This window comes from Pomacea canaliculata, linkage group LG5, assembly GCF_003073045.1.
Source record: "Pomacea canaliculata isolate SZHN2017 linkage group LG5, ASM307304v1, whole genome shotgun sequence".
NCBI classification, from domain to species: domain Eukaryota; kingdom Metazoa; phylum Mollusca; class Gastropoda; order Architaenioglossa; family Ampullariidae; genus Pomacea; species Pomacea canaliculata.
Window position 1 is genome coordinate 31519600 of NC_037594.1, and position 68341 is coordinate 31587940.

The 68341-nt window shown below is 42.6% G+C and overlaps 9 protein-coding genes across 16 annotated transcripts; 5 read left to right on the top strand and 4 right to left on the bottom strand.

Moving 5' to 3' along the window:
* Positions 1-6298: 6298 nt before the first annotated feature.
* Positions 6299-12312, top strand: LOC112565224. 4 transcript variants are annotated; one of them, XM_025240569.1, is made up of 9 exons: positions 6336-6402; positions 6602-6671; positions 6926-7056; positions 8437-8531; positions 8778-8948; positions 9258-9405; positions 9598-9642; positions 10871-11155; positions 11548-12312. In XM_025240569.1, the coding sequence occupies exons 3-8, from the start codon at positions 6948-6950 to the stop codon at positions 11074-11076; spliced, it is 774 nt and encodes a 257-aa protein (XP_025096354.1). In that variant the 5' UTR covers positions 6336-6402; positions 6602-6671; positions 6926-6947; the 3' UTR covers positions 11077-11155; positions 11548-12312. The 4 variants fall into 4 exon arrangements, with proteins under 4 accessions (XP_025096352.1, XP_025096355.1, XP_025096353.1 ...); XM_025240567.1 differs by lacking the exon at positions 6602-6671 and having other exon boundaries at positions 6299-6402; XM_025240570.1 differs by lacking the exon at positions 6602-6671 and having other exon boundaries at positions 6299-6402; positions 8778-8829; positions 9256-9405.
* A 151-nt stretch (positions 12313-12463) lies between these two features.
* On the bottom strand, positions 12464-14937 carry LOC112565225. Its single transcript, XM_025240571.1, has 4 exons — positions 14684-14937; positions 14012-14446; positions 13260-13326; positions 12464-12827 (listed from the first exon to the last, which is right to left on the bottom strand). The coding sequence occupies exons 1-4, from the start codon at positions 14775-14777 to the stop codon at positions 12638-12640; spliced, it is 786 nt and encodes a 261-aa protein (XP_025096356.1). The 5' UTR covers positions 14778-14937; the 3' UTR covers positions 12464-12637.
* A 486-nt stretch (positions 14938-15423) lies between these two features.
* On the top strand, positions 15424-18972 carry LOC112565151. Of its 2 annotated transcripts, none has more exons than XM_025240467.1 (4): positions 15424-15826; positions 16662-16839; positions 17400-17718; positions 18170-18972. In XM_025240467.1, the coding sequence occupies exons 1-3, from the start codon at positions 15608-15610 to the stop codon at positions 17675-17677; spliced, it is 675 nt and encodes a 224-aa protein (XP_025096252.1). In that variant the 5' UTR covers positions 15424-15607; the 3' UTR covers positions 17678-17718; positions 18170-18972. The 2 variants fall into 2 exon arrangements, with proteins under 2 accessions (XP_025096252.1, XP_025096253.1); XM_025240468.1 differs by having other exon boundaries at positions 16662-16792.
* LOC112564826 (proline-rich protein 36-like) lies at positions 18274-21410 on the top strand. Its single transcript, XM_025239897.1, has 3 exons — positions 18274-19004; positions 19042-19652; positions 21142-21410. The coding sequence occupies exons 1-3, from the start codon at positions 18274-18276 to the stop codon at positions 21408-21410; spliced, it is 1611 nt and encodes a 536-aa protein (XP_025095682.1).
* Positions 20376-23934, top strand: LOC112565152. The gene is made up of 3 exons (XM_025240470.1): positions 20376-20506; positions 20964-23522; positions 23739-23934. The coding sequence occupies exon 2, from the start codon at positions 21464-21466 to the stop codon at positions 22463-22465; it is 1002 nt and encodes a 333-aa protein (XP_025096255.1). The 5' UTR covers positions 20376-20506; positions 20964-21463; the 3' UTR covers positions 22466-23522; positions 23739-23934.
* Positions 23935-24526: 592 nt separating this feature from the next.
* Positions 24527-36404, bottom strand: LOC112565228 (macrophage mannose receptor 1-like). Of its 3 annotated transcripts, none has more exons than XM_025240575.1 (25): positions 36381-36404; positions 36154-36263; positions 35549-35667; positions 35141-35263; positions 34629-34761; positions 34317-34435; positions 33995-34132; positions 33578-33757; positions 32939-33113; positions 32660-32760; positions 32287-32400; positions 31778-31940; positions 31519-31616; positions 31251-31301; positions 29934-30047; positions 29200-29371; positions 28923-29026; positions 28583-28696; positions 28112-28274; positions 27775-27875; positions 27452-27568; positions 26848-26979; positions 26377-26539; positions 25584-25690; positions 24527-24813 (listed from the first exon to the last, which is right to left on the bottom strand). In XM_025240575.1, the coding sequence occupies exons 9-25, from the start codon at positions 33094-33096 to the stop codon at positions 24680-24682; spliced, it is 2106 nt and encodes a 701-aa protein (XP_025096360.1). In that variant the 5' UTR covers positions 33097-33113; positions 33578-33757; positions 33995-34132; positions 34317-34435; positions 34629-34761; positions 35141-35263; positions 35549-35667; positions 36154-36263; positions 36381-36404; the 3' UTR covers positions 24527-24679. The 3 variants fall into 3 exon arrangements, with proteins under 3 accessions (XP_025096360.1, XP_025096359.1, XP_025096361.1); XM_025240574.1 differs by having other exon boundaries at positions 25584-25693; XM_025240576.1 differs by lacking the exon at positions 31251-31301 and having other exon boundaries at positions 25584-25693.
* Positions 36405-37224: 820 nt separating this feature from the next.
* On the bottom strand, positions 37225-43559 carry LOC112565229 (zinc metalloproteinase nas-6-like). 2 transcript variants are annotated; one of them, XM_025240579.1, is made up of 11 exons: positions 43356-43559; positions 41936-42098; positions 41493-41603; positions 41028-41207; positions 40553-40694; positions 40244-40304; positions 39875-39980; positions 39157-39242; positions 38770-38865; positions 37703-37843; positions 37225-37397 (listed from the first exon to the last, which is right to left on the bottom strand). In XM_025240579.1, the coding sequence occupies exons 5-11, from the start codon at positions 40660-40662 to the stop codon at positions 37371-37373; spliced, it is 627 nt and encodes a 208-aa protein (XP_025096364.1). In that variant the 5' UTR covers positions 40663-40694; positions 41028-41207; positions 41493-41603; positions 41936-42098; positions 43356-43559; the 3' UTR covers positions 37225-37370. The 2 variants fall into 2 exon arrangements, with proteins under 2 accessions (XP_025096364.1, XP_025096363.1); XM_025240578.1 differs by lacking the exon at positions 43356-43559 and adding an exon at positions 42422-42548.
* Positions 43560-48165: 4606 nt separating this feature from the next.
* On the top strand, positions 48166-50817 carry LOC112564827. The gene is given in 3 exon segments (XM_025239898.1): positions 48166-48429; positions 48685-49334; positions 49337-50817. Coding segments are annotated over 3 exon segments (1359 nt in total). The 3' UTR covers positions 49782-50817.
* A 149-nt stretch (positions 50818-50966) lies between these two features.
* On the bottom strand, positions 50967-65322 carry LOC112564828 (phosphatidylcholine translocator ABCB4-like). Its single transcript, XM_025239900.1, is given in 31 exon segments — positions 50967-52674; positions 53032-53178; positions 53437-53624; positions 53627-53642; positions 54055-54252; positions 54543-54699; positions 55328-55480; positions 55775-55875; positions 56142-56345; positions 57042-57125; positions 57519-57596; positions 57870-57974; positions 58138-58284; positions 58428-58630; positions 58713-58735; positions 58820-59007; positions 59453-59613; positions 60014-60188; positions 60560-60763; positions 61041-61093; positions 61096-61165; positions 61363-61587; positions 61794-61821; positions 61823-61966; positions 62345-62469; positions 62918-62944; positions 62947-63088; positions 63360-63599; positions 63853-63995; positions 64241-64589; positions 65051-65322. Coding segments are annotated over 29 exon segments (3945 nt in total). The 5' UTR covers positions 63939-63995; positions 64241-64589; positions 65051-65322; the 3' UTR covers positions 50967-52401.
* Between the last annotated feature and the right edge of the window lie 3019 nt (positions 65323-68341).

The following is a 68341-nucleotide window of genomic DNA, read 5'->3' on the forward strand; positions in this document are numbered from 1 at the left end:
ATTGATGTTGGCCTTTTGTTTTCAATAATTTAAAAAAGCCAACGGTACATGTTAATCTTGTTCGCTTAAACCTTAGCGAGATCCAACTAATTAGTAACAAATAATGCCAAATGAGCTGATCACATTCTTTTTGTGAAAACCATGCTACATCCATGTTCTTAAAAAACTGAGTTTTGTAAGAAAAGGAATATTTGCCAAATATAGCGTTTGTTAATTTGTTATAAAAATTTTCTTAATTTCAAAGTTTTCTGCTTTATATTCACTCTCAAACTCAAACGGGCAAAACACTTACACAAACACACATATGCATACGAACATAGACAATGACATGTATCCCATAATATTGTAATGTCTTGCACATTGCAACATCCATCTATTTATGGCGGAATATTAAATGTAATATTGAACACAGACTCCTCTTGCTTGAAAATAATGTGTGATCTGTGACAGGAGGCAGGAGTGGCAGAGAAAAATGATATTGTAATTGGCATTCAGCGGTTAAATATTATTTAAAAGACATAGAGACGTAAATACGGCTGCGGTAGTCTGCCAACACGTCCCTCATTTACACACTATCCTTCCTTCATAACCCACAGACATGTGTGTGTGCAGACGTGCAAAATGAAAGGGAAAAAAAGACTTAAAAAAAAGAAAAAAAAAAAGAGAAAGAACGCACTAAGCAAAGAGACAGTAAGAAAACAGAAACAAAGACAAAGGAAGACAGAAGGAATGAATAAAAGAATGAAAGTAATAAAAGGAGCAGCAGACAATATTTATATAATGCCTATCTCAATAGCTCGTTAGAGTTGACGACGACTAGTAAAACGATGAAAAGGAGAGGGAAGTTGAGGATAAAAGTATAAAACATGAAAACTCATGGTTCATTGACACCATGCTCATTGTTTGGTATCGACACCTAATCAGAACCTTTGATGATATCGATCTTCTTTTTTTCTCTTATGTTCCTTGAAACACCTTTCATAGATTAAGACGTTTTTCTGTAAAAATTGTAACCAGACAGGTCTTCATTCAGTCACACACACACAAGAGAGAGAAAGAGAAAATAAAGGTATTAGCTGCGGATTTAAGTTCTACGAGAAAAGTGTTTTTACCAAATACAAGTCTTTAATTTAGATGGGAAGCAATATTATAATTTTGATATTAAAGACCAACCTAAATGGTTTGCGTTGTCTGCAGATATCAGCAGACATAGGAGAAATAAAACTAACCTGAAAATTTCAGCGTCCAAAACCCATCCGTTAATTAATTATCAGGTACGATTCGCACCTGCGACCAACGAGCGGTGATAACAGTGTACTACGTCACGTTGGTGCACCATTCACAACATTGCCAGCAGTTAACACCAGTCAAGAGAGAGAGAAGGAGAGAGAATGTGCCACAGTTCGAATTATTCAGAAGTTGAAAGTCTGCATTTCTCGTGATAAACAGTTTTTTTTAGAACCACGAGAAATGCAGACTGTCAGTGTCCGAATAAACTGAACTGTGGCTCATTCTCTTTCTTTCTCTGATTGGTGTTGACTGCTGGCAACTTTGTGAATGGTGTACCAACGTGACGTAGTACACTGTTAGCGTGACGTAGTACACTGTTAGTACCGCTCGTTGATCTCATGTTCGTATCGGTACTTTGCTAGCGGATGATTAATTAACGGATTAGTTTTGGAAGCTGAAATTTATAGGTTAGGTTTATATTGTCTATATCTACCGATATCAGCAAAAAATGAAAACCATTCAGGTTGGTCTCTAAAGCACTTTGCTGTAGGTAAACAACTGCAGGGTGGATAATCGAAAGAGTCTAAAGGACCAGTGTCATTCACTGGAGTGCAGGAAATTTTCTCAGTGGAAGACTTGCGATTCAATACTCATGAACCTGTTTTGTGCCTCCAGCAGTAGATCGAGTTTTTGTGTAGTTGAGAAGGGATTTCCATCATTTACATTCAGCAGGCCAGGAGATCATGTAATAAACCTGTGTAACCCACCCGCTGTAAGCAGCGCTTGAAAACCAAGTCGATACCCGACCTAAAGCTGTTCTTTGTTGCCATGGAGAGTTTCAAACTACGTACATTAGATACCCCCAGCTGGTATTTTTACACTCTGTTTAAGAGGGGATCAGTGTTCATTTCTGTGTAGAGGAAATAGCATCGGACCCACTTATGTTTTAATATCAAACATCAAAGTTCACGATGATATTATTTTGATTTCCTTCTTTACTTACACTCTCTGCAGCGAAAGAAAATAAATTAATAAGCTTATTCGCTATTGGTGAAGAGGTGTCAATGTACATCAATCGTTTTCATCGAAGGTATAAAAAAAACACAACATAACTGGCGTCGTGAATTCGGATTCTGGTCGATTCTAGTCTTCTGGACCATTCCTTATACACATGGATGTAGAGGGACACATGTCTCTAGTTGAGAGCGGGATATTTTAGAAGTAAGTCAAAAGGATTTTTTTCTTCTTGACGGACAACTACTGGATCCCAAAGAGTTTCAAAGCAGTTCAGCGGCGAAAGATTAAACTTTCGAGATGCCTTCTCACGGGAAAATACAGACTTATGGCGAGATCTTCATCGCAATAGTTGTTTTCAGTGTTTCCCACATTGCAGAAGGTAAGTTTCTTTTTGAAGTACTTGATGAAGTGTGTGTCCAGCTCCAGTGTATGTTGTTAAAGATATTTAGTGCGACTTCTGTAAAAAGCTGACACACGGGACTGTACAGGACTGTACACCGTGGTGCAAAGTGGTCCTCCGGCCCAAACCTCTGCCCGCAATGGTCCCAGGCGTAGATGAATCGCTTAAATGCACAAATCTCAGGACATACACGCTTTCTTGCATCAGCCACTCCAGTCAACCCTAAACATTACAGATCGTCATTGACGATTGTCATCACAAATCATCCACTGACATTAAACTAGTTCCTCGCATTATTTAGAGAATTAAAAATCAACATCACAACCGCCGCCAGACTCAAATCACAAATGTGGTCTGTTTGTGTGTGAAAGAGACTTTGACTTTATTCATTGTAGGCCATGGCCCATGACTGAACAGGGTGAACATAAAAGCAAAAAAAAAAAAAAATACCTAAACATATTTAAATAGACGTGTTCATTAGCACAGTTTGCAGTCCAGTTCCAAATACATATAATAAATTATTCATATTGTAATCTAGCTGATCCCCTGATTCATTTGAACGCTTGTAAATATATATCTTTTGGTGAAGCACAAATATGTACATGTCTCTGGATGTATCTAGTGTAACACACACCAGCATGCAAGCAAGTGTAATTATTGTCAGATGGATATCACTCTCTCTATATAAAATAATATTCCTACTTCATACTTAGCGTCTTAGACATGACAGTGAATTAGAACTAGTTAAGCATATTATTCTTGCTATAAAACGGAACTTCACACTTAGCTGTGTATATAGCTTGCTAGACAACCTGCATTACTAGGGTAATTATCTGACATGAGTATTGAAAAGGATGGGTAGAGTCAAAACTTGGGAGAGATTAATTTTTCTCATAATCTACTACATTGTGGGAGACATAATAAAAATTTAATTCAATATCTTCAATATTTTAAAGAAAGGGACAATTTTGACAAATCGTTGAGTCTGTTAGATATCTTAATTTATGGTCATTAAGGTAAGTAACATCTAATCTTATTTGGATTCTGCAAATAGGAAGAATGGGAAAGATTGGTTTTAAAACAATGATGAGGATAAAAATGGTCACTACTAGTTAGCCTCTCACTTCGTTCTTTCTTCTAACAATCTGTCAATCTGAAATGTTTAAATTTTTTAACAAAAAAATAGCATTTCCTACACTTTTGCTCCCATACAAAGCCAAAACCATATTTGTACAAATCCATCATGATGTTAACTCAGGTGATCTTTTTAATTACATGATTATCACATAATATTGTGCAAACCTTTCTAGGAAGCCTGATCTCAAGTAGGTGAGCTATTCTTGAACAGTACTTGAAAAATCTTATATAACAATTAATAAATAAAGAATACCTCCCACAGTCTCCATAAATCATTATATCTGGTGTTTTCAAAGAAACCCCTAGAAACGTTTTCAAGGCAATGGTATGAACCCTTTTATTTTGTTTTGTTTTGTTTTTGTTTTGCTTTTTTTGTTTTTTTGTTTTTTCGTTGTTTTTTTTTTTTTGTTTGTTTTTTTTTTTTTTTTTGTCCCCAGATTTCAGAACCATATAGAAGGACACGTTGAGTTTGGGTATTGAAAAGCTTGAAACAGAGGGAAGGAGAAGGATTGGCAAGTCAATGCCATACTTTCAATATCCCTATCATTACCTGGCGGGACTTTGTTGCTAAGTCCTCTAGTGCCTGTGTAAACACACATCGGGTTGACAGTATAATTCCCAGGTATTTGTAGGCAGTAACAATTTTCATCTCATTGCCAGCACAAAACCATTTATCTCAGTGGGTCAGATGACCACCATTCCTAAATACAACAATATTAGATTTTGATACGTTTATAAAAAGGTCGAGACATTTGTCCATGTCAGATATTATATTCAACTGATTTTACCTGATATATTGCTCTTACTTAACACATTCCAAAGTATGTCTCCTGCAGCAGAATTTCTATGCACTTATACAGCTTGCTGTACATCTGTGTCCTTGTACAACTTGATGTTCATCTGTGTACGTGTACATCGTGCGATTCATATCTGTGCTTGTACAACTTGCTGTTCATCAATGTTTGTGTACATATCGCTATTCATCTGCGTCCTTGTACATCTTGCTATTTATCTGCGTCCTTCCTTCTGTCCTTTCTCTTGGCAGCTTCCTGGGTGACCATGATGGCGATCAGCAGCAACGGAGGGGACTAACGGGTACAACTTGCTGATGTCACAAGGGTCTCTGAATGACTCGGCGGGTAGAGAACTCGAACGCGTTGACGTCATCGTCAGCTCGGGGGATTTCAAGAGCGCCATGTTGGATGACTGGGCATCATACCAACCTGCAAAGGTACAGCTTCGTCAAACACTTCTTTGACTGTATTCTTAACAAGAGGCACAGCACGCCTTCGTCATTTACACATAATAACCATTTTGACGGGCTTTGGTGCTAATTAGATTTTATGTTTGTTTTAGGACAGAAAAATTAAGAAGCTGCGACACTTTATTTTCTTTGTAAAAAGACTTTTTTCTAATTTCGGAAAATTCTGTTTTTATATAAATAGGGTTAGTCATTGATAAATCATCGTTAAAGCGTTTGTCCACTTTCTAGCCTATCAGCAGTTTGCTTACTTTGAGTTAATCTCAGCAACTGTTTCAATCAGTCATAATTGTTTATCTACCCAAATAATACAAAAAACAAGAAGGCACAGGCATCTCTCTTCTCACCATCACAAATTATATCCATCTCTTACCTAAGCCAAATATATTTTTGTTCATTGTAATAAATTCTCGATTTTTTTGTGTTTTTATCCCTTGCAACAAGCTTCAGGACTCGCTATATAGAAGTTGCATCACAATTATAAAGACACAGAGTACAAAATGTGTCAGCAATAGATGTGGAATACATGCATGGGTTCTCATCAGGTTTGTCGGTCTGGTTGCTAAGAGTAGCGACTATAAAGGTTTGATGGTCTAATATATTGCTAACAGTAAAGATTAAGTGAATATTCTTTGGTATGCATGCTTTGTGCACGTTTTGTTACCCTGTAGGTGCGCCTCGCGTTGTTCAACAGTCAAGGCGGTACCCTGTGGTACGCGGACTTCAACCTCACGGTGTCATCAGATAAAGATCCCCAACAATGGTTGACTCCAGCCTCTCTGTCCGCTGCCTCCGACCCGCAGCTGACGGCGATAGACCTGTCTATTGTGTAAGTTTACGTCTGTAGTCCATGAGTGAACGTGTGTGTGCGTTCGTGTGTGCGCATATCTGTGTGCAATGCATGTGTGCGTGTGTCTGTCTGTGTGTGTGTGTGTGTGTGTGCTGCCATGATTTCTTTGACGATGAATAAATCTCTTTTCATAGACTTATTCCTGATGCAGTGGAAGGCCCCTTTCTACAGTGATAGAGCGTTTTCTGCTGAACAAGCGGACTTGCATTTAAGCTTTTAAGAGCTCTCTAATGTTTCAGACAAGAAACTACTTCACTAAAAAGGGGAATAAACTCTCAGCATTACAATCATTAAATTTATTTCTTAAATAGAGTTTAGAATTTCTGTCCTCAAAGACTTAGTATTTCTCCTTTAAAAAGTAGACAAAAATATAAATAATATCGAGAAATAGAGAAAGTAATCTCATGAGGCGAGAAAGTTGAAAAGATAAACGAGACGAGCGAGGAGACCGTTAGAGGAAGTCGTCTGCAGGTGGGGCGACCTGGCCCTGGATCTAAACCTTCCCATGTAAGCAGATCTAAGTTTGTAACTGTGTACATAATATTTACAGCACTGGTTTCAAACTGATGAATGTTGACAGCTTTCGTCCTCTTCAAATGCTGTTCTGTCATCAGCTTATCATCAAGTTCTATCGTCATTTTCCTCAACCTCTTCCAGACTAGCGTTCTAGTCTTAGCTAAAGCTTCTGTTCCGCCATTTTTCCTAGGGAGAAAATATAGTTCAAGAGATGTACATCTATATACCGAGATCGCGTTTGAATGCAACGGTTCTCTGCAGTAAGTAAACGACCGTTTTTTTCCAAGGAAAAAAAATCAAACTTCGTGTAAGCCAGACTGCAGAAATCCAGCAAACCTTGTGACCTTTCTAAAATTTTAGTTTCAGAGTCATAATTATGATTTAAATCATTTATCGTCAGGGAAGTGTAACTCTAAACTCTGAAATTTCTCCTCAATGTCGAACAAAAAATAATTAGCTGTGATCGCTCAATGCTCCCTAAATTGTCTCCAAAGCAAGCAACAGTTTTTCTCAGGTTTGACTCAAGGAAGCTGCTGATGACGGTGGGCATCGGCTCCAGAGAACGTCTGCAACTCACGTGGAGGACTTCATCACTCTTTCTCTTTTCTACCAATTACTGGACGACCCTGCCCACAGTGCTAACAAGTGAGTGGCTTTCTCCTCTCTGCTACTATTACAGACAAGTCAGTGATTCTTTCTACCAGCTATTAGCTTATTCTGTCAAACTACACTGGAGTGCTAGTGACTTTCTTCTCTCTACACTAATAGATTCTGCCCATTCCACTGGCTAGCGAATCTTCTCTTCAATAAGGTTTTTAAACTACTTACACAAACAAACTAGTTACTCCTCAGCAATGAGTACATTAGCTGTATACCAACACGTACATAATGCTTATCAATAAAAGACATATTTGACATGCATCTATTAATTTATCCACAAACATTGAGATCCCCCCAACAAAATGAAACACGCCGTCCGTCCTTTCTTCAAGAGGTCTGCAATCATACACAGGTATCATAATAATACATTCATGAATACCATTTATAAGCAGGGTAAGCATTGTTTCAAATCTGTCATTATTCCATTAACTGACCAGCTATGTTTGTCCGCCGCGACTGGTTGTCGAGGAAACAGAAAAACGCGGAGGTTGACAAGGTCCTCATCTGGGGTCTGTGTTGACCGACTGTGAGTCTGCAGTCTACTTCCGTTTGTTCTTCCTCTAGTACCTCGGTGTCCACCTGCCTCCAAGGTATCCTAAAGGAAGTCTTAGATTGAACCAGATCAGCTTTTGTCTCTTCGTTGTTGCGAGTAGTGATATCTGGTGTTCTACGTGTAGCAACCGTGCTACATTGTCACACAGCCATTGTTTGATGTTTTTGTGTTTCCTTGTGAAGTCATCCTTTCATCAGGATTGATACTACTAGCAACTTGTACAGAGTGTACTTTTTAGTACACCGAATGTTACTGCTCCTCCAGATCCGGTCCAGCCTGTCCAATGCCGTTGTTGTTGTCAAGATCCTGATGTGGATAACTGCCGTAGAGATGCCATCTTCGGAGAGTGGCTTTCAAGTACTTACAGTGTCTTACCTCATTAAGTTGTGATGTGTTCATCTATATTTCTGCAAGTTGTCGTCGCATGTTCTAATCATGGCTGTGCTATCAGAATAATGTGCGGGTGTTTTACGTATCAATTTATGCACCTTTTCTCAGCATCATAGCTGGTTGGGCTCCAGAAGAGCATTTTTCTTCCCCCACCATGGAGACTGCCGCGGTTGCTATTTATTCGGGCCTCGACCGATTACTTTGTGGATTCTGGAACTATCATGATTTAAAAAAAATCTATTTGTGCAAATAAAAAAAAAAAATCATAAAATTCAGAAACAAAGCATCTAGAAAATATCCTTATTATGGAAGTCTGTGCATTGCTTACATGTATGTGTATGAGTGAGTGTATACATATATATATATATAACATATACATATATTATTTCGTACACTGTATGTTGAATTTTCTTGTTTCCCAGCAGCCCCCGACAACACAAGCAACAGAGATATGCTAATGGCCAAGCTAGACCAACCCTACCATACATTCACTAATATGTCGGGCTCGTCTATATGGGTAAGTGAAGACAGTCACCTGCCTTACATCACATCATTTTAAAACGTTCTCAGACAGCACTCAAAAAATAGAGAATCCTGATTTATCTTTCTGTCACAATGAGATACTAAATAAATCTTTCTGCTTTTTTAGAGAGACTTCGACTTCGTCAGAACAATTTATTGCTCTGTTCCCATTACTTCGTGATAGTTTCATTTCATATTCTCACTCGTGTTCTAATCGTCATGAAAATGTGTCTGTTTCAAGATGGGTTTCTCAAGACACTTGTTCTTCATCGGCATCAGCTTCAACAGGACAAAGAGTGGTGAAATTGTGAAGTTTCAGCTCTATTACAGTATACAGGCTGATTGTAGCAAACACTACAGAGACACCAGTATATTTCAACCTTATCTTGACGACACCGCGCAGTCTCCTAATGTAAGCACTGGTGTTATTCTTGTTGTTATTGTTTTTCTAAAATAAAACTATTAAATGTGTGCAGCAAATATTAATTTGCTCCTGAAATCGTTTTCATGCTTCCGGTTATCAGGGAATGGGTTTCATTGTTCTTTGAAAGCTAAGAGAGTATTCAAGGGATTTGTTTCGTCGGATGCTCAGCGAACGCCCTTGATACAGACTCATCTCCTCTGCTTGTGACCAAAGTTTTATTCACAAAGTCTGGGTAATCGTTTATGTCATTATGTCCACTCTATGAATTTCAATACTTTGACGTTTTTTTTTCTTTAGACGTTCTCGCTTACTTACCTAGACGAAGGAAATAACACAACGGCAGTCGTAGTCCTGGACACAACGACGGCGGCAACTTGTTTGTGGATTTCTGTCCTGGAGCAGGTCCAGCCTTCGTCCCACGACATCAGCGTCTATACGACCTCACGTACGAAAAAGATTCTGGCAGCAATTTTGTTGGTTTTAAAAAGCAGAATATTCAACTTTGACCTAACTTACCTCTGTAAATCTCTCTCTCACTCTTGTACATTTTATACCATCTTTTTCCATTTAAGCAAGAAGTATTTTAATTGAAGTGACAATTTCGAGAATTTGGACAGTTTTTTTTCTTCCATTCTAGATGACGTTCTTGACGCTCCTATCTTCGCTCTACAGTGGTGGCTTGGTGAGTTGTCCTTTTCCCTACAGTTAGCGATGGATATCTTTGGGGTTAGAATAAATAAAAATGTCAATTTTCTGAAAATTCAAACAGTTTTATTTAATAATAATAATAACTAAAAAATAATAATGTGTTTTTTAATATAGCGCTTTTTCCCAAAAGGCAGGCTCAAAGCGCTCTACTAAAAAGAAAATAAAAACAAACAAAAACACAGCATAATAAGAATGGATGTTGGTCTCAAGAACAGTTGTAGCATCACTGTATATTTATTACCTTCGCCTATCACAGTCTATAGCTGATAGTCACAGCAAACCTGTCGAACTGACGATGACCACTTCTGATGACGATGACTCATTGATGTTAAGAGTGACCGTCACCTTGTTTTCTGACGGTGGTTAGAAGGTGATGTAAGGTTGACTTGCTGCTGGAGAATCAGACAGTTGAGATTTGTAACAAGCACAAGTGTTTTGTGACTGATTTGTTTGACATTACTTTTGTCTGTCTTTAGCCTCTTGTCACTCTGCAATCTATGAACTTCACCAGCTACTAGTGTTAAGAAAGACATCAGTACAGTAGTCAGGTCAAATGCCTCAAAAACATGTTGGATTTTTCCAGCATCAGTATCAGTCAGACTAGTGTGAGCAACATATTTCACTGAGGTCCCTGGAGATACCTGATGTCAATAATTCCAAACGGCCTGTACTCAACTCAAAGCTTGCTGTGATGCCTCGACATTGTCAAGCAGGTGGAGGGAGGCCATCAGAGTTTGAGGTTGACACTGTTAACCTCACATCTAAATAATGATAAGATGCGCGGATGTGACAGTAGAAATAAAACGGCAAAGGAAAAGATAAAAGGTGGCGAAGACACAGAAATCCATTCAGATACATAGTAAATATCGTAACAAATGTACTGATAAACATTATATACAAAGCTTCACGCAGATCAAATCACAAATATGAAAAGTGAGGTGACAACAGAAAAAACCGAACAGAAAACATGGAACAGAAAGTAGCAACTGAGCAAAACACCAATAGAGCAGTGGACAGAATGAGAGAAGGTTGTTCCTTGACATTACTTGTCATCAAGGTGTGTAGTACTGAGGGAAGTACACTGTCACCAACGTTCACGTACCTGTCATGAGTCACATAGCTGTAGAACCAACTTCTAGTGTTTTCGCAGTTAGTTAACAACATAGACATACAATTATTTGCTTAAATTCGCTTGTTTGTAGATTCGACTAGCAGTCCCGAACCGAACATCGCTTCGACCACCGCTGTCACGTCATCGACTACTTATAACATCATGACGACATCTTCATGTACAACTACAACCGTCTGCGAGATGACATCACCAGATGTACTAACGACGAATACGATGCCCACGGAGACAATGCAACACACAGTTTCTAAGAGGATCATGAAGTCACGTCCTCTGTAGTACAAACTGAAGCTGCGCTGGAAGAGATGATGAGAGCTGTGCAAGAGAGTTTGATGGTCCCTAAGGGAGAAACTGCAAAGTAAGTGACCTTTGGGTCAGTCTCCTCTTTCACAAAAATTATTGAATGGACAGATTCTGTGTTTGTGGTGTGGACTTCTCGGCCTTCGTGTGTGGGCGAATGAGCGAGTAGAAGACGTAGACAGAAAATAAGTAAGAACAGGTTGTGTTTGTGCATAATTTTTTTTCCTTTGTAATTAATGTTTTTCTCACTTGCTTTTCCACACCCTTATCTCATTTTCCGTAGCGTTGTTTTTGCAGAAAATATATGAGTATTTAAGACTGCACCAGTATTCAAACAAACATATAAATATATATCCTTACTGCTTCTGTCTTTCCAATCAAAATTTCGTTCCCTACTTTCAGATCCACGAATGAGTTTCCCATGTGATTGTCTTCATTCTGCTGTTGCAGGTTCAAGCGGCAGTTTGTCTCAGCCCCGGACGACCGGCCATCAGCAGTTTTGCTGGGTGTGGTGGAGTGACTTGCATCGTCACCGTCATGTTTGGAGTCCTGGCTCTTGACTTCGCTCGTCTTTCCCGAGACTTCAAGCATCTGACCTCTAACCTCAGCCAATGTTGGGACCGAGTGGCTGACAAAGCCATAAGGCGACAACCTCATCCATCTCACCGTTACCCTCAACGCACAGGTTCGCAGATCTAGGGGTACGTCTACCTTGGGTGCCCCAGACCAAGGGCGGCAACTGTCAACGTCCACGTTCATTGGGCTCCAAGATTTATCTTTTCTTGTCCAGCTCCATGTATCAGGCAGAACTTCCCGGCCATGGCAAATTGTTTGATTCGGATGCGAATGATAGAAGTGTTCATTAGCTGTTTGATCATCAAAATGCACATATTTCCCACTGTCTCTGTCCTAATCCACGTCTACATCTTTGAGGGAACTTTCTTTGCTACTAAATGCTGTAATACTTCTCGCACCTGTCACCGTTTGCGTCACATCATACCTTGAAGAGGCCGAGTTTTAAAAACAGTCCACTGATGCCTAGTTCTGTTCACTCTTTTTATATCTCTAGCTGACTCATTTCTTTGAAGTGGGATGGCCTACCGAATAAAGCACTCGATCTGATTGGATTTGTTTGTCACTATTTCACTACTTCGCTCACATCTCTGTAGTCTCCTTCAAATCACTTTAAAGCAACATTAAATGCGAAATTTCTTTCAAAGGGCTCATGTTTGTTGATAATGAAAAAGGATATTTTTCAAAAGAATTTAAGTAAAACATTCTTTTTCTTCTGGTGTAAACGATAACATATATATATAATAACATTTTACTCAGTTTGGACACAGTTTTACAAGGACAAAGAAATTTGTTTGCATGTTTATATATCTGTATTCTTTCTTTGGACCTAATTTACACATATGAAAGGTTGAAAACACAAGGCGATGGAGTAAAGTAATCTATTCTAATTAAGTTGAAGTTAAACTATGTTCACTCGGCAGGTTAGCTGTTTCTTTCCCCTTCACCAGTTTCTCCCTCTAAACTGCTAATCAAAGCGATGTATGTTGAGAGCAGCAAATGCATCAGACAGGTGCCCCACAAGTTCGCTGCCAGACCTTGGTATGTCGGACTGGTAACAGTAGGACTCCGAAAGTGAGTGCTTCGGAAAAGCTGCTAGGGTTCCTTCCATCGTGAATGATGGAGGGTACTCTGCTTGCATAGGTTGCCATTCATACCTGCGAAAAAAGGACGGCAGTTATTCACGGTCTTAAAAAATAGGAACACCTTAATTCATCTGTAAGAAAATTCAGTAAATTAAAAAAAAACTGAAAACACCAGAAAAAGACTTCTTTTCAGAAACGATGGACAAGGAAATGGTGTAAATATGTTAAGAAATAAATCTTTATCAAACATATAAAGTAAGACACTTATAAACATAAAAAAATAAATAATTATCACTAAAAATAAAACATTGATGAGGACACTTGTGACAATGCTGAGCTCTTAAGTCAGGAAAATTCAGTTTCCACTTATGAAAGAGAGAGAGAGTGTGTGTGTGTGTGTTTTCAAAGGATGTTTCAAACATTGAACTGTTCAGAGTGTGTCGAGAAAGGTCATCTCTATCTGACTAGCGATCTCTCTATACCTGCTAAAGGAAGGACACTTACGGTAAAGTTTGCAGGTCCTTTTCTGAAGGATGAGTAAACATGGTGCAGGTAACCTCTTGACCTGGATCTGCAAATAGATGTGCAACAAGCTCCTGACTCCCTCTTCACCGATTAAGGAAGAAAAATACTTAAAATAATACGAAAGCCAGTAACAGCCTGCCCATAGTTTTTACTTGATTTTTTTTAATTTCTCATCAATGCTTAGTCAAGAAAGATAAGCTGATGTGGTAAGATCATATCTGAAGATTATCAAGACTTGAAAAGATAATTTTGCAGAGATCAGCTCATGATAAAACAGAGACAGACAAAAAGTAGAAATGGATAGACAAGATCCACGAGTGAACTGGTCTCTCATTAGACGCATTCTAGAAAATGGTAAAAACCGACAATGTTGGAGATATTTGGGTAAAGCTATTACATTCCCTTACAGCCAATATAGGCAAAGAAACTGATAATGACGATGAATAATTAATGGCATAATTATTAAAAGTCTTGAACTACTTTTTGGATTATAAGTCAAAAAAAACAAAAAAAACAAACCCAACCACCATTTTAAACATGTCTTTTTAAATGCAGCACATCAAAGTATACAAAATTAAAGCTTGTCTCCTACCCTTTAGGCTGTTAGTGACTGATGTGCTAGAGAAGACACTGTTTTAGAGACCATCAAGGAGCTAGCAAACACCTTTCTCAAGTGAATATTCTATCAAACATTCAGAGGACAAGCAGGTTTTTCTTTTCCTTTCTGTTACCTTTCTTAAACTCACGAAGACATTTCAAGATAGCTTGGTCTACCATCGTCTCTTGTTCCTGTGTGGCGCGTAGCATGGCGACATCTTTGATCCCGAATCGGATATAAGACTTGAGGTGCCTTGTTCTGCGTGTCTTTTGCTTGTTGGTGGACCGGAAGATGATGTCTGGAAGGCCATCCAGTCTATCCAGGTCTAGCGCCAAAATCTTCAACCTCTTACTCAAAGGAGTAGAGGTTCTGGATGCTGTGCTTTTATGGGTGTCGACTGTAAATTTTACTCGTTTCCTTCGTGGTTTTGCTATTCCAAGCTTGCGAGATGTGTCCGACTTGAGCGCAGATTTCAGGAGGAGTGGGACTTTGGAACCTGCGTCAGAGCTAATGTCATCTAGGAGACGCTTTGGGTGGGTGTCCTCGCGGTACTCGGCGCACGGAAATTCTGTTTGTAAACAATGCAACATGCAAAACAAAGCTAAAGAAACTTATTTACCGTCGCATACACAATGAGCACACACACGTACAAACGTCTCCAAAACAACCAGTTTCTTGTTACTCAGCAGTAATTGCTACATAAAGAGCACGAGATAAGTAAGACAAGTACGAAAACATTTCGACTTTGAGAACGTCTTCACAGGAAAACGAAATACGATTCCCCTACTAAACATATGAACCTCACCTGGAATTTTCTGGTAATCGTTTGACAAAGCTGGAGCTAAGGCAAAGTCATCGCGGTGAGATTTTTCCAGTTCAAAACGCAAGGGAAATTCCATTACTGAACTTAACTTGAAAGGAAAAAGATTTGAGAGCAGCACGACTAGCCTAATTCCCCACTTTCAGATCTTTTAGATAGAAAATGGCTGAATTATCCCAAGCGTCGGCTGCAAGGGTCTCTAGAAGGAGGAATCGGTAAAAACAAATGGATTATGACGTCATTATAACACGGATTTATGACAATCACTTTCGTCACATCAGATGTCATTCTGATGAGAAACAGGCGTCATTGTAATATGACGTAGTCGCAAATAATTTACTCCAGGCATAATCGGCTGTTGACAAGGGAGAGCAAAATAATTAACAAATAGTTGATATTTTGTTCAATAAGTCACGTGACTCTCAACTCACACCTTTTACTAAAACTTTCCTGTCCCTCGTATGCTGTCCATTTTTTCCAACCCAAACTCCTCAAAAATAAAAACAGACCAAACCGATACCAGCAAAGGGACAACTGGCTCGATGACTGACTACAAATAAAGTGTGATTGTTGAGATACACATTTAGCGAAGACAGTAAGTAATCTGACACACTTCAATGTAAATTATGTCAAGTAAATAATAGCGAGCCCCTGTGTCGTCAAAACGTCGAGCTGACGTCAGAGACGGTTTGACGTCATTAACAATATAGTCTACAATGCTCAGTCGTCCTTGGGTCCCAAACACAAACCAATCGTCAGCCACCAGCTCCGCGGGTCCCCCTTCCATATTATCTCACTGTGGGTCGTAGTGCAGCAGCCAGTGAAGCTGTGAAAGGAAAAATAACTGTGGACCGTCCTTCACTCAGCTTGCTGAGCTTGCTGAGGTGGCTCCACAGTTGCTTCTGGAAGATGCAGAGTGGAAACACATTGGTCTCGTCTCAGTTACACATCCCAGGCGTGTTCTCCGGGTCGTCTTCCAGTCGTGAGCTCTGTCCTGTCAAGGGAATTCTCTCCGACAGAAAAAAGCCACCGCGAAGTAATAAGAGAGTGTCCTTCGACGAAAATTCATTGAGGAAAAGAAAACGAACAATCTCGCTCACTAGCCTGAAGTGGCAAGCTTACATAGAGGTAAGAGGTCGAGAATAGTCAATCCTTCATGATGTTGACCGATACGTGACTGAGCTTTAAATATTGTTTTGTGCGTGATGATTAGCTATTTGTTTACAGATTACACTAAAGTATCTACATTATCCACCACCAGTTGGTGCAACTTACCTTGTAGTGGTGTGTGGCTTGTTGATCCCCAGAGCGATGTCGGGGGGAGCCATGTGCTCCTGGCAGGTCCAACCAAGCCAAACAGGTCTGTCAGGGGAGAGGCCAGACTAAAATGTTGCACCCTGACCCTCCAGGTTGGGGGTGTTTCTTTGGGCTAGCAACCCACTCATGTAAAACACAAAAGAAGTTACAGAAACCACAACAATACAAGGGCCTGATCAGGAAGATTCCTATCCCGAAGAGCTTATGAGACATGCCGATGACATCTTTAGGAAGCCAGCTCGCCGACTCATCTTTCGATGACCAATGCAAGAATCAGGATAGAGACCTGGAACATCACAACCCTTTATTAAAGCTCAAGTGGAAAGCAAAATGAGAAAATACAACATCAGGGTTCTCGGGTTATGCGAAACCTTATTTACTTATTTAATATATATATTTAATATATTATTCCATATAATTTATTTTATTTACACAAAGACCCGGACCACAATCATACCCAGGGAGGAGCACTGCTGATGTCAACAGAGGCAACAAAGGCACTGATGGCATGAGAACCAGTCTCGCCAGGGGTCATCCAGGGAAACTTTTTTTCACACCATAAAAAAGTATTAGGAGAAAGAAGCTGTCGAATGTACATAGTCTAGCTGTTACTTAAAAATGACCACGTCGAAATCTTTGTCCACAGGAACAGTTTAGGACACTGCGAGCCCACAGAAAACGAAAATCCAAACGCGAAAATGGCCGTAACGTCTTCCAGAAAAAGCCTCAACCTGTCCCAAGGAGTAAAAATAGGAGCAAGAAACAAGAATCAAACGGGTCAGCTCATCTTTCTGATGTGAACATGTTCGAATTACCTAAGACAGGTAAATCGAACGGTTACTGCTAGGCCGTGCATTCAAAATAGAAATCTGTGGAAACAGAAAATTGACTGTAAAAAGAATGTAGTTTATTTGATTTTTATACTAATTCAAGTCTCTGTGATTTTTACCGGTCATGTGGATCAGTCATAACGGCCACATACATGAACACGTGTATCTGAATGACTGATTTTTCTCAGAGACTCAGACATCCTCTTTGTCCATGATGAAAAAGATTCTTGTGTTTAATAATATGAGACTAGAATTTGAGTCTTGCCAGAGAATCCGCTACAATTCTATTTTGAATGCCCATGGGATGGAGAGACCTGTTGATTGATGTAGTTACTGTTATTTCGGCGATACAGGCATGTGAGGTTTGCACAGCTCTACAATTACAGTTTTACATCTTGTGTACTACATTACTGTGGTTTGAGTTTTGTGTCAGGGCAAGAACCATTTAAGCCATTTGTGAAAACATTCTTAGCATGGTGCAGTAGTGTTTTCAATATTAAAACGACTCTTGTTTACTTTCCCCATTTTGATGATGGCGCATGTTTCTCGTGTAGATGGCAGAAGACCAGAAGACCCAGAGAGATATTATATGCAGAACGAAAACAGCTATACTACCAACCAGAGGGAACAAGCCATGACTTACGAAGGTGGAGAGCACGTTGGCAGCGTGAAGGTGGTCAAACCCAAGCGACCGTTAAACGCATTCTTTGTATTCGCTCAGTACTGCAGAAAAAAGCATCTTCTCGATTCCATGAGATCTTCAAATCACGCGCCGCGCCATGGGGCGAGTGTGGCGCCACATGTCCATGGACGAGCGCTCTGTATTCTATGAGCACGCTGACAGGCTGAGAGCGGAGTATTTTCGACAAAAAGGTGTCGCTGTGCTCGTCTGTCTTTACGCTATACTCTTCGTCTGTCCCTTCATCCGGTCGTCTTCCTTGCTTTTTCACTTCTCTCACTTGCTCCTTGCTTCTGTCTCTCAAAGCTATGCTCCTCGTCTGTCCCTCCCTCTTGTCGTCTTCCTCGCTTTCTCCTTCCTTTTGTCTCTCAGATTTAATTTCTCTCTTTTTTGTACTCGTCGACTGCTTCTCAGGTCTGTGTTCTGTCAGCTGAATCTCTAATACTTTCTCTCGTTCTCTCTCTTTGTGGGTTGTAGGCTGGATGCGTGCGCACTCAAGAGTAAGTTTATTACTCATTTTTTTCTGTCGTATGCTAGCGAAAGTATCTTTTCAACCTGTTAACTACTTATAAACTATATCAACACACACACACACCACCTCTCTGCCCAAGTAAGTATTTAATATTATTTACTCGTCTTTATCAGGAGAATGGGAAAAGAGGACGGCGCAGTCCCCAGTAGCACGCAAGCGACCATTGAACGGGTACACACTGTTTTGTCGTGAGCACTTTTCACTGGTGAGGTACAAGATGTCTCACCCCCACCCGTGTCTAGTGATAGTGCGACTCGCCCGCATGTGGAGGAGGCTGCACAGAAGTGTGAAACTGGATTACAAGAGAAAGGCTAAGGCGACAACGCGGCATTTCGTCCCCGACCTCATCCCCATCCTCCCCATCTACCCCCGTGTTGTCGCCGACGTCCCCAGCGACAAACCACTTGACGTCCATTTTGAAGTTCGTTCTGAAGTCGCAATAGACGAGCCCGAGGACGTCGCCTCTAGAGATTCTTCAAGAGAACCTGCCGAGTATTCCGATTACCGCTACGTCGATCCCCCTATCGATATTTCCACAACCATCGAGCCTCCTGTCGACATTTCTAAAACCATCGAACCTCCTGTCGACATTTCCAAAATCATCCAGCCCCCTTTAGAAACGTTCAGCCCCATCGAGCCCCCTGTCGACAGTTCCATAGCCATCAAAACCCCTATCAACATTTCCAGCACCATCGAGTCCCCTATCGAAATTTCCAGCCCTATTAATCCCCATGATGACCTTGCGAAACATACCCTTGCGAATTTTCCAGCACCATTCCCCATGGCGGAATTTCCAGCACCATTGATCATCATGATGACCTTTCCAGTACCATCGAGCGCCCTGTCGACATTTCCAGCACCATGGATCCTCCTGTCGACAGTCCCAGCATCATCAATACCCATGGCAAAGTTTCCAGCACCACCTAATCCCAGCACCATGATACCCATGCAAAATTTACCATCGCTCCCTCTGTCGACATTCCAGCACCATCAATACCCATGGCGGAATTTCCAGCACCATCCCCCTGATCATCGACATTCCCAGCACCATCGACCCATGTCGCAAATTTCCAGCACCATCGCTCCTTGTCGACAGTCCCAGCACCATCAATACCCATGGCAAAATTTCCAGCACCATCGCTCCCCCTGTCGACATTCCCAGCACCATCGATACCCATGGCAAAATTTCCAGCACCATCGCTCCCTCTGTCGACATTCCCAGCACCATCAATACCCATGGCAAAGTTTCCAGCACCATCGCTCCCCCTGTCGACATTCCCAGCACCATCGATACCCATGGCAAAATTTCCAGCACCATCACTCCCCCTGTCGACATTCCCAGCACCATCGATACCCATGGCAAAGTTTCCAGCACCATCGCTCCCCCTGTCGACATTCCCAGCACCATCAATACCCATGGCAAAGTTTCCAGCACCATCGCTTACCATGTCGACATTCCCAGCTCTGTTGATCCCCCTGGCGAAACTTCCCTCTCTGTTGATCCCCGTGATTACCCTCTCAGCACCATCTGTCTCCCTGCCGACATTTCCGAGTCCATCGAGGGTATTGTCGACGTCTCCAAAACAGTCGAACCAGGTTGGCTCTGTTCGTCTGACCGTCCACATTTCGCTGTTTGCGAGACAGTGACTTGCATTTTTAAGGATGCTTCTGTGTGTAATGTTGTTGCTGTTTGTGAGGCTGCTCTTGATGACCACGTCAGCTGATTGTTGCACCACTCCGTGTTGGCAGTAATGTCAGGGTGATCTAGGCAACTAAACTTTTGCGTGCTTTATTCACTTCACCATTCAGTACAATCGCGAACATCTTTATATTGTGAAAGCAGGTAATTGTCCTAAAGCCAGATTAACACAGAACTAACCTTGGCATGCCATATGGGAGTATGAACATGAAGCCGACTTGGTCATGCAGAAATATAATACAAAAGTCATTTGCAAACTGTTCAGAAAATTGTTTCATGGGTTTAAAAAAATCTGAAAGAGAAACAACATGAAGTGTCAAGATGTTTGCCATTAACAAACTAAAAAATACTAGTAATAAATTGTTCTTCAAGGAACAAAAATCATGATTTTAAACCGATCATTTTCCTGACCATTCAATACTTTTTTTCAAAACCTCAAATTAATTATGTTTTAAGATAATTAGCAAATAAGTTGATTTAATTTGATGTACTAGCAATAACAGCCCCTGTCTTTCTTGCCTCAACGGCAAGCTCTTGTCCGTGTAACATCCGAAGTCCCTCCCGACAAATCTAGTGTCAGAATCATGTCTGAAGATAAAGATAAGTATATATATAATTATAGGTGTCGTGTACCATCTCTGAGTGGAGAAAACAAGAAGTTGGAGGAGGTAGATGAAACCTCCGGGATGGAGAAAGGCATCGAAAACGAAGAAAACGCAACATTGTCATCGACACCTATGTCTGATGAAGAGTAAGAGAATACTTTTCGAGATAAACTATAACTATAATAATACTTCTCTAGATAATGAAACTATAGTAATACTTTTCCAGATAATGCAACTTCAATAATACTTTTCTAGATAAGTATACTATAATAATACTTCTCTAGATAACGAAACTATAATAATACTTTTCTAGCGGTGCTACGTTATCCTGTCAAATCAAAGGAAGGATGACCTAAGGTGGAACTGACTGACAATAGGGTGCCGTAGGTATAAAGCAAAGCAAATCCGTACCAGCTCTTCGTCATTCTATTTTATCCCTCCTCAGCAGCTAGCAAGTGACCTAACCCTAACCCCAGCAAGCCACAGCTGGGAACTGTGAGCCATACGGGTACCAGGTCTGCGTGTACAAAACCCTTGAGGTAAGCTTCACTCTGCTTCGCAACTACTGCTCTGGATGACTTGTCATGCATTTTTTTGTTTTAGGAAACCCTCAGTTTCGGATGAGCAGGATGGAAACAACAGCGAGACGAGTGGGGATCAGTTCCTGGGTACAAACTGTAACAACACATGTTCAGATGCCTCGGATTGCGATGGACAGCCGTCACACAACTCCCACATCAAAATGGATATTACCATAGATGATGATGATGCCCTGTCACAGGGTTCAAGGACGTCTGCCATAACTCCGTCAACGTACGCCGCGTCGTCAGTGTTGACTCTGACGTCAGTGTCTCACGACAGTGTTGTCAGTGCCGGAACCTTACTGTCCTCGTGTACTATCCATTCCGACCAAGTACCTGTCCCCTGTGCTCACAGCAACAGAAAGACCGCCTCTCTGTTGCTGTGAGCAACCTCCTCAAAGTTCGTCACAACCGCTGCCTACGTGCAGCACCCACCAAGACCGCACAACCAGGAGAAATCGCATATTAAAGTCCAGAATCAAACGCCTTCAACGGAAACAAAGGCATGTCAAGAAGATCAACATGGAAATGTCTGACAGGACCGCAGGAAACATTGACTTTCACCTCAGCACAGTTTCTGAGAAGAGCAGCGCAGACGACTCCAGCCGAGCGAAGTCAAAGAAAAGCATGCACGACTATCTGTCGCTCATGTCCGATGATGAGTTACCCATCAAAATAATGAGCGACATCAAGCTGAAAAAATACTTGCTGGAGCTGAAGGCTTTGAAGAGCAAGTACAAGCCGTCTTACAAAACCTCATCCCTGCGGTCGAACTCAGTGATGGACGCGATGAGTGAGCTAGACCTCTACTTTGCTACGGTGGAAGCGAGCATAGACAGCGAGGATAGCCTCATTTCCGTTCTGTCGTCTGACAGCGATGATACCCTGTTCGCTATGCAATGCAAAGCCAAAAGTCCACCCTGCGACAAGGATTCGCCCTTCGAGGACGACCTTACTTCGAATTCTTCGGACTCGTTAAATTTCTGTTTCATTTCGTCTCACCTTCTTGCCTCACCTGCAGCTTCTACAACGGTGCAGCAGGTGTTCCAAGCCCGAGCTGAAGCGGCCCTAGAACTAGGGACGATGAACATGAGCGCAGCCATTGTCAACAATGAATCTAGTCCGTCATACCACTTGAATGCAAGCGTGAAGAATGACAAAACGACCGTTCAGATGTTTGGAGATAAATCTCTCAATCATGCACAGAAAGCAAGTCTTCTCCACAGTCCAGTGAAAGATAAAAAGGCTCCGTCTGCTCACTGCGCTTATCTCTGTTCTCCTTGTCAACCTACCGCCCCACCCAAGCACCCTTGCTCTCAGTTAGCAGTGTGTCAGACCGCGCCCTGGTCCGTCATTCAGGATGAACTACGCTTCTCCTCCTCCGAAGCAGAGGTACCTAGAAAACGATGTTTAACAGGTCGAGTTCAGGACCGAGAGGTCATGACCTGCAGGCAACCTAACCCCTATAAACAGAGACTGAGATCTTGCCAGACCGAGAGACCTCACTGTTCCAAGTGCAAATGAAAGAAGAAGACGCGATGAGAGGAGAAAATGTTTGTCGGAACGCCTGTCACCTACAAATGAGTTCTTCTGGGCTTCTTGTCCACTAAATGACAAAAAGAAACCGTTATTTAGTCCTCTCTCATGCCCTCAACAAGCCTCCATAGTTCCTGTGGCAGAGAAATTTGCCTGCGGGAGCACGCAAGCTGCGGAGAGAGTCAACGCCTTGCAGGAAGGTGTCCGTCTCCTCTGGAAGCCAGCATGGAGAAGGAGAAGCTGACCAACGCGAGTCATGGAAGAAGTCCTTTGACCAGGACATTCTGAGACTGTCCGCCAAGCTGCAGATGGTGTCCCTGTCGGAACAAGGAGACAGTAGCAGCGATCTGGACACGATGAAGAGCATTGGGTCTTCTCCTTCTCTCAAAACGGTCTGGCGCTGTCACTGAAGAAGAGTCGGCTTCTCTTGAGTCGACAAGTGGGTCTGCTACCGGAGTTACCTTCGCCTGTAGCCAACGTGACTCTCGTAGTCTGCGCAGGGCCATAAGATTCCGGACAGTGGCTGAGCGCAGTGAGATCAGATCCCGGTCTGCGCGCAGTCACGGCTGTTCCGCGACCGCAGGCCATTCGGGGACGACGACAGGGACATCTGTTCGATGGTGATGGATGATGAAGAAGTTCTCGAAACTCCAGCTTGTCCAGCTTCAGAAATCAGAAGAAACTGGGTTGGGACAAACATGACGTCTTGGATGGTGTGAAGTCTTTCCAGGATGGACGAACAAGTAAAAGCTATTAAAGATCGCCACCAGTCCAAGGGTCAGAAACCCGAACATTTGGGGTTTGGCGACTTCTTCCGATAAAAGCTCCGGAGTTCACAAATACCGAGAAGAAATGTAGCAAGAACACTAAAGCGTGTATCATGGATGTAAACAGTGGAGTGAGACCTGCTTGGTGTCGTCACAAGTCACCTGCTGCATGTAAACTGCCATTGTAAACATGGTGATTGCCTCCAGGGTGCAGAACTTTACATCACTTCCTGAAGAAAGCACCAAAGATGTTCTTCGCCTCTACCTCATCTTCCTTGGTAAGTCATGAGATATTTTAAATATCCTTGACATGGTTTTAATTTTGTTCTCACTGATATTCACAATCTGTCTTGAGATACAACAGAGCGAGGAAGTGTGAGAAATAGACTGAAGGAGGAAGAAAAGGCAATGTAGACATATATATATATATACACTCATACAAAATAAAGATAGCGAATGTCTAAGTCGTGCTGCATCCTCTTGTTTCTTTTCAGAATGTAGACACCTCCAGGGTTGGTTCAAGTGCTGACTGTTGTCACCGAGGTGCTTGCTGTCATTTACGGTCGTCATCGCAAGTGTCGCCGGGCCGTGAGCTGTTAGATGTTTCTTGCAACACAATTGTGTTTGAATAACAACTCAAACCAAGCATTATTGAGATTCTTCATCTTTTTGTTCGTTGTCTTTAGTTTTTCTTGTGTGTTGATGTTTGATGTTAGTTGTGTACAACCAAGTTTAATGTGTGCGTTTTCCATGGTCTTGTATTGTAAAAATAGTGTTACATATTTAAACATTCCTTAGATTAAATACTTATACTTACAGATATCCCAAGAAAACCTCAATGAAAAGATTGAGTTCTATACCGAAAAGTGATTTAAACGGGGGAAGTGAGAGAGTGTGTATAGACAGTTTTCTTTTCAAACCTCGGTGTCATTACATGACATACTGTTTAGTTCTCATAGTTGTGATTGAGATAGCATTACAATATTGAGATGTAGGAAATAAAAAAGTAAGGAACATTATAACTTCTTAATAGCTCAATATTCATGTGAAATAATCAAATACTTGAGTTGTATAAAAACTCACGAGAGATCTTATTGTTTTTGACAAAAGGTAGAATCAGGTTGGAGGATTTCATGAAGTTTTTAAAATAAAATTCAAAGTGAAGTTACATGCTTTCTTGCTGCACTCAGACTAGGTTTGTCAATCATCTGCTTCAGACAGCAAACCTTTCATCATATGCATGCACACAACAAAGAAATACATAGAAGGACAGAACCCCATAAAAGAGAACAAAATATTATTTTATTGTCGTTTGTTGTTTTTTTTTATTACAACCGTTTGGAAACATTCTCCAAGGATTCCAAGCGTGATTTGGAGGTGAAAGTGAACATTTTAGTGAGGACCTTGTCGAGTAGACACCTGAGAACATTCTGGGCTACATAGGGTCGTAGGCACGTTTGCACACAAAGGGTTGCTTCTGACCACAAGGGTAGTCCATGAGGTTTGCAGGGAGACTGGCTGTGGCGCAGTTACAAGGTGTGATGCCTTGGTACACGTTGTCTGGCTCACCTACATCAACCAACCAATCCATTAATCAATCAATCAATCAATCAATCAATCAATCAATCAATCAGTCAATCAGTCAATCAACCCTTCAATCAGTCGAAGTAGGTACCTACATCTGATCATAAAGTGAAACTTTGGCGACATTCAGCCATAAAATACTAATAACGAAATTGTCTCGTTTCGGACACAAGGGTTACTTGGAAAAAAAGTTTGAAGCTTCCATATTTTCAATTACGTGCCTGCCAGGCTAGGTCAAGTATGCTGGCTAAATAAGATTCGTCGAACATAATTATAAGAATCTTCTTGCTAAATTTGTTCAATGAATTAACAAAAAAAAGGGAGAAAGATGGAAGATTAGAACTAGTAATTTGTAAAGAACATTTGACTAAGCTCTTTTGGCTTAACTGTGTGAGACTTTCATTAGTATTGTCAAGTCCTTTTTTGACAAAAACACTTAATAAGCAACTTTAATAAACATTCCTTTTTCTTTCGAGTCTGTCTGAGTACAATGTCTTGGGGGAAGGGGGACTTGCTATACTTTATCAGTGGAAATTATGCGCTTTGAAGAGGATCTCCTTTAAAAACCAAATTATTCTGTTTGGCCATTAAAGAAAATTTATTAATTTGCGTGTGTAAACCCTAATGACTATTTATTAAAGTGTATAAACAAACATATACATAAATTGCTTTAGTCATAGCGACTATCAGGAAATTTTGACAGATTGTTTTACATGTAGTGCCTATGATCACAACAGTGGCTGCCCTGCACTTACCACTCATCCACAGGGAGGAATCTGTCATCAGAGTGTCATCGGAATACTTCCAGGTGCCTTCCGTGGCAGAGTCCGTCAGACCCACCCAGACTCCTGACGAGTTCTGACTGCTGAAAACAGAAAGTTATAGATATATAGATATATAGATATATATCAGTCAGCAGCTTTAATCTGTGTTTACTACGCATAAATAAAATAAATAATACATAAATGAGTCACAAATGACAGGTTCAGTTTTATGAGAATTCGAAATATCTAAAAAGTGTAGAAAGCACCAGGGATTTTATTTTACTAACAGGTAAAAATCTGCATACAAACGTGAATAACTGACCATCAGTCCTCGTCAACATGCACTTTAAGGAAGTAATAAAGTGTCACACTCTGAGAACTAGGTATTTGAGTGCACTAAAGATGTATCAGAAGATTAATTATACCCAAGAGCGGCAATGATACCCGACATGCAAGCTAAGAAATCGTTTAAAGCAATAGATACAAACTGGAAAGTTCTTTTCCGATTTCTCAGGAAAGTACTTCTCTCAAATAAAGAAGGAAAGATAACAAGAGAATTGCTGATGCTCTGTTGCGTTTGATTCACAAGTTTAGAGACAGAAGCACCAAAATAACATAACTCTCATTTGTGGATTAGATGGTGAACAGTGGCAGAAAAGATTTTGAAAGAGAAAAAACAATGTTCACACACACACACACATGTACAATGTGGAAGCAGATACACATTCGTACACATACTATGGAAATGACACAAAGACACGATACAAGTCGTCACGTGGCTCACAATGACAGCAGGAAGAGAAGGTCGGATGCGGTCTTGGCGGGGTAGAGGACGGCGCCATCAGCAGCACACTGTTGCTGAGCATCTGAGTAGGTCATGGGGTCACCGTAGTACCGGTAGCAGTCCCCGTTGTACCCCACCTGGGTGTAGCCTTCAGGACATGGCCCTAAACACATACAGAGACAAACACACACAGACAAACACACAAACACACCTTACTTCAGTCGTCATCTATACATTTTATACAGAAATGGCTCACTTCTTTTTCTTGTCCCAAAACATATCGTGTTTATCTTCTCAATACATTTTGAATCTTAATATTACGGTCATATTTATAAAAATACATTTATAGCTTGTAATTTATTATACTAATATTTACTGTTGGACTATTACATGGGAAATCAAATGTAGAAAACTTCAGGTACAACTCTTAACATCGGACTTGAAATTTAGTCAAAAGCACGTTAAACACACTTCTGCAAATGCCACAGGTCAAAGGGCACACGTAGTAGGCCATGTAGGATTTCTCAGGCAGGCTGCAGAAGTTGGGAATGTCGTTGACCCAACTCTTGCAGTCAGAAGTGAAGTCTGCGCAAATCTTTTTGGCTGGAAAGGAAAAAAATATACACAGAGTTCAGACGAGCAAAGGGCTGGACTAAATGTGAATAAAAGTCAAGACGAATTCTTCACAATCTGAGAGAGAGAGAGTTCGTGTGTTGTGGTTTCGTCAGTCGAGTCTGCATTGTTTATCGAATGTTGTGCTGCTCAAAGGTCACATGAATTATGCGAGGCTAGGACAACCTCAGAATTTTACCATACAAACAAGAAAAGTACGATTTCATGCGACAGTAGATAAATATTCTTGTGACTTTATTTAGCAAAATCCATTTTATTACTATACTTATTTTAAATCTTATATACTTGTTCCGAAGCTTATCTGTGGGGGTACTGCTCTGACATGATTATTGTTTTATTGAGTTTGGACAATTATTTGCCATTATGAATTAGTCTACAAATGCACAGAACAAAACAATTTAGAACTACAGATTATTTTAGTCACAAATCCAAGCTGCTTTACGAGTTTGGTCTTTAGTGCAGGCGAAGTATCGAGCATCAGAGCAGTTGGAGTCCTGCCACCCGAGGCTGTTGGTGATGATGGTGCAGTTGAGCCCCAAGTTGCCGGTGTACGGTCGACCTGGCAACATCAAATGTTCGTCATGATGCTTGAATTAAAAATTGCAAAACATGTACATGTTTATGTTGGTCATTGGACACGGTCATAGTGGTGTAGGTGCATTGCTCATGTACATTCTGTGTATGGATTGTCATGCATGTGCAATGCGGTTGAACCAGTCATGCCATGGGACAGAAGATGTCCCAACATTTCATATGTTGACAGACCTGCAGAGTAGTTGCTGTAGATGCTGGTATTGGAGCCATCTTGCCACACCCACGAGCCATTTGATCTCTTAGTAAGGCCAATGTAGGGTTCGCTTCCCGGCCTTTCACATAAAAAGATACAGTACCTTGAATGACAGAATGATATTGCACAAACAGGACAACATCTGGACTCATTCACACACATACCCGAAAATTCTCGGTTTGGAGAGTGCTTGATTAATTTTGCTTCTCAAACTTGCCTTTTCCTATATTTATCAGCGTTGAGAATTCAAAAAACTTTTATAACACTAAAGCATTCTTCATTCCACTATAAATGAAAACAGCAAGAAAGACAAACCACAAGCTTCCAAAAAACTGGTTTGCCACATCATCACGGGCCTCGGCCAGGATGGAACCTTTAGATGTACACGTGGACAGAGCGCTCGTGTAGTTCATTTTCTGATCAGACTTCCAGTAGCAACCTCTTCCACTTAGGTAGGAGACGAAACCCTCCGGACACTCTGTGACATCATTATCATCATCAATCATCATCAATCATCATCATCATCATCATCATCATCATCATCATCATCATCATCCTACCTTTTCATTGTTTTTAAAGACTATTTTTGTTGGATGTTAACTTGACTCTTTAATAAATTCAAATGGCGTGTGCTACTTCAAGTTCTGTTAGTCTCGTCTCACAACCGTTTAGTTGATGAACGAGAACGTGTAGACAATCACAGAGAGACTACAAGAGAACATGAAGGGTATCGAGAAGAAAGAGACAGCAGCAGAGGAAGATATATTCTGGACATCATTCACTTGCCTAGTGGTGTGGAGCAGTAGAAGTAGTAGATGGATTTGCAAGTCCTGCCAGTCCACCAACCGGCTTGTATTGTAGCGCAGTCTTGACCACTCACATAATAGCCGTTAGCATACCCTGCACATCACAACAGGACAATCAGCTCCCCCTCCTCTGGCTGCTGATGTGAGTAACTAAATGGCAGGCAAGAAGGTGTGGAAGTCCGTCGGTTTGTTGGGCAGTCAGCCTCTGACGATGATGGTCAACCTCCGTCAGTTTGTGTGTTTGCTCGTATTAGACTTCCCCATCAACCTCGATTATTAATACGCACGCACCCACGTATATTCAAAATCAAACAACTAGCCTCCTTTCCAAGGTTGGTTGGTGGCGACCATTCCATTTGACCACACCCAGTTTTTTACAGCTGAATTGTATCTCAGTCCAAACCATATTGCTATACTGTCGCCCCTGAAATACAAATCAAGAATAAGAGAAAACAGATTTCAGAAGATGACGACGACTACCAAAAATAAGAAGAACAACAGCAACAACAACAGGAACAAGAAGATATTTTATTCTACTTGACAGCTACTTGGTGTAGAGACAGAGTATGAGAGACAATGACAAGTGACTAGACTTACCGGAAATATGAGATGAAGGAGCTGGCGCTGGCTGTCTTTGCCTCTGCCAGAATGTTCCCCAGGGAGTTGCAGTAGGCTGTGGCAAGGGAGATGTTGTTTCTCAAGCCTGTGTACAGGTAACACTCAGTCACTCCGTTCTCACTCGCCACCGCCGCGTAGCCGAAGGGACATTCTGGAAACATCCGTGAAGAGTGTCAGCCAAGATGCCTAATGACAAGCAACCTCTCTTCCCTTCTATACAGTTGAGCACATGCTCGCGAACAAAGCAGCCTCCACACCTTTGTGTTGCTGAGCACTTTGTGTCCAAACACCCAAATGTCTTGTAGTGAGGGTTATGTTCTTCAAATAACATTCACAGCTCTTTGTTTAACACCTTCACATCATTTCACATATTTCTAAATGTATCAACCAAGTTTAACATCTGTAAAATATTTAGAATGTGTAGAATGAGGGTTGGATGTTGTACCACTGTGCATCGCCGGATTTAGGCCAAAAAAAATATTTGAGTGAAAGATAGAAATTAGTCTGGGTCTGTAAACGAACACAAGCCCAGCAGCACATGGCAGTAATCAGGGAGGTTCAGGGCGACAGAGAATGCTGACCTCCGCTCATGCCATGTCCTTGACACTTGCTCCTGGTTCAAGAGAGAGAGAAAAAGAGGAAGAGAAAGAAGAGGAGAAAGAGGAAGAGAAAGAGAAAGATGAAGAGAAAGAGAGAGAGAAAGAGTGACTTACGGACTTTCGACCTCTCACAGAAGAACTGGTAAGTGCTGTTACAGAGACTTGGTGTCCATGCTTTGCCGTTGGCAACAGCAATCCGGGTACACTTGTCGTTGGGTACATTGGACACTGTGTCATAAGAAAAAAAAATGTGCAGGAGAAGAAGACGTTTTGATTAATTATTATTATTAATTATTGTTGCTAGTGGTGATGATGGTAGTGTAGACAAAAGCTCAAATTCCTTTAACATCGAGGGAAACTACAGTAAGCATGTATACAGTTAATTACATGGAAGGAACAAATTTAACAAAGAACAGTTAATAGGGTTTATTAAAAACAATTCAATAAGTTAATTAGATTGACATAAACAGCATTGCCAACAGAGTTGCTCAATGGATGGCACTCGGAATGATTGCTTTGCCGTGGCAACCATTCAGAGGGAGAACTAGCATACTGAGAATATAGAGAATACTAGACTTTCTGTTATGACTAACTGCGACTGAAAAGAACAGTTTAGGGAAGTGCTCGTTGAACAGAAAGAACAAGAAAAAAGAATAACAAGAAGTTCGTTTCTTATCAGAAAATAGAACGACAGCTCTTGATGTTGTTATTTATATTGTTGAAGATACACACACATATATATATACACATTACAGCTTTCATTGTGTAAGTGCCTCATTCTCCCCGGCAAACAAAGCTTACCTAAAACTGTTATATATATATATTTTAGATAAATAAAAGTAGTGAATATGCAGATATCAGACAAAAAAGCAAAGAAAATGCTGTCTGACTAAACCATAACAAGAAAGCATCAGACGTGCATATATACAGTCAAGAACACCTGTGTACACTCATGAGCTAGTACGCTGACATGCACACGTACACATCCGTGGCATGCATGCACGCGCTCACACACACACTCGCATACAAGCACGCAGATGTACACAGAGAGAGAGAGATGCGTGCGCATGGACTCACACGTTTATTCAGGACAGAGGTGGAGAAAATCATTCAACCAACAACAAACTAGTTTAACCAACTTGTGAGGACCATGGCCGCAGAAATGCAACTGTCTGCATACCCGTACATACCCGTAACTCATCCAGTTTCTACAGGGTGTCGCGCAAAGTTTGGAGAAAAAAGAAATACCATAGAAACATGCGAGATGCAGAGAGAAAACTTTTACTAATGAAAGAGCGAGACTAACATCAGATGTCGAGGTTCGTGCTGTTTGACAAACAGATCGCTATGGAATAAAATGGAGGCGACACAGAGACAGAGAAAGAACAGGCATTGACAACTACACAAGAGCGATATTCTAGGATTCCTCACAGACTTCATGAACGGAATGTTTGTTTGTTCCATGGTGACAGACGCCGGTACCTGAAAACAGGTGAATACACACATTGAACAAACTAGCAATTAGCAAAACCTTGCAGTTATTTAGCACTGAAATCACGATCGTGTTCTAGTAGAAGTGTTGACCCTGCAGCAGGGTCTTGCACTAGTGTATCATCAGTAAATGTCAGTAGAGAAAGTCGATGAAATCTGGAAACAACAATCCCAGAGGGAGAAGAGTAGGGTCGGGGTAGTTACCCACCCGAGTAAGGAATGCGTTGTCCTATTGTATCTCGCAGGCTCCACGCGACTCCGCTGCTGACGTTCTTCACGTTCACCCAGAAGTCCGACTGTCCTGTCCTGCATGGGCATCCAATAAAGTAAGCTTAGGTAAGGAATGAGCGCAAAAATATATGTAAAATGTAAAATGTAGACGTGTTGACTTCCTCACTGCAAGCGAACAGCTACAAAACATTGATGGTGAACACAGAGTTAATGACAAGAATGAGAGATGCACTGACCGGAAGTTGGCGAAATAAGAAACAGCATCCAGGCGAGGAAGTCGCGCCAGAACAGCGCCCTCTGCCCGACATTCTTGGTCGGCAGCATCAAAAGTCTTGGCTGCAGTGGACGCCCGTATACACCCGAGACCACCCTCGTAATACTGATACCCGTAAGGACACTCTGCAAGCATATATTGCATTACTTTTCTATTTTCTTAATAAATTAATGATTTGTTTTTCGTTTCTGGTTGCATCAGGTTTCAAGACCTACACCTGGTGTAACAAAATATTTTTTCTTCTTCGTCTTTTACTTGTGAAAAATATCCACAAAGATTGCAACACTTCATAGAGGGTTTGTTTAAAGGAGAACAGATTGTATTTTTCTTTGTGGGGATGCTGGAGTTGAAGATAAAAAAAAAAGTAGGAGAGAACAAATAAAGATAATATCTACGAGTCAAGGAACTACCAAATTTTAAAGATAAGAAAAAAACTGTATTTCTGACAGTCGGCGTTCTGCTTTATCTTACGAAGCTGAGGCCGAAAGCACGCGGCTTGGTAGGTGGCGTTGCAGAAGTCGGTCCTCCAAAGCATGGTGGTGTCCATGACAACACACTTCTTATCCGGCGTGTTGTCTGGTTGACCTAAAGGAAAGAAGTAAAGTCGTCCATTGTTACCTCCGTGAGCTTGTCTCCGTTCTGAGGTTTGTGTCACCAGCCACCTCTGTAGTTCATTAACAACTGTGTGTGTGTGGGAAGAAGAAATGTTTAGGAATTACTTTAAAAATCTTCAGTCCTATAAAACCATGAGTTAGTCAAGCCAAGACATTTCTAGCGGTTGCATGTCCTGCCTGAGTGTGTGACCGTATGTTCGAGGGCGAGAGAAGAAATGTTTCGAACACACCAGGTGCCCAGTTGGTGTAGACAGGTAAGGAGCCATCCTGCCAGCGGAGGTCTCCATTAGCATCTCTGGACAGTCCAGTCCACACAGGCTCTCCAGTATTTCTACAAAATAAAAACTGAGGCAACTGGTCTTCGTGTCATCAGAACAATTCCATTCAGGCTACGTTAATTTCATTAGCTCCTGTTAACTTAAGTTAATTAAGATAAAATAGTGCACGTGGAAGGAACTCACCTGAGATCACGTGGAAGACTCACCTGAGTGCACGTGGAAGGGACTCACCTGCCGTAAGCCAGGAAGTTTGCGGCGTCCAGTGTCCGGGGCTCTGCAAGCACTGCACCGCTCAGGGCGCACCTCAGAGCATTGTTGGAGTAAGGGAGGTAGTAGTCGCTGAAGAAGATAAGACATCCGGGCCCCAGGGAGCCTTGAGAGTAAGGCATCCAGCCTAATGGACATTCTGTGGACATAAATATTTATTTCCAGTAATTTCACTAAATAATGCCAAAAAATTATATATATATATATAAAGCGTTACAGTAAGTTATTAACATTTTTAGCAAAACAAACAAAAATTGTCATTAAAAAGATGTTTGCATACAAAAGCACAGTAAAGAGGAAACAATTAATTCTGTCGATGGCTTTCCAATTCAATATTGCATTATTCTTAATTTACAAGGTAGATTTTTTCTCATTTTTCTCCCTGTCTACTCATATTTTACTCTTTTTCAACGACCTCCTTTAGTCTGAACAAATTATTCAATGCTTTTTAATAAACCGTAAGTTGGAACGAATAAGCGAAAAACCAATGCATTCATTTTTTTAAAAAAACCACAGAAGATGGACAAAAGCTGTGTGGCTCATACAGAGCGAGTACATTTTCATATTGAGTAACTGGAAAGTTCCACAGCTGGGGGAACTCACGTCCACAGACGTAGCCACTGGCGCTCCACGTGCCGTCCGACAAACAGCGTGACGTCACGTTGTCGGTGTTGAACCTGCACTGGAACGTCACCTCGTCGTCCACATTGTAACGGCTGAGCAGTGGAGCGCTGGGACTGGCATCCAGTGGCACCTGTGGTGCTGGACACGTCTGCTGCTTGTCTGCAAAACGACCTGAAGCTAGACAGGACTTCACGGGTCTGCTCAGGCCATCATCGACAGACATACAGATAGGCAGACACGCAGGCAGACAGCAGCAGACAAACAAGACAGACAAACACAGTTAGTGTCCAGAGACAAACAAGACATATAGACAAACAAGACAGACAAACAAGATAACATCAAGTCCACAGCTGGAAGCTGTCAGTACGACACAGAGAAATGACTCCACTGACTCACACGGTGGGGGAGCTGTCAGCTGCGGCAGCTGGTCACTGCAGGTGTGAGCACATTTTTCTCGTGACAACGGAATATTTTGTGGGCACAGACCCTGATTCTTGTAGGTAGCGCAGTCATCTGCAGTGTCGTATGGGCGGCCTGCAGGTAAACAATTGTCAAGTCATCGGTCATGATATCAGAAGGTGAGATCATAGTTATAACACAAACCAACCCCAGAGAAATCACAGAGATAACGACCAGATCCCAGAGACACAATAGTCAATAGAGTTAACAGAAATAAACAAACCACTAAAAGCAGACGAAGCGAGATAAACAAACCAACCATAGAGGCAAACATCACAATAGTCCCTGACGCATCCATTCAGGTCGGTGTAGCACCAAGGCTGGAGGCCGTCTCCTGGGTTTCGGCAGAAGTTGGAGACAAGCCCATCGGTGACATCACTAGAAGACCATAGTAGCAGTTGACAAAGTCAGGGTCTGATGGCATGACTACTTATTTCTTCATTTTATTATTACCTCCAATGTTTGTGTGTGTGTGTGTGTGTGTGTTATGAGTGTGAAAGAGTAGAAAGTAGGAGAGAACAAGAAGATAACAGCAGGCAAGTCCAGTAAAAGACAGGGGAAGACTACTCACTCTGGCCAGAAAGAGTTGTGCGGACATGACGTTGTAATGTTCCAGGGGAGACAACGCTTGAAGCTTTTGGTGAAGTTGACTGTGCCTCTGTAGTTCTTCCCGTCCACGTCATCATTGTAACAGTAGTCGGACACTGCTCACAGATCAACCGACATTCAGTTATTGAAAATGTTATTGTGTCACGTGTTGTTTGGGAAATACTTTCATTGTGATTAATTTATGACAGTATGTGTGTATAATCATGATGCTAATATATCTAATTTTTAAAAATAGTCATCCACACTCGATCTAGAAGAGTTATTGAACCCCAGACCGCGGGCACATACCCGTGACTCACCCAGAGACGTTAGACTGTTAATGTGCTTCACGCCGAGTGGTCAGCCTCTGTTTATACAATTGTTTATTTTGTCTTTAAATGTTGTCAGCATCAACAAACCATAGACTTAACCCAGACCTCAGTCCATCAGAGTTGTATAGTTACGGGTTCGTTGACCAGCTGCAGGTGGACTCACACGAGATGTAGGTGACCGAGGCGCTGAACCCTCGACGCTGACCAGCATCACTTGTTCTCAGGAATGACTTGCATCATGTTCTCTGTACTCTGGTAGGTCGCCTCCATCGTCGAGCCGCAGTAGCTGCAGACAGAAGCGCACGTTCACAGACAAGAATCTGAACATTCTCAAAGACTGACTGACTGACTGACTGACTGACTGACTGACTGACTGACTGACTGACTGACTGACTGACTGACTGATGTGGAAGTAGCCTCCCGCCAAACACCGGACCTTGGACTTTCTTATGACTTTAGTTGTTAGTGACATCGACAGCACAGGAAGCGACAGCATCCACCGTTAAATTCCATGGTCACAAATATTCTTTCTCGCATTAAACGGATGTCAATTAACAAAACTGATGTTTACCTTTTGGCATGCCATCCTAGTTTTGCCTGCTTGACCTGAACAGAGTCGTCACAGCTGGAACCCGAACCTTCCACTTCAAAGTCATGAAAGTTCAGCTGGATGGTGGTGTTGACTGGACTCTGACACAACAAAGCACATGACTGACATGAACAGGAGGGTAGGAAGTATTGCAGAATACCTGTGAGTACAAGAAGTCAATCACAGAGCAATACCTGTCACTGACATATGTAACAGGTACTCAATGCATTTAGTCTCACACACACACACACTGTCTCATCATGGTGGTAAAACTTTGAGTAGAAAGGGTTACATCAAATATCAGAGGCTGGAAAATTTAAATCCGAAATTGAGTAGTAATGGTCGTGGTATGGGAAAGGCCAATGTGAAGCAGTCTGGGTCATGTGACGTGGAGTAGGTAGGGTGTTGACTGGCAGTAAGGACAGAGACATACAGGGGAGAGGGGAGGAAGGATTGCCTATCATCACAATCATCTCCAACATGATAGCAAGAGTGTTGTTCAGCTGTTTCTCTCTCTCTCTCTCGTTCTATCACACATTCCACATACTCTCTGAAGATCAACACAGCCCCACAGTCACGTGACTAACCCGTATAGTGTAGAAACACTCAATGAGGTTGTCGTAATTATTGGGATAATTAGGCGAGGTGAAGACGGCCATGGGTCTGCTTGCGTTGAGCTCAATGACTAAGCCACAGTCTGGAAACATCAGAACATTCCCATGGTTACAATGGCATGATACTTCACTAAATTACTTTAGAGATACTTGACTTTATTTTTAGTAATAATTTATCGAAGCTTTGCCTGACAGTCTACCTTTTTTCACTGGGAAGTATTTACAGTAGTGGAAGGTCAACTTTGCTGTGGTGGACTGTCTGTGTGATGTCGATTTTAGGGATGCTCCTTGTGTCGTTGGAAATCGAGAAGATGCCACTCTTTCGACTTGTGATGGTGAAGACCTGGTGTTTGGCATACATTCCTGACAGAAAGGAAAGACCACGTGATCCTCAAGACAATTTTTTTTCATCAATGAATACCACACAGGTCACTAAGTCATCTTCATTCTGCGTCGTGAATCATCATCATACTTTTACTACTACTTCTAAATCTTCCCTTTGTAACAGATACACCTTTATTATCTCACAGTAGAAATCAGTTACAAATTTAAACTTCATGATGGCCCCCAAGCTGACCGTTAATGGCCTGACAGGTGGACGACGACGTGGACAGCAGGACGATGGGTTGTGTGTTGGCCATGGTCATCGGTATGTTGCTGATGCCGTCGTAGCGGCAGCAGAACATCTGTTTGACGTGCTGGCTGAACTGGCCGTCTGGCAGGCTCCCTTGTGACGTAGTGGCCTGCCCACTCACCTGGCACTCGTTCTCCAGCTGCACGTACCCAGCGTTGAAGCCTTCAGAAAACAACAAAGGACAGGAATTTCGAGTTATTTGAAGGATGGAAAATAACAGGGTCTTTTAAAGCCATTACAGCCAGTTTTTTAATGTACTCAGTATTTTTACTGTTTTATTTATCCCTGAAACAATGTTTATTCAAAGTGAAGGTAACTTTGACTTACCTGAAGGACAGCCGTTTACAGGCAGAATGCAGTAGTCTCCTATAGGCCACGTGACCCTGTTATCGGGGGTCCTACTCACACAGAAATGAAGGTCTACCAGGCTTCCATTCACTGCACCTTGCAGTGAGAGGTCCCAGTGTAGGAAGTGTTTAGGACATACGATGTGACAGACCCCGTGTCGAGGTTGGCATTCACGGGGCATCCTTCATCAGGAGCCAGCATGGCCCAGCTACCTCCCGGATAGTCCGACACACCACTGAGGCAGACATTAGAAACCTTCGCTAGTCGCGGTGTAAAGAATGTTTTGTATGACTATGGTAAGACTTATGTCAATAGGTGACTATGTATCGTCTGGTTTACTCAAAACCTCAGGTGTCTAATTACTGAAGAGTTGCAGCCAGAGGCTTCAAAAAGGTGTCACATTATATCCAATTTTAGAGTTTAAAATTATTATTGTAGCAGTAATTTATTAATAGAAAACAATTTAAGTTTAAAAAAGTATTGTTACACTGTAAATCTCTAAATAACTTTATCCCTCTCTCTGTGTACTGTTCATTGTACCTTTAGGGGCAACGGTCGTGCATCTGGTCTCTGGGTCCAGACCATCATGACACTGACAGACACAAGTTCCATTCCATGACCCAGGCACGGGCTTGGCATAACCTTCAAAGTCGCAATCAGGAGGCGAAGTGCAGTTCCTAGCTGTAAACACCACATTAATGAACAAATATATTTTATGGAACTATTTTCTACTCCATACACAGGTTATTATTCTACTTTCGGGAACGACGAGGCGGATAAATACACCTTGAGATATTCTTGTGTACTCAGAACTTGCCTGGAAATCCTCAGTCTGCCTGTTTATGTCTGTCTGTCAGTCTGTCTGTCTGCTTTATAAACATACACGCAGTATATGGGGAATAGAAAAATAGAGAAAAAGAAAGAGTGTTAGGTAGTAGAGGGAAGGTAGGAGGAATCAAAAGCAAAAGAAATGAGTTAAAACTGTGCGGCAAGGCCAAGAGAAACATCTACATTCTACAAGTCAGACACACGGACATAGTTTCCCAAGCCATCGACACAGAAATAAATGTCTAGCACCGACCTGCACTGACCACAGGAGTGAGATGCTCAGTCTGTTCGCACTCAGAGACAAATCACAGACATGCATTAACCTTTAGCAGACATACATTAACCTTTAGCCAGTCACCGTTAAAGAAACATTCCCAGTCTCTCAACTGCTCTCATTACCAAGATGGAGGGAGAGATATTTCAGATAAAATGTCAACGACTCACTTTTGCATAAAGCAGCGGCTGTTGAAAATATATTAACGAGGATTCATTTGGATAAGGGTTCAGATAAAGGGTATACATTCGGACACGTGGTAATTTCGTTAATTACGAATGAGGTAGACTGCACCTGTAGAGTGCAGTATACATCCCAACACCTACCTCAGGGGTTGGTCCCGTACCCTGTGGTTAGTGCGTTGAGCTGTGAAACAAAAGATCAGTTGATCGAAGCCTGATTATTCCTTAACTATTAACTCTCCCTGCCCACTGATCGGAGTCCAGTCGCAATTAGTGGCTAATTAATTAGTGGAGGTGAAGTGTCTTGTCACTGTGTCACTCACCTGCACACTGGTACAGCTGTGAGATCTCTTCATCATGTAGAAAGGTTTGTGGTCCAGAAACTCGATGGTTGGTGCATCCAGTGTCATCGGCCCCCACTGAAACATGTCTGAGCTTCATCAAACACAAACAACAAACAGAGCGACAGTCACAACATTCCCACAACAAGGAGGATACAAACAAAGGAACAATTCACAAACACTTCACAGTTCCTAACAGTCATGGGCGTGAATAAAAGTTTCTTTTTTCACGGTGACACAATCAGCACGTGACCTGCACAGCCTGACGATTGTGTTTCTAACAAACTTATAGCAGTCTGTGTCTGTTTGTTTGTATTGTTTACTTTTAGTTTTCTTTTCTTTGACAGTTTAATATTTTAGTAAACTCACCCAGTCTGGATAATGCATGTAGGTTGATGTGTCATAGAATCCAACTAGAGTTGTTCTCGCTCTTGATATATACTCCTTCTGTAGGTCTACAAGTAAAGGCATGTTTATTAACTCATCAGCATCATCAATCATCGTCAATCATCATCATCATCATCATCATCATATTACCCATCTTCGAGTAAGAAACATAAGTTACGTGATAAAAGAAGAGTGAGGATGTGAAAGCAACAGCTGTTTGTGTGTGTGTGTGTGTGTGTAAGGTGTGTCTATATGTCTATGTGTCTGTCTGTGTGTCTGTGTGTCTATGTGTCTGTGTGTCTATGTGTCTATGTGTCTAATGTCAATGCCTTATCAGAATCGCAGATGACAACTTGTAGAGAAGCGGTTACACTGAGGGGCAGAGCTAAAAGCAAATGAGAAATAATGTGTAGTTGTCTGTGCGAGGCATAACTACACGGAACTTAAATGTGTCTGTCCCTAGACATGGAACAAAATGTGAACGACCTACACAAATATTACAATAGTTGACCAACTGCTGTCCGCTTCTTTGACACTAATCACAACTACTAAACCACTAAACATAAGCGACTCCGCTGTACGGGTGGCCTACAAGCTTTATCCAAAGGAAACCGATGTAATCTGTACACCCTGAACTGCACATCCAGCTACCCGCAAATAAAGGGGTGTTGTTGATGAGCAAGATGAAAGCTGCACTTACCCGAGGGGACCGAAGGCCAGTTGATCCTGAGATGACCGTACCTGAGAGAACTCGTCTGCTCGTGCAGCTGTCCCATCGCGTGACCAAGCTCGTGAACGCACAGTTCCTGCATGACAAACGGCCATCTACAAACAACCATCTTATGTAACAGACCATAGCATCAACCTCAACCAACATCAACCATTAACAACTGTCTCTATGTAAATGTAAAGCAGTAAGTAGTTTGCATTACCCGCGATCAACGTTAGTATTTAACACCAGGTGTAACAGCTCACACCTGAGGCAATGATTAAAGAAGTGTTAAGAGTACAGGCCGCCATCATTGTTACAATGATTATTGTCTTGTCCACAAAATTCCAATTAACTCACATCCTCACAGCAGTAAATGGTTTGGTTGCCTCCTATTCGACCGACGTACGAGGCACAGTTTCTGCAAAAAAGCATCAGAACTATTTTGCTTCAAACAATAAAAGGTGTAAAAAATGGATTTTAGTCAAAACTCTTCTTTACTATTCTTTATTAATTTAAAACTGAAGTAATTATCGAGCAGTTTCTTAAACCCTTCTGGGTCTGCTTTGATGATAACAGGGTAGGTCCGAGAGAGAGAGAGAGAGTGTGTGTTGACAGGTGCTACAGTCTCAGTTCTGGCAGGTAGAAGACAAGGGAGGGATGCAGTACCCGCCGGGTAGTAGAAGCAGGGCTCCATTATGTTTCAGGTTGTAGTCCGTGGCTGTGGTGGACGTGCGCTCAACGAAGCGGATGCAGGTGTATCTTGAGATGAGGTCCATAGCCCCGATGGTGCTGTCTTTGCCAGTGGGTGCTGTCAACAGGTGAGTTTGCGACATGCAGCAGCAGCAGCAGCAGCCATCAGTATGAATATGACGCACACACGTACGCACACAATATACAGTCATAATATTGCAAAGAATAAACTCTACTAGAATGTGATGTACTGTTCAATAAAGGGAAATTTTGGATTGCTGTTTCTCTCTTTCTCTCTCCAAATTTTTGTGCGTGCATGCGTACGTGCGTTCGCGCGCGTGTGTGTACGTACGTGTGTGTGTGAGGAGAGAGAGAGGCAGGATCAAGGTTTTATATTAGGAGTTATATTAGGACTGTGGCCCAGCTGATGAATTAATTAACTGTGGCTCACTCAAGGTGGGTCCCAAATGAATGGAATGATGGCGTTTGTCCACAGGGTGGCGCTAGTGTCCACAACTCGCTTCCTGCGAGACTTGCCGAGGTTTGTCGCGTGGCGCTTCTGTCGCTGTTGTGGCGGAACGAGAATGTCGGAGCCGTTCAAGCGTATCACTTGCCGTTGATTGCATTCGACCTGTGACACAACACTAACCTGTGACACAACACTAACTTGTGACACAACACCAGCCTGTGATACAACACTAACATCTGACCCACGGAGCCCACCTGTGAAATCCATACTACTTACATCATTCCGCAACAGACCGGAATGGCTTCCCATTTGGGGCTAATGTGGGAGGCGAAATTCAAGTCAGTTAACCCAAAAACATTTATTGGCAGTTAATTTACCCGAAACTTGACTGTTAATTTAATAATGGCAAAAAGGTTGTTGTAAAGGCAGCTTGACTAAAGTCCATACCTGGTCTCCTTCATGAGGAACTCGCTGGTGGAAATACACGTTGCCTGTCTGTAGACACTTGTTGGCATCGCTGTTGCTCAGGATGGAGGGATTGGAAGTTGATCCTTCATCCTGTGGTAAATATGTCATTCATTAAATGTTTCCCCTTCTTATTTCTTTCTCTCTCCTCGTCTATCAGTATCTGACATTCTCCATTTATACTTTTTTCGTTCCTCTATTTATTCTCTCTATTTCTTCTTTTGTTTAATATTTTCCATTTTATATATTGCTATTTATTAATTTATTTCTCATCGTGAGCAGATTGTCTATTATTGATGTAAACAATTATTTAAATATTCAGGAAAAAATACTCAATTTTGACTTCTTGTTTTGACTTAAGTCATGTTTCTTTCTTCTAATTCCAACTGACGGAGAAGTACAATAAAATTCTGACCCTGACTGACCTTTAGTGAAGTTTTGCCCTCCGTGGTCCCATCGTCGTCGTCTTGTGTTCCGGTGGACGATGGTGGAAGTTCCAGCTGTCAGGTCAGTCACCTGTGTGACTTTTTTACAGGTGACCTGGCCTGCGAGGGAGGTCAGGAGCACCAGGAGCAACACTGGCTTCATCTTGAAGTAAACATCACAGTTCAAAGTTCAGCCACACAGACGATTACTAGTAAATGAACAAATAAAGTCTATCATTAAACGGGCTGAAGTACACACTTGTCGTTTCCCGTATGTCCACTTTGCTAAAGTCCCCGATAAGTCTGAGCAGGTGTCAAAGTATATCAAAGGCAGATTTGTTATCGTTTGAAGTAGAGAACATCAAGGAAGAATGGAGAACAGAGGAGGAAGAGACAGATGGTCGTGTACCGTGGATGCTTGTCTAAACTATAGTTAAAGTTCTCTTTCTTCCAAGTATTGGAACAGCAGTATTCTTTCAACTCTACCTGCCTGACTGCTTTTGTTGTCGCTTCGTCCGTTCCGTCCGTCCGTCCGTCCGTCCGTCCGTCCGCCCGCTAGCCCTTTCGTTATGACCTCACTGCACACTGAGAGGAACTACCGTGTTCACTGAACCGGATGCCAGATGCATGGTGTGAATGCTCATCCCAGTGAACAGCGAGGAAGGCACGGGCGTCAGGTGGGGGAGGAACGGTGTGGGAGGGAGGTGGAACTGACGTCACGAGGTACCCACGTGACACGTCACAGTCCACGTGACTGGGTTCTTGCAGCAAATTGGAGACTTCGTAAGGAAAGGTCTTTGATCTTTGCAGGCATCGCCATATGTGTGATCACGTGATGGGCGCACGTGAGGCAACGAAGTCGCTGAATTAACGGGCAGATGTGATGTTGAGAATTGTAAATTAATTGCGATAGTCTGATCATGTCAACCGTCTGGGTGGGAGACTGTTAGTGGATCGCCGTGTAAGTAAGGCTGGTGGAAGGGGACCTTTAAGTAGCCCATTAGAAACAAATCATGTTTAAATAGAATAAACTCGTCTCCTAACAGATTTGTATTCAGGAACCCCAATCCTACAACTTAGGTTATTGTTCCTCCGAACCAAACAAGCCCAAGCATATATCTGTCATCACTCCTGACCCTCACAAACAGGAAAACAGAAAAGCTGACAGAGCAAAGGGTCAGAGTGATGCTCAAAAACCAAGTTCTTGCTCCTTTTTAAGTGAAACAACTAACATAAAAGGAACAACTGACATAACGGATGTAATGTCTATGAACAACTGACATAACGGATGTTTACAAACGACAAAGAATAGGTTTTAGTGTCTTTAGTGTCTTTACAAAAGAGGAAGACCTTTTTAATTAAAGACTTTTGATTTACAAAGCAAAATTTTAAGAGAAATTAAGATAGAGAAACAACTAACCTGTGTCTTGAACACTTTCCGCTTCGTGTGCTGGTGGTGTCGAGGGTTTAAATACATTTTTCAGCGAAATGTGTTGAGAAGGATCTGAAAGAATTGAATGCTTCATGAGAATTGCAGTCCCTTGACGAATTAGGTAATGAGTACTTATCAAAGCGCCTTAATCTCTGAGTAATTTCTCTCTACGTAGTCGTCTTCTTTTGTAGATGAAAGCCACATCGGGTAGATTTGATAAATATAGTAATTGCTTGGCTATCAGTCCTCACAATCTACAGAGACAGGTATTTGTGTTTGTTCTTCCACCTGGGGCCTGACTAGATACATCGAGCGCTCTTTACAGCTTTTACAGCCACAAATATTGCCACGTGCACGTGGATGACAGGGGGAAATGGAGGAGAGCTGAAAGGGATGGGGAAGACAGAGAGAAAGAGGAGAGGATGAAAGAGAGAAAGACAAAATGAAAGGAGAAAAATTAGAAAGCGAACAAACTGTGTTTGAGGCCAGTTGACTTTTACATGTCCGGAACTGAGCACAACTTACTTTAAAAATATGAAATGAGTACCTTTCACTTTTATTCCATGCAAGTGTAAATAAAAGTAATTAAATCAGCATCAGTAGACAATGACATTAAGCAGACGCTGGGGAGAGGTAGAAAAATAAAGGGATACAAAACGATAGAAGTTCAAAAACAGGAGAAGAAGGGGAGGAAGGCTTGTTTGTTGGGGGGAGCATATCAATAGCTGTGTAAACAAATTTTCTGCACTTTCCATATGTGTGTGTGTGAGATTGAGAGAGAGAGAAGGGTGTTACCCAAGTTTGCTGTGATTTTGATTTGGAGTATCCAATAATAAATGTTATAACGACTAGTATAAAAATTGAAATAAATATGATCCAGCGAAAACTAAATGAACCATCGTCTACAAACTTCCATAAAATAAGGTCTTTTGCAAACTTTGGTTGGAATCGGACAAAGGGTTTGCATCTCTCTCTCTCTTCCTCTTAATGATACTGTTATCTTCCTTTCATTCCCTTATTTATATCTGAGTACATCGGCAGTGGAGATTCGATTTGCTCGCAAGAGTTGAATGTCCTGTCTGAAAGTGTGCACAGTCCGAGCCACAGGTACACAATGTACATCTCTGGTCGCTGCAACGTGTCTGTGTACTTTCAGAAAGCCGACAATGGGTCTTGGCTTAGTACATTACTTGATGATGGGAGGAGAGTACCAAGAAGGAAATATTTTCTTTCCGTTCATCACCATCCGAACTTTAATCCTCCCCCTTATTCCTCTCACTCCCTCCTCCCTGTCACTGCCATCCTGTCGATAACACTGGTCGTCAGACCGCACTTACCGACATGAAAAGAACTTGAGGAAATATGAAAACAGACCAGGTGCAGACCTGAGCAAAGAGTTCAATGACCGGTCAGACCCACTCGTCACCCGGGGTTAGCTATTAGCAGTTGCGCAGATGTCCGCTAAACCATGACAACATCATTTTCACAAAACCGTGAACACAGGCTAGAAAAAGCTGACGGCATCCAATGTATTTACACTGGTACTAAGTCTCTCCTGCAAGTATTAACATCTTCACACCTGTGTTGTCAATTATATATTTATTTCTTTATTTCCTTAGTTTTGAAAGCAACCTTCAAACTAAAGGCGTGGGATGCAGGATATGCAAGGAGAGAGCAAGTAAAGGCGACAGAGAGAGAGAAGAAGGCGGGTAGTTTTCAAACACCTCTGACAAACAGCCATACTTCATTCATCAGCCTTATCACCTCGCTCTAAATCTGTCACATCGTGCAGCTCTGCCAAGAACGATAACCGCGCCGCACAGCACCGACGCGTGATTACGTGCCCTTGGCTCCAGCGTTTCCAGCCTGTCATGCATGTCCCCAGAGGCCTGCGAAGTCAAAAACCTTTGCAGCAATATCCTCTGCCATGGCCTCACCCGAAGGTCTTAACATGTACGTCAACCCCCGGCATACCTTCTCTCCATCTCTTTCTCTCCCGTCCCAGGTTTGTCCTTCTCTCTTTCCTGCAACGATATCGGAGAACAAACTTTCAATTACACCGTGTGTCCCATGATCCTAAAGGGGACGAAATAAAAGACTAAATAAAGTGAACAAAGTCCTGCACGATAAGAATTCTGGAGGAGAGGTTTAACTGCCACCCCACCCCACCCAACGCCACCCCACCCCGCTAACATTCCCCTTAATTTGCAGCCGCAACTGATTATATCGTGTGGATTGCTGACGTGTATGTGTGAGTGTGTGTGCTTGCCGTCTTATTGAAATATAATGTAGGTAAATCTTGTAATGATTCTGCAGAGGTTAAGCTTATCAATCGCACCACGTGGCCTCAAGCTGTTACATTCGTTGCACTCACATCTACACAATTTACACTCCGAAATAAACTATTAGCACCACTTAAAGACATCAGCTGCCTAATTTATGAAACGAGACAATAGCCAAAGCTTAAAAAAAAACTAATGCCATTGTGTAAGAGGGAGATAAACAAATCCCTCAATGAAACATGGCAATGACGAGCTGTTTGTACCTGAGCATTTTCTCTTATTGTCCTCTTCTATGTCATTATCATAATTAACAGAAAAATGGCGTCTGACCCTTGTTTATCTAGATTGTAGTATTCCATTTTTTTTTTCATTTGTCCTGGGACTAATGTGGGCACGCGTTGCCCTGTGACCCCAGGGTGATTACTGAAAGCAAGAGGGAGGGAGGTCAGCAATAGGTTGCCCCGTGGGTATCACTCCTCTGCCGGGTTGCCGTGCTACCTGTTTGCACCTGTCTGAAGGTCGGGTGGATTGAAGACAATTTAAGATACGCCTGGCAGGTAAACCGTGTGCTGTGCACGAGTGTTTCATGACTGGGGCTTACACACGGAGCCAAACTGCTTACGAGAGAGGAAGATAAAAAGAATTCGATGAAGTCCTTGAACGCAATGTCGTGACAAGTCTTCTCGTAGGGAAGGAGCTAAGCAGGACCTCAAAGGTTTGTGATTTTGGTTCTCAAAATCTACTATTTAGCATCTGAGTGGAAATGAGAAACTTTTTTCAACTTTGAATAAATGCAAAGGACTGACCCCTTTATTGCTGATAGTAAACTTTCACTGGTGCAGCTTGTATACTTTGTTGTTCTCTGTTTATATTAATGTATTCTCACTTGTTGCAAGTGTGAGTGAGAGGTCTGATCAACAGATTTACTCAAATGTCTTAATTTTTCTCAGTAAGTTTAATTTGAAGTGTTTTATTCAGCTTCATTCATTCTTAGCTCTAATACTGCTTATACACCTTTATTTATAGTAAAATAATACATTTTTTCAAAAGCATGAGCATCGCTAGTTGCCAAAGCTTTACGGGCTGACAGACAGATGAATGGACAGAAAGGAACAGAGGGCAGTCCGGCTGACTGACTGATTAACTGAATCAATTAATCAGTTTATTAATCTTTTGTTTAATGCTTTCTTTCTTCCTGTCTTTTTTAGTCTAACTTCTTTTCTTTACAAACGTTTGTCTCCTTTTCTTCTCTTTCTCATTCTCACCCCTCCCTCTCTCTCTCTCTCAGAGCTTTGTTTTTACATACACTTCTCGGTGTATGGTCATGAGAGAGAGAGAATGTCTCTGCAGGTTGATTACTGTTCTCGTGTCTTGTGTCGCGCGTTCAATGCCAGGTAGTCAGCACTCGTCACGCCCAGACAGTTTCCCGCTCGATCCAATTGTCAATACAGTTGCCCCCAACCCCTCTACTGGCATGACGTCAAGCCACCCTTCCTCCTACCCGTATTCCCATGCCAGGTCCCGCTACTTTAAAGTATTTTCCTTACAGAGCTGTCCAAGCCAAGCAAGTAATTGGCACACCTGCCAGGTAAGCTGTTACCGTTACACGTGACGCACACCTTTGGTTGTTTTATTGATAGGTGGGCGCTGTAAACGACTCCACTTGTGGGGCTATAAGTGTAAAGTGATTGTATACGCAGCCAATAATAGCAACATGGAGACCAAGAGCAGTTAGAGTGTGGGAAGAGTTCAGACAGAATGTAGAAAACAAATGGTCGCAGTTTAACAAGGGCAGGCAACCCACAGCGAAGAGTGCAGGGCAGGATGGATGCTTATTTTTACAGCAACTTCAGACATTCCTGATCACCTCAAAACTATAGCTATATGAATAAATTGTCCAAGTGATTGCAGAATAGTTTCCTTGTGTCATTTATTTGGCTTTATTTCCACCTTTATTGATACCTTCTAATCTCCATTGGACTCCATTCTTCCTTGTAGCTTGTATCTTGCATTTTATGCTTGCCAGCGTAATTATTTCTTCTCCATTCTCTATCCTGCTCTTTTCACCACAAACTTATATCCCTGGACTGCTGGCAGACGATTTTTTCCAGCTAACTACTAAAACGAGGCATGAGACTACAAAGCTTCCGGTTTAGTCACAGTCTTTTTTTTTACGGCTCGCCGAGACTAACAGCGAATCACTTCGCAAGAGTCTAAGCGTTAGATCTTGGCAGACAGACAGCAGTCCACCTTTACACGAACTTGCTGTTTACACTCTTTTGTCTCTAACTTTTTGTGTTATCATCCATCCATCCAAACAGCCGTTCAGTCGTTCATTAATTGTTCATAATCACCCTTTTCCATCGCGCCGTTCAATCTAGAGTTTTGAAAAGATTCTTTCACTTCTTCCTGATTCTTGGCTCCAATAAATGCCTTTGTTTAATGTTGCAGGTGAAAAAAATTCTTCAGAGCACCTAAATGCGATGGCTTTAAACTGTTGGTGTCTATGGCAACGCATGCCACCCCGATACCAACTGACCTTGCGAGATATCCAAGGCGAGGAGGAGGTCGGCAGCCAGGCCAATACTTCTCCCGAGTCCAGATCGAGATCTCAGACTCCACGGAGCGCCAGACCAAGAAGTCCAGCAGCCAAATCCTTGACAACCGCCAACACCAGAAGCAAACAACACGTGACTTTGACGTCATGTGGTGGGTCTGATGAAGGCTTCCGGAAATCGGAGGCTGGCTCCAACACCGTCCTACCTGCCAGGACACTCCTCGTACATCAGCAACCGGAAGAATCAAATGCAGCTGAACTCCGGCCGGCGACAGCTTGACGAAGGACTTCTGACCGGACCTGTGCCCCAGCTCGGTGTCTCCAAGAAGACAGTCGCTCCTTTCCCCGTGACACGACTTGCAAACTGCATGCAGGTCAAAGATGCGCGCCAGTCAACGCCTGCTGCGAAGTGTAGACGACAGGTGAGCGGTAACCACCACAGCTTTGCACCACCAGGGTCAGGTCGCAGGGCGGTTAGCGCGACCTCCGAGCGAGTTCACTTCGCTGTGAGAAACGTGTCGCCGTTCTCAGAGGTTGCAGGCGGAGTTCACTTCTGCGACCAACAACGCAACGCCCAGCGCCGGGTGGGTGTCATGGGAGACCACCCAGCGGCAGCTTTGTGCGTGGAGCGAGGAAGAGTAGCACTGTGCAGAAAGACAAAGGCCGACACGAGCCAGTCCTTCTACGGTGTCACCATGCACTCTTATCCTCCAGAGATGACGAAAGCTACATTGCGCATCTCCGGAAACTGTATCTTAATGGCGTCCGTGACCTTGCGAAGGCACGTGACAGGGAACCCGACATTGACCGGCACAAGACCATCAAGGAGCGCATAGACTACGACAGAAAGGTCGGCCGGATCCTACAGTATTACGCAGATGTCGACCTTCCCGTCGTCTGCAAATCTGGGATAATACCATCCTTCCAACCGATCTTCAGCCGCCTCCCGGTCTTCTCTTTTACGGGAGACAATTCCAGGTTTCTTCAGCTCGGGCACCTGTACACAGCGACTCCCGTGGTGTTGACATCGAGAATCATGTCCCTTCTAGCAGCTTTGGTCAGGTCCGCAGTCAAGAAACTCTTTCCCAGACCACAGATTTTGTCTGGCATGCAGGCTATGGTAAATACATGAGAATAAATAACAAGGCTACACTCCATAAAAGGCAGTTCTACCTGCACACACCTGCCCGCGACAGGCATGTGAATGCCGAGGACGGTCGTCCAGACTCGTCCAGTTGTTTGTGCGCCATCTGTCGGCTGGAGATGCACGTGGCGCTGCTGACACGCGTGCAGGCAGCTCACTGTCCCGTGGAGACCTTCTCGATCCAGAGTCCGAAGACTTCAGACAATCCGTCTTCCGGTGTCAGTCAGGATGACTCCATGACCAAAGACACCAGAAACGGTCAGGTGAGCGTCACCATGAAAACCAGGGCCTGTGCTGCGGTCAGACCACAGTCTGTGGCATCCTACCTGCACTCTGACCCTGTCGTCTTGTTTGAGGACAGGAGGTCACTGTTGCGGATGGAGGGGTGGATGCTCGTGCAGAGACCGCAGCTCCGGAGCCGACCAGTCTGAGTGTGACCTTACCTGCCGCAGGATACTCCATCAGCAGGGGCACAGACTCGGGGCACCTCGAATTCGAATCAGAGCTCCGGGAATCGCCTGAAGTAGGACTTCAACATGGGGAGGAGATTTTAAAAGACGATGAAGTTGTGACACATACGAAAGAACTGTTAGGTGGCGATGACCTTTTGACACTGAAGGAAGAATACGCGAAGGACAATAAAGTTGCGACACGGATGACAGAAAGTGTCAGTGACAATGCACTCATGCCACAGGAGAAAAACATTTTAATAGGTAATGAAACTGAAGCAGAAATAGAGAAAATTGTAAACAATAGTGAAACTGTCACACGGAGGGAAGACCAATGAACGGTCGTTGGGAGGAAAAGACCAAACTAAACAAGACCCTGACAAGCCGTAGCATGTCTAAGCGCGATGCAAACCTGATCAATGACAACAGTTACATCATTACAGGTAACTCATGTTGAGAGGTTACAGATCTGCATTCCATTGATCTTACATACAAAGGCTTTCCTCAAGGTGGAGCCGACGGTGCTGGTGTCCGCCATGTTGAGGAGTGTGTTGACAGCATCGTGTACAACACGGGTTGATCCCAAATAAATCTTCAAAATACATGTGACACGCTCGCACAATTGTATCTAATAATAACAGTGTTAGGATAATATGACATCTCTGAAACAGGTCCACACACACACACACAGCAAACGCAGATGAACATACACATGTACGTATCTATTCCCTATCGTACATTCTCGCACTGACGATTGAGGTAAGCACAACACACCTGTTGTCTAAACTCATAAATGAAAGCAGATGCCAAGTGATACGAGAACATAGATAAATCTCAAATAAATCTAGAAATGCGAATTTTGTTTATCTGTGTGTGTGAGAGAGAGAGAGAGAAAGTGTGAACGAGGTAGATAGAGATATAGGAGTAGGATGGCAAAGTGGTAATCAGCGATGGTGAACGGAGGAAACATAAGAAAGAATGTCAACTAAAATATGAAATTTTGTGTTACGGTAGCGTGTAAAAATGTGTTACGGATTGAAGCTAGCAACAATGTACATTATCGTGTTATTATGATGACTTGATGACATTGTATTCGCTACAACGTCTGTTATTTTCAGTGTACAAGATGAAAGGTTCTCAACTCTCTTTTACCAGTAAAACCGTTTAATAAACGCATGTGTTTAATACTATTTTACAAGAATAATATTGTTCTAATAGTTTTATACAGCAAACATTCTGTGATTACAGCCATGGTGTATCTGAGTTTATTTAGCTAATCGTAGTAATTCTTTCAGTGTGGCGCCTAATATGATTAAATACCAGACAACCTGTAAAGGATAAATTTCAAATATCTGCTCTAGATACAAGAAAAATATCCTCTTTAAAAGGAAACAAATACAACTTTTTTGGCTGTCCTGAGGTTCTGCTTTAGATCCTAAACAAACGCGAGAAGAAGAAGAAAAGAAAACAACTTTCTCGCCTTCTAAAAATTTACTTACATCCAGACAGACAAAAGGAAAGAGTGAAAAATACGTTGATAAAGGACATTTTTTCATTGCTAGCTACCTCAGTATCAGCAACTTCAGTGGACTAATCAGCCACACCAAAATAAAGAAATCTCTGCGAATCACTCAGGCTGTAGGGACTTTAGACATGCTATCAGACCGCTGGCAAGGGACATAACAGTGAAGTAACAGTTCAGTGTGTTTCAAAGCACGCTTATCTCCCCTGCACTGTGGCCTCAGTGGGTCTTACTTCACAAGGTACCAGAACTATACAACCAGTAAGGAAAACAACCTAAATTAGTGTTATGGTAGCTTATAGCATATCAACATAGAGGAAACCAGTCCTTGTTCATCTTTCATCTTTATCTATGAAGCAATAGACCCTCGGCTATTGAACACCGGAATGGTTATTTTGAAAGGGAATCATTTTTCACTTTTAACTGCAGATAAAAGCGTCTGTGCCTTGTTATCTGAGCTACGCATAGCTTAAAACATAGTGCAGTGAAGCAAGAGAGTAAGAGAATAAGAATAAATTATGAAGTTTAATAAATAAAATTAACGTGTCTGGATGACAAATGTTTTTGAATGCGCTTCCAGTGATCACGTGTCCACAGCACCAAGCCCAGTTCCCATCAATAAAAGATGGTGTTATGTTGCAAGCTCCCGCTTCACAGCCTTTCAGCCAACTCAGATGTCGTTGCTAGTGTATCGCTGGACACAAGTTTTCCATCAGCCACCAGCCACCACCACCACCATCAGTTCAAAATGACCACTCGCCTTTATCAGACCACTGGCAAGGGACATAACAGTGAAGGAACAGTTCAGCGTGTTTCAAAGCTAGGTTATCTCCCCTGCACTGTGGCCTCAGATGTCATTGCTAGTGTATCGCTGGACACGTGTTCCATCAGCCACCACCACCATCAGTTCAAAATGACTTCACTCGCCTGTAAACACAGTGCGTTTCTTACTGCAGTTAAAGGATTCAGATAAAAAAAATATCATAAACGGGATTCTCTCAGTTCTGGATGAACTGTGTTGTAAACAAATGCTTCCCAAATGGCGCATGAAAACTGCAAGTTTCTGAGGCGTAACGACAATCACAGTCCTGTTGGCCAGCGACTTGGTGGGTAGGTCAGGAGCTGGCCGACATCTTGGCACGTGATCAGTCGGCCTCGCCATCGTCCTTCAGTTGCAGCAGGTTGTAATACTCTCCCTTTCATGGCCAGAAGCTGACTGTGGGTGCCGCTCTCCACCACCTGCCCCTGACCTATGACCGCGATCATGTCGGCGTTCTGGATGGTTGACAGTCGCTGAGCGATGACGATGCACGTGCGGCCTTCACATGCCTTCTGGAGGGCTTCTTGCACCACCTGCACGTCAACATAAACAGATAGGTAGTGAGTTCGATTCCCTCGTGACCTTAAGAGCCATGAATGTAAGTGGTTCACATACTGCCCGAGATGGCGTGTAAAATTCAAAGCCCAATCTCTCCTAGAAAGAAATTTTGATAGGCTCAAGCAGACCTCGAACTAGAGATTTTCTTTTCCAAAATCGAGTAGAGTAGCCAGTAGGTTACGAAGAACCTTCGGTAGACCACGTTATAATCACATGCATATAAAGACAATACTCTAGTTGATATTGATAGGCCTAGTTGGTCCTTTGAGGTCGCTTTCATCAATGAATTGGTTTGTTTTGTTTTGTTGTTGTTTTTTTTTCGGCGAACCTACCCGCTGGCTCTCTGTGTCCAGGGCAGAGGTCGTCTCGTCCAGCAGCAGGACACGTGGGTTACGCACGAGTGCGCGTGCGATCGCGATTCGCTGCTTCTGCCCACCACTCAGTTGTGTCCCTTTGTCGCCTACATTAGTCTCATAACCCTTGTCATCAGAAAGAAAAGACTGTTTAGCTGTTTACTAAGGTGTGGGTTGAAAGGCAGAGGGGATGATGAAAAATAAACGAAGAAGGTAAAATAGCATGACACGTTTAACATTCTGTGTGTGTTTGTCATGAGAGACACTCGCACACGTTTGTGTTGTATAATTCTGCAGCCCACTGTAGGCCTCCACACACATACAATATGTTTGGTTGTGATGACCTCACTACTCACAAACTTGACCAGTGGCCTCACCACTCACCTGCGGAAGACTCTCGATGAAGCTGTGGATGTTGGCGGTCTTGGCCGCAGCGATGATGTCAGCCATCGGCACTTCCCGCGTGTTGTCGCCGTAGGCGATGTTGCTGGCGATGCTGCCGTCCATCAGAACTGGCTCCTGCGACACCAGGCCGATCTGCTGCCGCAACCACCGGAGGTCAAGGTTGCGGTGTCCTCGCCGTCCAATGACTAAAAACGACAATCGCGAGAAACCCTCAAATCACGCGGTATAGTGCGAGAGTTTTTCAGGTGGCATTCCTGTGGATATGCTCATCTGTCAATTTCCGAAGGGACGTTTTTCACATAGTCTAGAGAATAGCCGTCTGTATAGGTATGTATACACACTGTAGGTATTGTTAGATAATTGTCACAGCCATGAGACTATGAGGTCTTGTTATTCGCTGGAACTTACAGTTGTAGTTTAGGCTAGGTAAGTAATGTTCGTCGATCCTTTTTATTATAATTTTTATTATATAGTTATTTTTGTTAATTTCTGCATGGCATGCGTCATCAAACACAATACATACACACACATACCTATACACAATCCAAACACGATAGGAAGATTTTGCGGAATATCACGAGATGATATCACACTTACCAAAGCTCCATAATCTGGTTCGTAGAACCTTAGTAACAGTTGAATGATTGTAGACTTGCCGCAGCCACTTTTCCCGACCAGCGCCAGGGTGTGACCTGCTTCCAGAGACATCGTCAGGCCACCCAGCACCCGAACTGTGGGACGCGTGGGGTAGAAGAAGGTCACGTCGGCCACTGCCACCTGTCCGCTGCAGTTCGTCTGAAACACCCGAACACGTGCACGAGAAGATGAACAGGTATGATCAAAGGGCAGACTACAAAAACGTTATGGAGAAATTGTGTAAGGATAAACAAAGGGGTGGTTAGCTGGATGGATAGATGGATTAAAAGACATGCACACGAGTGTATTTGTACCCGACTGTTGACTTCGAACCCTCTTTAAGCAAAGACAAAGGATTACTTTGGCAAAGAAGTGCTAACTTTATAAACCTCGAGGGTGAGGCCCTGCATTTAATTACCAAAGTTTGAGCATTAATCCCGAGCACCTACCAGTGTCAGACCACCGGACTTATTGATGTCGATCTTGGGCTGGCTGTCAATGATGGCGAACAACCTGCCGGCAGCCAGCTTGGCCCTCACATAGTAGAGTCCGTAGGAACTTTGATAGCCAGCAGATGAGATACCGAGTACTATTGTAATAACGACTCTACAAAAAGAAAAAAAAACGTGAAATCAATCATATCACAATCCTGATATTTTATTATACTGCATATTAATTAATTTGTAAACATATAGTCGCACTCAGAGAAGAAGCTGATGTTAGAGTCAAACGAGTGAAGTACAATATGTGTTGTGTTCGCACACAGATGAAAAGATCCTCTGAATTTTGTCATTGAATGACCATCATCATCCCCTTAGCTGGCAACAGTCGGACACGGAGCAAGCCGGCCCACCCGTCGGACCAATCCACCAGTCCTCTCGTCAGAAGCGGGGTGGGATATCGATGCTTTACACAAAGCCAGCATCTAAGGCTATACATCAGGTCAACCCAAACAGATGCCACGTGCAGAGGGAAAAAGCGAGGCCAAGACGAGATCTGAACCCAGGGCAGCTAATCCTCATTGCTCGTCAGAGGGCCATAATGAGATACATCATAGTGGACAGCCAGTCTACTTCTCTAGTACTTACTTTATTTTTCGTGAAGGAATATTCAAGGAGACTCTAGGAAGACTGTAGAGATGATGAAAGGATAAACTTTCTCTACCTCCATTCCTCTAAATATCTTTCAGTTTGTACTCCAGTCAAACACAAGCATCACGTGATGAGATACTGACCTGAAGACGGCGAAGAACTTCATCTCTTCATTGGCCACCAGCATCGTACCGTAGGTGAAGGCCGCGGCGTAGAGCCGAAGACGATGCTGTTGGAGATGCCGTAGAACACGCCGTGAGTGACTGCTGCCTTCGTCATCTTCTGCCAGAGGGAGGCTTGGTTACAAGGGGCAATAACTGAGGCTTGCGATGAGGTGGCATCAGGCATATTACAATAGTAGAGTTAATTGGTACAGCCCCTATATCAAAGGCTTGCTCAAAGGCTTTAAAAAAATAAATGATGATGATGATGACGATGAGGCGGAGGAGGAGGAGGAGGATGAGGAGGAGGATGATGAGGAGGAATCTAGTCTCAAAGTAGAGTTCGTTCGTTAAAGTGAATGCATTGGCATAGAGGAGGTCTGCAGTCTTGCACTTATAGACAGAGAGGACAGAGACACCTGTTCCCACCTGTTCGATGCACTGAGGATGAGCTCCAGCCTCTCAATGAACACGTCTGCTCTGTTCAGTGATGTCAGTGTACGGATATTGTCCACAGCTTCAGAGCAAAGCTAAACAAAGGACACGGGAATAGAGACATTCCTCGCCAAACTCTAATACTTTGAGCTATTCACTAATATAATTATGATTGTCGTGGACGGCATGTGTACCTCACTCCAGCGTTTCCCAACAGAGCTTCATCCTATGATCGATGAGTAAATTGTGACATGCTGTCGATTCATCATTATCACTTAACATATTGGTATAAGGCATCTTTAAAAGAAAAAAAGAAAATATTTCCGATTTTAAGATTAAAACCTTTTGGCAAATATTATACCTTGCCAGCATCTTGCACCATGGATTTCTCCAAATTGGCCATGCCTTTCTGAAGCTGTCTCTGAGCTATGTCTGCGATAATCATGACAGGTATGAAGACCAGGGTCACCAGAGTCAACTTCCAGCCGAACACGAAGGCGATCACCAGAGTAGCAGCGACCGTGAAGACAGCTTCCACCACCTGACCCAGCTTGGACCCTGCGGCCTGGGTACAGAGAGAATCTTGGTATCAAACTACCCACCTTTGCACCCAAGTGTCCGCGCGTGCTTTTGTTTGTGTGTGTGTGTGTGTGTGCCTGCATGAAGGTTTCTCAAAACATTAATTCAATCATTAGTCAATCACTCATGTTTTTCTCGATCTTTCTTCACTATTTGAACTAAAGTTCCATCAAGTCCACGACATCTGTGTTTCAGTCTGAACATAAATGGGAAAACACCGTGCACGTTACAACTACTTAAGGTTTGGTTTTGAATTCAACATTTCCTAATCCACGTGCCCGGGTACGAGGATCAGATACACGTATATCCTGTGGGGCACAAAATGTGTGACACTGATAGTGATGAAGAGATGAAGAACCGTGAACGAATTCAACACAAATCCACAGGCAAGAACTGCTGGTCTCGGAACAGTTGGCGATGTAACATGAAGTAGTCTTCCTTTGCTATAGAAAGGCAATGTCTCCCTCGCTAACTCAGCAGACGCCACGAAGGTCCACAATGATCACGTGATCCAATGGTTGGAGCTCAGCATGTCGCCAAGGACAGAAGGGCTTTGTATACTCGTGAACAACTGGGGCAAGAAGTTTACTGTTCGTGAAACTAGATATTATCCCCTTTTCTCAAAAACTTAAAGAAAAAAAACATTTTTACTATTGTTTACAAGGAAATGATTGTGGCTCACCATTTGAACTGTCGCCGCATCGGCCCAGAGTTTTGTGGTCAGGACACTGACTTGGTTCTTTGGGTCATCAAAGAAGTTCATGTCCTACCACAAACCACACAAAACTTTCAGTGGCATTGGGTACCTCTGTCTTGGAGGACTTGTACATGATGTTATTTTGTATACTGCTTCATTTTGTGATTTACTGTATTTGACTAAAATATATTATTCTTCTTTCTTACTTTCTCCCAGCCCACCTCATCCTGACTTCTTCTCGCCAACTCACTCCAGGTCTTTCTTTAAATGATTGATGAATATTGACAAACTGTAACATTTCTGTCACAACATTTGACATTTCTTTTGTAGAGTGAGGTAGGATGCTGCATGGTGGTACAGGATGATACAGATGATTCAGGATGGTTTAAGATGGTGTAGGGTGGAGCAGTAGGAGTGGTGCAGGATGTTTAGTCTGTAGTAGGAAGAAGCAGGGTGCTATACCTGTCGCATCAGTGCCTTGAACGTCCTACTGCGCAGACGAGCCGTCAACTTTGACCCCCACAATGACATGCAGTAGTGCTGAAACAATCGGTTGCCATTTTAGGGAGAAGACAAATTAATCAAGACTTACTGGTACATGCTTGAAATTAATGACACCGCTTGACCACACTGCACGACAAAAAACTGCAGTCCATGTTGTGACCATGCCATACATGAACAAGGTGAAAGGTCGCTTAAGATGTCCGCCAATCACAAAATAAACGATTCGATTGCTTTCAGAATTAAGAGTAGGAAATGTGAGTGGTTCACCAAGAAGGCAGAGCTGAGTCCTTATCTTCTTGATGAACTCACCTGCAGCAAATTAAGAAATCCCATGGCCAGGCCGATGCCAATGACAATCATGCCCAGGACCATGGCTTGATACGACTGCTCCTCCTTGTCTGTACACGCGAAGATCTGGACTCAAACAGAAACAATGTCATGTAAGGTAGAGACAGGTGTACACACAGGTTTTCTGTGAAACGGCAGCCAAGTCTTCAAGCACACTTCCTTTCTCTCACAATGTCGCTCTCATCATCTAATTGCATTATGTTTTTTCCTTCACACTAACTTAACTTACTCTGATAAATTCTGTTGAAAGGAAACCGAAAGCTGGCGGACCGAGACCAGACGCTGAGCAACAAATAAATCCAACCAGCATTAAGAACCACTCCGGGGCATTGAGCTGCAAAATTCTTTTTAGACAGGATGGATATTCTTCCTCTTTCTGGAACCAAACCGTCATCAGTTCAAGGTATCATTCCTTCCTATAAGTCGTAGTTCCTGACTTATATTTCATAGCTTAACAGTTGTTAGTGTTTGACTTGCTTGACAACTATTTAGTTATACAAGATGAAGCCGGCTACGTACCTCAGTCACGTCCACGTCTTTGCCCACGTGACTCCCGCTGCTGATGCTGCGTTTGCTGGAGCGGATGCTGAGAGTGCGGAACCGGCCGGAGACAGTGGAAACTCGACTCAACCTCAATTTCTGCTGGTCCGAGTCTTCCTCGGCCAAAGACTCGCCATCAGCAGCATCATCATCATCCTCTAGAACATCCAGGTCTCTTACGTCTGTCAACGTGCAGGAAACGGTGTTCAGCGTCATTGAAATAAAAGGATGATCGAGCTTCATCGCGGGTTAGGAACTATCCACTCTCAACCTTTGACAACATTATTCTACCATGTCTTGTAGTCTTGTCCTCTACAGTCTTAGGCCAAAAGAAATGTTTCAATCAAGATTACAATCATCATTAAATTGACGGCTCTGTTCCTGTTGTCACTAGAGGACTTGGTGGAAGTGCTATTAGACAATTTAATAGTGCCACTAATTTATCTTCTACAGTGAAGTGTTTATTAGACAATGTAAGATAATAACAATAATTTGTTCTACAGAGCAGTTCAGTCCAAGTTGTTAACATACCTTTTCCTGTTTCTTTTTCTGCTGTGCACTGAAAGAATTCACATTTTTCATTTTAGTCTCAACTGAAAAATAAACTGTCGAAGTTGTTCTTCCAAAATACTTATAAACATTTTGTTAACCTTTCCCGACTGTACTGCAGCGTGCATTTTGTTTGTCGGTTAAATAAAACGATTGTCAAAAATATTTGACTATTTCCTATAGCCAGTTCCAATAATAATGTTCGACGTTCCATATATATATAATAAATCTCTGTGAGAGAGAGAGAGAGAAAGCTGAGAGATACGTTGTGTTAAAAAGTGTTTCACTATTTTCATCTTGAGTTCAGTTCCTTGTTAACGTGTGATAATATCTACTTCCTTTGACCATTATTCAATTATACATAGACGGTAGGTATTCGAGGTTAGCCTCCTTTTCGTCTGAGCGTTTCGAGGGTGAATGCAGTCGCTTTGTTGAGAGTGATAGGTGTGTCTCACCTGCAGGTTGATCAGTTGAGCGTACAGTCCACCTTTGGCGATGAGACTGTGGTGGTTGCCTTCCTCCTCCTTGCAGCCAGCACTGATGGAGACAATTTTGTCCGCGTTCCTGATGGTGGACAGGCGATGAGCGATAACGATCGTGGTCCTCCCTGCCCAGCCTGTCACAACAGCATCACGTGACTGGGTTACACTGATATTTTCTAGAGTTTATCAATATTTTGTTATTTAAAAAATACGGAGTCTTAAGTTTTCCATGTGTATATAAATATATAAACACATACACAAATTGTTTTGCAAAGTAAATAATCAAGAATAACACTTTACCTGAGAATATATCTTCTTGCATAACAAATAAGACCATTTTCTAGAGAATTTATATTTTTATTAAATATTCTAATATCCCTCTAGTTGTAGATACAAGCACTCACTGGATTATTATTATAATTATCTAATTATTACCGTTGCCCCCACCCCTATCACAAACCCGAGTGCATAGCCCCCACGTGTCGGCGGCATGATAAGGCTAGGAAGCACTGGTGGCTATGGGGAGCCTGTCACGGACCTTCTCCAGTGCGCTCTGCACGGCGGCCTCGCTCTCGTGGTCCAACGCTGACGTGGCCTCGTCCAGCAGCAGGATGCGCGGGTTGCGCACGAGGGCGCGTGCAATGGCGATGCGCTGCTTCTGCCCCCGACTCAGCTGCGCCCCCCTCTCTCCCACCAGCGTGTCGTAGCCCTGGAAACCACAGGATGACCTGCTTATGACCCGAGTTAGTTTTCAGCGGAGGAAGCGTGACATTAGGCAGGAGATGTGAACTCACTGCAGACAGTCACGACAAGTGTGAGATCGCATGAGAGAAAGGAAACGTGGGAAAAAATAAGGTGAAGCGAAGTGTGAAGTGAAAATAGACAGGTAGGCAAAGGTCAGAGAGGAAAGATAGACGCAAAAGTAAACGAAGGGCAGATAAAAAGGTAAATGTTGGGTAATCAAGGGACTTAATTAAGAAATGGGTTGGTAGAGAGGGAAGGCAGGACATATGCTGACAAGTCAACAATATTCATCCTTGCTGGTTCATCTGCTCATCAGTCATGTTTGTCCGTTCCTACCTGAGGAAGCTGTGAAATGAAGCCATGGGCGTTGGCCTCTTTGGCGGCAGCTTCGATGGCGGCCTGGGTGACGTCACGCTTGCCGTACCTGATGTTTTCAGCGATGGTGGCAGCAAAGAGCACGGGCTCCTGACTGACCACGCTGATCTGGTCTCGTAGCCATTTCAGATTCAAGGTCTTGATGTCGTGTCCATCCACCGTGACCTGTTTTCACGTGAGGTCAGACACGAAATGAGCGACAGCCAACGAGGCTGGCAGCAAACCAAACTTTTAAAGCAAGTCTTCTATCAATTCTTCACATCGTACTTCTGCAAAAGAAGACTTGCTTTAAAATGTTTAAGGACCTTGATATATTTTTAGTTTTATATTGGGCGTGGGTGCAAGCTTCGCTGCATGTCTGCGCATGCGTATGTCTACGCGATAGAAACTAAAGTAACTCAAGAACAGCCAAGAGATGTTGAACGTTCATCCCTAAGCTGACCTGCCCCATTTCCGGGTCATAAAATCTCTGTAAGAGTTGAATAATCGTACTCTTCCGCATCCGCTGGCTCCTACCAATGCCACAGTCTGACCTGGGTCCACTCGAAGGTCAAGGCCATTCAGCACCTGCAACCCAGCACCTGTTCTAACAATACAGTCAACAAGGCAGCTCTGTTCTTAGCCAAACCTTGCATCAGAACAAGCTCCACCATCTCTCTAGTCACAGGCTTTAACCAACTTTTAAACGATGTCAGAAGGTCTGAGACTAACTTCAATTTGCTGTTAGTTCAGGCATTGCCGGTGTTACCTTGGAAACCACTTACTGGTATATCCGGTCTGGCAGGATACAAAAAGTGGACGTTCTTGAACTCGACCAGCCCCTGAAGATTTTCTATCTTTTCCCCTTTGTCAGAACTAACATCAATCTGAGGCCAACGGTCGATGACCTCGAATATCTTGGTGGCTGCTGCGCGAGCGCTGGAGATGCTCTCAAGGTTCGTCAGAGCAGTGCCAAGACACGCGGCTCCAGCGAAGGTCGCTAAGAAGACCTGCAATAATAAAATTGTCCTTCCTCACAATCTGTTACTGCGGTTCATTTCCCGTGTGACTTATAAAGACACGTTTTAAACCCCCGAAAAAATGTCAGATCACATACACAACTTGTTTTGGCGGTTATACCATTAAGTTTAATAGTATCTTTAGGATCCCTTCCTTGTATACCATCTATGATATCCTTAGTTGGTTAGAAACTTACAGTTATAATGTCTCCGGGGCTAAAACCCTCCGTCTGTATTAAGATGGATGCCATACCAGAAACAAACAGCTGAGGAGAAGAACATGAGCATCCAATACGAGGCAATGGCGATGCCGAGGTAAACACCTTTTCTGGATCCAGCCTTCACGGCGTAAACCAAGTTGTCTTCGTAGCTTTGATAAACGATGGTTATAAAGATGTTCACTTTACACTAGCAAATAAATTATGAAGAAACATTGTCTGGTACCAGCATGAATATTAAGTTTTTGTTTATCATCGCAAGAGGCAGGAGATGCAAGAAACCTACAGACAAAATAAGAGATACGAGCGCTCATACAATATACTCTTACACAACGAGACCATGTGGTCTTCAACGGGACAAAGAAATCTGCTTCAGTGATGTCCAGCTCCTTTTTATAACTCCCTTTGTGTCAGATATGACTTATTTATTCTTAATTATTTTAATTTCTTTGCCCAAATTTATTTATTCATTTCTTTAAATGGCCTGATCTGCGGAGGAAGAGGAGACAACCCCTGTGCACAGTTTTTACCGCTTGTGTTCCTTTTCTTGTCCCTGGAAGGCCTGCACGGTGCGGATGGCCCTCAGGGCCTGTTCGGCGATGGCCCCTGACTTGGCGTACGCCTGCAGTTCCCGGATGGACGCCATGTCTACCAGCTTCACGAAAAATACACATCACAAAATGTATCTGTCGAGTCCTACAATGGTGTGTGTGTGGTAAAGAAGAAACAGAGAAATAAGAAAAGAAGACATGGCATAGAAGGTCAAGGCAGTGACAGACTGTGAAAAGGAAAGATAATCAGCTAAAAAAATGTCTGCATTAAAAAGCAACAACGAGAAAAAATAAGGATTTGCATCTGCTGTAAACGATCGAAAATACTAAAATATTCCACATTAGTGCGGGTCCGGTCATTAATTACCTCTCAACAAAGAAATTTTTCATAAAATATCAATAAAAGATAATTAAAGCCCATTCAAAAGTACTTAAACGTTATTTAAAAGTTTGCAATGCTTATAAAAAGTAATCAAATACCTATGAAAACCATCAAAAAGTCCAAATAAGCATTAAGATTCTTATATAAAATATTTAAATGCTCATACATACTTTCATCATTAAAGCGCTGGCAATTATAACGAAGGCCCGAAGGCGATGACAGCGAGAGTGAGCTTCCAGCCCTGGATAAAGGCGACGATGTATGAGACAAGCCACGAGGTCATCCACTGCACGACGATGGCCACCTTCTCGAAAAGTCCTTCACTGATCTTCTGTATATCACTGCACATCACCCTTCTCTTCGTTATTGTTTGTTGTTGTTTTTTTGTTTTATTTTTTGGGGTTTTTTGTGTCAAGGGGACAAAATTATTTATTACTGATCATCAGTTCAGAGGAAGGTAGGGACTGACTTGAAGTGCATTTGATTTTTATGCTAAATATCTAGTTACCAAGGACACCTGGTTGCCAGACCTCACTCAGTTGAGACAGATAAACAATGAGCCATACAGACAGACGAGCAGACAGCTAGCGACACACCTACAGACAGACTTACGCAGAAAAGCGTGAGTTGAGTTCGGTGGCCTCGTGGGTGTCGAACCACCCGATGTCCTGGCGCATGATGGCCCTGAAGAATCGTTTTCGAATCTGGACAGTCTGCCTGTCGCCGGCCATCGTCCACAGGGTCACGGCCAGCGTGCTGGTCACGAACACTCCAGCAGTGATGAAGAGAAAGTGTGACATGTAGGTGGCCATCTTCTCCTTCAGAACATCGCCGTATGTCCAGTTGGTGGCTCTGCACGTCAAATAACCCGGTATCACCCACCTTCCCCCTTAAAAAAAACGAAAACCACCCCCCAAAAAACTGTTTCTGAACATTTAGAATGCGTGAAATATACTAAACATACTTTCTTTAGATGCTCACATCATTATTTTCGCATTTATCTCTGTTACCAATTTTCCTTTTTATTGCTTACTCTTTATTCTCTGGTCGTTCCAATATTTCTCGTTTTTTTTTCATTTTTATTTGTTCAAGTACTCCTGCTAACTTTGCTATCTCGTTGCCATCGATGAACATGTCAACAACATTGCCAAAGACAATCATGTTCACAGGAAGTCCACACCCAGCAGCCATCGATCCCAAAAGACCAAAAATCATCATGAGCCTTTCCAAGGGCCCTGAAAATCGGAACTGAAAACAAAAATTAAAAGTAGGAAATAAATAAAACGTAAGAGTAAAGCTAGAACTGCAAGATAACCAGTCTCCTGTACACTGAATTTCTTTAAACCAAACCTGCATCAAAATCATATCACAAACATTTGACAAGGACGGCCTCGTTCCTCACAATAATTTAGAAGACTAATTACAAACAGCTCTATAATTCGATGTCTACTGTTAATGAATTACGATGTCGACAGGCTGAACGGTTGTCTTACCAGGTTAGCACCCCGACCATCTTTTGAGTTTCTTTTCCTGTCTGTCCATCATCAGCAGCTGTAATGACGTCACTGCCGAGGGCCTTTTTGTTATCGGTGGAAGTGTTGTGGGTGTGCTGTGACTTGGTCACATGACTGCAGTGCGCCGTGATTGTTTGTCTGTCTGATGTCCCCGAAGTCTCGATGTTGACGATAGATGCATCCTCTCCAGCGCCCTCTTGTGACTGTCCTATTTCTTGACCTCCGACCTTTGTGTTTCCTTCGGCGTTTATCGAAGTCATGTCGGCTGGTCTCTTTTTTTTTTTTTTTTTTTTTTTTTAATGCTTACTTTTAATGTGGGAATTACTTTCTGAAATATTAATGATTTAAAGAAATCTCTGATCACGTGATCTTAAGAACTCTAGACGGACATTAGTACAGTAGTACGTCTGCATCCGAGTTTAATCCCTAAAAACTCGTATATTAAAACTATTTTTCCAATATAAATAAAGGAAATAGGTTTAATGCATACCAACCTTCCCACAGCAACACAATTTATATGTAAGTATATATGTCAATACGGTGTAATATACAGTACTGTATAGTAAATGTTAACTGCGAGGGAAAGGAGATGGATGCCCCCTCACAACACCTGACCAAGATAGATGATGGATATAACACTCCACCATCAAGCTAAAAAGTGATGAGACTTCGATGAGCTAATAGAGCTGAGTGAGGATGACAGAGGTGACAGAGGAAGAGTTGAGTCTCCGTAGGAGGGAACAGAAAGAGAAACAGGACTCAAATTGTGTCAATGATTCCAGTACATACCTAAGATGACTTTACTTTTCTGGAAACCGTGTGCAGCAGCCCACTGAAATTTTCTTGTGTTTGTAATGTCACAGCTTGATTGGAAGTCAGTTGTTTTCTCCCATCTTTTGTTTCACACCTGCGCTTCTTGCGGTGTCGATGTGGGAAACACCAGGACACAAATGTTCCACAATGTTGCCGCTTGGTTTGACAGTCCGGTCCTCGGACCTCAAGAACAGCATGCGGCAAGTGTGAGAAGATTCCAGTCACCTGCACTTGTCGCATGTCAGAACGAGGCTCAAAGTAACAGTGGGTAGGGGGACAACATCGAGCTTAGTGATGGAATACAACGGGTGGTGGTTAAGGTAGGGGTAGGGTGTCATGGATGAAGAGATGACATGTCATGTTTCCAGCATGCTCCCATTAGTCGCGAAAGAATTGTATGAAGGGATGGTGACAAATGTGTGACAAGCTGATGTTATTTTATTGTCGAAGCCAAAGCCTCGTTCTGTGGGTTGTGTAGCAGCAGCAGCTCGTGAACATCACACTGACAGTCATTAGTGACTGCGATTTCTCGAGTTAATTTTTATAATATAAATTGAATATGAAGAATTGTGTCCATAAAAATGTCAGTCCTGTGGCTTTCGAAAAACACAGGTGTCTTGTAGTATTACTGTATAAAACTCTTATCAATCAGACATCAATGTGGTAAATATTGGGATGGGGATGTGACATGCAGGGTGTGTAGCTTGGTAATTGAGGGCATGGGATGGGTAGATGACATGCAGGGTGTGTAGCTTGTTGGTAATTGATGAACTGTCTGTTTTGGCAGAAATTCTCAGATCCGAGGACGTCAACTCTCACCTGTCCTGATGATTGTTCATCCTTGTACCTATCTCTTTTCAGGGCCACCAGCTGGCTGTGGGTGCAAGTGTGCACTACCCGCCCTTTGACCTATGACTGTGTTGTGTATGATGGGTAGGTGATGACGTGCTACCTTCACGAGCGCCGGCTGCTCTGGTACAAACTGTGTTCCTGGCAGGGAAGAAGGCAGCAGAGGGGTACATTCGACATTTTGTGTGCGATAGAAAAGAAGAAAAACACATAAGAAAAAGAAATACAAAAAGGTATTATAAAAAAGAAAAGAAAAGTGGGTTTAGAAAAGAACAAACATAGAAGCATAGTAGAGAAGGATGGAAAAGGGCATTACACTCGAGGGGGGGTACTTTGAAGTGGAAATCATGTAGTTTATGGTCCGGAGTTGAAAAAAAATTGTCCTGTTACTTTTCAGACAGACAACGTACACATAGCATAGACAAGAGAGTGTGATTGTTATATATTAGATAATGGTAACTGTTTACACACGCTTTTCTATCAAACACACACACTCTCTCTTTCTCTCTCTCTTTCACACACACACACAACGTTTTTTTTCAAGGAGTTTGGTAGGCGATGTACTAAAGCAATTCTTTCTTCTCTTATTGGTGGTCATTTTTTTTTAAATCTGAATTCTTCTTTCCTGTGTGTATTAAGGATGCACCTTATGTATGACAGACTGCAGCAGTTACTTCCGCTGTCTTTCCATCGTCCCTACACTTCAGGCTGGCGAAGCACAAAGTCAACATACGCAGTGAGAACACAGTCTCTGGACACAATGTTTCCTTGCAACTTTGCTTCTTCTTAACTGGTTCCACAGTTGAAATAATAAACGTTGATAAAAGGGAGGCGAGTAAATTAGTTGTTATAATGGGGAGATAACTCTGAAAGGTAATCTCCAGTGGCGTAGAAGGCTACCTCTTTTGGAATAGTCGTCAGCGATAAAATACTTCAGGCCACCCGTCAACATTGACAGACGACTCGACCCACCCGGCCCCAGAGGAATCTGACATCAGAAGCTTCGACCATGAACGTGCATTGATGCACATCCCGTAGCCAGGTGACGGTCACGTTTCGCTGATCTCACAGATCGCCAAGTCTCGTGGCTGTTGTGGTGGTAGTGGTGGTAGTGGTGTAGTTGCTGGCGGTATTTGTGACCTCATGTAAACCAGTTTAGAAATCTGTGGCAGGATAAAGGCCGCTGTCCATACACATTCAGTGTCTGTATCTTTTGTGTGCACCAATCTTTTATTTGTGTGACTTCGGGTCGTTAAAATCAAATTAAGTGGTCGGTGGTGCAAGGAAGGCCGCAAGTTTCACAATACACTAACCTTCAAATGCACGAAAGTGCAAAAAAAACAAAACTAAGGACAGGTCCGGGGTAATAGCACTTTAACATCTGTATTGCAGTTTGTCATGGACACGGTGCATTAGAAATGAACTGCATGTATTGTATTGAGGTCAGGAGACACTCGTGTTGACATTTAGTTCCCATCCACAGTCACACCTCACAGGTGGGCGGGCAGTGAGAGAGTCTGTCAAGAGAGAGTCTTCTAGATACTAACAATGCAAAGTTGTAAATCATGGTGTCAGGGCAGCTCCCCACACAGTCCAATGATCAACACTACGTGGTGTCCAGCAGAGGGTTTGTTGAAAACAAGAGAAGTATATAGACTGTAGGTCTTAGTACGCATTATCTCTTAATAACCAATTTCAAATATTCTGTCAATGGAGCATAACAACAAGCTATCCATTCAAACTGTAGACAAACAGATGCACTATTAGATAATTAAAATAAACATTACAATTTGACAACTAAATTAAGCGTAATACACCAATCGAACAGAAATTTAATCATTAATAAGAAAGTTAAATATTCACGACCATGAGTTACAACAGTAAGTACAAGACTATAGGCCATCAGTGTCAGTAAATAGATATGCTATAAACTTCAAATGGCTCTACCTTGATGTTTGTCTGCTAAACACTTTAATACTCTTATTAACTAAGAACGCGTTCGTGACATTAGCTAAGCTCCTTCGGGTTGAAAGTTCGTAAGTGTAAACAATATTGAGTATAAAACTGTTGTCATAACCAAAAAGAAACTCGCGTAGCAAATTCAAGTCAGTGTTGTTGTCCCTGATCTCAGCTGCAGTGTTTTCAATGCATAAGTGTGGAACCTCTTCTAAAGTAGGATAGAAGAAAGAAAGGTGAGCTTGGTATTAGTGCAATGTGCTCCACTCCATCTAAATTATTCATCTAAAAAAAAAAAAAACAGCAGGCCATTTTTTCCGCCCCCCAACCCCCTCGGTCGCGGCGCCCTCGGCCATTGCCTAGTTCGCCTAATAGGTAGAACCGGGCCTGGATGTACTTTAGTTTATAAGAATCTTGAAGTAGGATAGCTCTTGGTAGGTTAAGGCAGGTATTTATGTTCAA

Excerpts from the sequence above, each read along its gene's own strand:
- LOC112565225 (XM_025240571.1), bottom strand. The coding sequence starts at position 14,777 with ATGGAATTTCCCTTGCGTTTTGAACTGGAAAAATCTCACCGCGATGAC. Across the intron at positions 14,447-14,683 it reads CGATTACCAGAAAATTCCAG|AATTTCCGTGCGCCGAGTAC; the intron begins GTGAGGTTCATA and ends GTTTACAAACAG. Across the intron at positions 13,327-14,011 it reads TCTTCGTGAGTTTAAGAAAG|ATCCAGGTCAAGAGGTTACC; the intron begins GTAACAGAAAGG and ends ATCTATTTGCAG.
- LOC112565152 (XM_025240470.1), top strand. The coding sequence starts at position 21,464 with ATGGAAATGTCTGACAGGACCGCAGGAAACATTGACTTTCACCTCAGC.
- LOC112565224 (XM_025240567.1), top strand. Across the intron at positions 8,532-8,777 it reads TGTCGGGCTCGTCTATATGG|ATGGGTTTCTCAAGACACTT; the intron begins GTAAGTGAAGAC and ends GTCTGTTTCAAG. Across the intron at positions 9,643-10,870 it reads CGCTCTACAGTGGTGGCTTG|ATTCGACTAGCAGTCCCGAA; the intron begins GTGAGTTGTCCT and ends GCTTGTTTGTAG.
- LOC112565228 (XM_025240574.1), bottom strand. The coding sequence starts at position 33,096 with ATGCCTTACTCTCAAGGCTCCCTGGGGCCCGGATGTCTTATCTTCTTC. Across the intron at positions 32,401-32,659 it reads CTACACCAACTGGGCACCTG|GTCAACCAGACAACACGCCG; the intron begins GTGTGTTCGAAA and ends TCTTTCCTTTAG. Across the intron at positions 29,372-29,933 it reads CTGTGAGAGGTCGAAAGTCC|AATGTCCCTTCGGCTACGCG; the intron begins GTAAGTCACTCT and ends GGATGTTTCCAG.
- LOC112565151 (XM_025240467.1), top strand. The coding sequence starts at position 15,608 with ATGCAGAGTGGAAACACATTGGTCTCGTCTCAGTTACACATCCCAGGC. Across the intron at positions 15,827-16,661 it reads AGTGGCAAGCTTACATAGAG|GAACAGTTTAGGACACTGCG; the intron begins GTAAGAGGTCGA and ends CTTTGTCCACAG. Across the intron at positions 16,840-17,399 it reads GTTCGAATTACCTAAGACAG|ATGGCAGAAGACCAGAAGAC; the intron begins GTAAATCGAACG and ends TTTCTCGTGTAG.
- LOC112564826 (XM_025239897.1), top strand. The coding sequence starts at position 18,274 with ATGTCTCACCCCCACCCGTGTCTAGTGATAGTGCGACTCGCCCGCATG. Across the intron at positions 19,005-19,041 it reads CCCAGCACCATGATACCCAT|CACCATCAATACCCATGGCG; the intron begins GCAAAATTTACC and ends TCGACATTCCAG. Across the intron at positions 19,653-21,141 it reads CTCCAAAACAGTCGAACCAG|GGTTCAAGGACGTCTGCCAT; the intron begins GTTGGCTCTGTT and ends GCCCTGTCACAG.
- LOC112565229 (XM_025240579.1), bottom strand. The coding sequence starts at position 40,662 with ATGGACCTCATCTCAAGATACACCTGCATCCGCTTCGTTGAGCGCACG. Across the intron at positions 40,305-40,552 it reads CTGCTTCTACTACCCGGCGG|AAACTGTGCCTCGTACGTCG; the intron begins GTACTGCATCCC and ends GCTTTTTTGCAG. Across the intron at positions 38,866-39,156 it reads ACATGCATTATCCAGACTGG|TGGGGGCCGATGACACTGGA; the intron begins GTGAGTTTACTA and ends GACATGTTTCAG.